This window comes from Podarcis filfolensis (assembly GCF_964270895.1).
Source record: "Podarcis filfolensis genome assembly, chromosome: 8".
In the NCBI taxonomy this organism is placed as follows: domain Eukaryota; kingdom Metazoa; phylum Chordata; class Lepidosauria; order Squamata; family Lacertidae; genus Podarcis; species Podarcis filfolensis.
In genome coordinates, this window is record NC_139611.1 from 61,960,669 (window position 1) to 62,032,384 (window position 71,716).

The 71,716-nt window shown below is 45.7% G+C and overlaps 1 protein-coding gene across 1 annotated transcript; it reads left to right on the plus strand.

Annotated features, from left to right (window-relative positions):
- Positions 1 to 17,093: 17,093 nt before the first annotated feature.
- On the plus strand, positions 17,094 to 51,780 carry MFSD2A (MFSD2 lysolipid transporter A, lysophospholipid). The gene is made up of 14 exons (XM_083626607.1): positions 17,094 to 17,500; positions 22,562 to 22,687; positions 23,488 to 23,612; positions 30,608 to 30,731; positions 32,357 to 32,435; positions 34,009 to 34,184; positions 35,203 to 35,293; positions 37,821 to 37,942; positions 40,671 to 40,754; positions 45,892 to 45,975; positions 47,393 to 47,505; positions 48,098 to 48,241; positions 48,995 to 49,171; positions 50,984 to 51,780. Exons 1-14 carry the CDS (start codon positions 17,411 to 17,413, stop codon positions 51,042 to 51,044), a joined length of 1,596 nt encoding a protein of 531 aa, XP_083482733.1. The 5' UTR covers positions 17,094 to 17,410; the 3' UTR covers positions 51,045 to 51,780.
- The last annotated feature ends 19,936 nt before the right edge of the window (positions 51,781 to 71,716 follow it).

Sequence of the window (71,716 nt, forward strand, 5' to 3'; positions counted from 1 at the left end):
GTAAATATTTAATAAACCATTTCCATTTTTATATAAAAAGTTTGTTATCTTGATTTCTTATTTTTCCGGTAAGTTTCACCATTTCTGCATATTCCGTAAGTTTTTATACCCATTCTTCCTTTGCTGGGACTTCTACTTCTTTCCATTTTGGGGCAAGTAACATTCTTGCTGCAGTAGTAGCATACAGGAATAAGTTTCTGTACAGTTTGGGTAGTTCTGTCCTTATACAGTGGTACCTCGGGTTAAGTACTTAATTCGTTCCAGAGGTCTGTTCTTAACCTGAAACTGTTCTTAACCTGAAGCACCACTTTAGCTAATTGGGCCTCCTGCTGCTGCTGCGCCGCCGGAGCACGATTTCTGCTCTCATCCTAAAGCAAAGTTCTTAACCCGAGGTAATATTTCTGGGTTAGCGAAGTCTGTAACCTGAAGCGTATGTAACCCGAGGTACTACTGTAATTCACAAGAGTGGTTTAACAGTCAATCCTTCTTCCAAGGGAACTGTGGATAACCAGTCTGCCTGCAGCCAGCCCCCACCTGCCTGTCTTCTTACTTGCAACCTGTGTGGTGTAGATGGTTAGTACATTGGACTAGGACAGGGGGCGGCCCATAGGGGTCGTTAAACTGGCCCATGGACCCCCGCCGCCCACTCAGTTGGCTCCTGTGTGCTGCGCTAAACCGGTGCAGAGCAAAGTGGGGACCGCCTTCTGCAATGCTGGCCGGCTTCCCATTGGCTGCAGGAAGCTCCTGCGCACACCTCCGCGCTGGAAGGAGCGCCGAAAATAGCATTTGCACATGTATGCATGCGCACACTCCGGCCCACCCCATCTGTGGGACCGTGAACCAGCTCAAGCCACAAAAACTTTGCCGACCCCTGGACTAGGACCTGGGAGGCCGGTGCTCAAATCTTCATTCAGTCATGAAGCTCACCTTGGGCTTCAGTCACTGCCTGACAGCCTAACCTGCCTCACAGGGTTGTTGTGGGGATTAAATGGGGAGGAGGGAAACCATGTAAGCCACCTCAAGCTCCCTGGAGAAGAGGTGGGATAGAAATGCAATAAATAGAACTAGATAAATAAATAACCATTCTGGGGCACTGGCTATTAATTTCTTCCTCTGTAGTGTCTCAGTATTGCCTCTGTTGAACTCAGAGAAAGATGGGGGCAAAACTGGAAATAGTTGGCTGCTCCTGTCCTTGGCTCTGCCTCCGTCAGCTCTTGGTCGCCCTGCCTTCTCCCTACCAGTCCCAATGGCCATCAGTCACTCAGTGTGCCCTGGAAGTGAATCCATTGGACTGCAGATTTTGAAATGGACCATTGACCCAATCTGGGTCATGATGGATTAGATCAGTTGTGCCTGGTTTGGAATCTGAGTACGGAGAATTCCTCCTCCATCCCTAGCTGCATTGAATAATAACTTCATCTAGAGCCAGTGAATAAATTGGAAATGACTCCAGATAAGAATGCAACAAATCCTCCCTATTCCAGATATTGTTCATTTCACATCTGGTTTTGCCTGGGAGACATGAGGCAACCGCTCACCTTTTCCATGGGTTTTTCAGGCTGCACAACACAGGAATGCTAAGAATATCAAGAATTTCCACCAAGCAAAATCCCAAGAGGCTTCTTGCCTCATCATCAGGAAAATGCTCTGCAACCAACACTTTAAATAGGCCACTGGGAATCCTCCCAGGCCAGCACACTCCACATATCCTGTTGTTTTCCCCACCCCCTGGCCTTCTTTTCACTGTTTCCAAAATCCTTCTGCCTGCCCCCATTCACACACAGTCTTCCCTGAAGGCCTGTGGCTGTAGATCTCCTGCCTGCTTTCACTCACAGTCTCTCACACACAGCTGTCTTTTTTTCTGCTTTCAGGCTAGGCCAGCGCCCTCAGCTTTCATGAGGAGGCCAAGGAAAGACCAAGTTTGCCAGATTGAAACTCCAAAGGCTCAAGAGGTCTCCTTGAGCTGCAAGACAGGAGTTCTATGGAGCTGGAGAGTCAAGGCTGTTGCCCCACACTTCCGGGTTTTGCATGCCCCCTCTCTGTCACCATTGTGGCAGGAGGGATTCAAGTGCATAACAGAAATGTAGTCTATTTATTTATTTAGAAATAAATAAACTGGTTGTCCAGCAGAGTGCTTATGTCAGGGGTAGGGATCCTGCAGGCCAGAAGCCTCATTAGGCCTCTCAGGTCTCATCATTTGGCCAAACCATGCCCACCTGTCAATCACCTGACATCATATATGGCATCAGGTGTGGGCAGGTTAAAGGCAGCTAGGCTTGGCTAAAAGGGCTTCTGAAGTGCTGCCAATCAGCTGATCGGCAGCACTTCAGAAGTACTGCATGCTGGGCTTCTGCAGCACCAACAATCAGCTGATTGTCGGGGTTGTGATGAAGGAGGGACACCCAAAATAAGCCTCTCGCACCCTCTTCATTGCCCAACTGCAGCACAACAGCACTGCAGTGTTGCTAGTGGGTCTTACTCTCCGGTATTTGTTGCCCCCACCCTCACACCCAGAAGCCCAGATGGCAGGGGACCTGGGATGCACTAAATAAATTATTATTCAGGCTTCCATTATGCGTTACACAGAGTGTAAAGGCAGCCCAACCACTTTCTGGGTCTCTCCCAGACTTCAGAAGAGCGTGCTGGTCATTTACAATTCCAATCCTAAATCTCCAGTAGCAGACATTTTAAGCATCTAGGCACACGTGGATTTCGAAAACCCGGAGGCTGGCACAAATTAAGAAACTTTATTGGGAATAAAAAGCAGGAGGAAGGTTGAAACAGAATACAAAATAAACCACCGTATGGTCGCTCTAAAACTGGGCTAATCCTAGCCTACTCTCTAGAGTAGTTGTTCTTTACTGAAAGTTTGATGTTGAGAAAGAACCTGGATCCCTTTTGCAGGAAAGGGAACTTGGATCCCTGGTGGTAGAAAAGGGAGCCCTAGATCCCAGGGGGAAACAGATGCAAGGGCAGCTCAACTTTTAAAAGTTTTTCTCCCCACTCATGGGAGGAGTGACCCTTGGTTCTTCCTGACCAATAAGCAGTCAGAGTTAATTACTCTTAATTACCCTTTTTGCATTGAAAGGGAATTGCAGGAGGTACATGACAAACTGGCTTAGAGGTAAGGCAGATCAGGGCCCTTCTTCACAGGGGTTTCATATACCCTGACATCACTGTGATGTCAGCTGATGGACAGGTGTGCGGTCCTACCCACCACATCAAATTTGGCATACAGGGGTAGGGGGTATAAGGTAGGGCTGGTTCACAAGCACGCATACATCACAAGTTATGTGAGGGTTCCCAGGAGCACACACTTGATTTCACAAACGATGATTACAGCACTCTTGATGATTTGTACCTGAATGAAAAGAAACATGATTGAAATGTATCCCGGCTGCCCTGAAGGTGTTGCAAAATTTCTGCATAAAGTATCTGTCTAGTCTGTGAAGACTGATTCACATTTGCAAATTGCCGCTTGATGCTATAGTCATCAAATAATAATAATTATAATAATTATAATAAGCATGCATGAACAATCCCAACATCTGAAGATAGCTGCCGTTCCCTGAAAATCCAGAACAAACAGATTGAGGAGTTTTCACTATGATTCTGGTCAGCAACTACTCTGGCCACTTTGCTACACTGTGCATAATACAGTGGCACCTCGGGTTACATACGCTTCAGGTTACATACGCTTCAGGTTACAGACTCCGCTAACCCAGAAATATTACCTCGGGTTAATAACTTTGCTTCAGGATGAGAACAGAAATCGTGCTCCAGCGGCGCGGCAGCAGCAGGAGGCCCCATTAGCTAAAGTGATGCTTCAGATTAAGAACGGTTTCAGGTTAAGAACGGACCTCCGGAACGAATTAAGTACTTAACCCGAGGTACCACTGTAATAGCCCTGTAATGATAAACCCAAACTGAAACCACAGTTTCCTCCCAATGCAGTTCACTGGCTAATCCCATTTCCTTCGTCCAGCATTCTGCTTTAAGTCCGGTTTGCTACCTGGTAGGGCCAGGCAGCTTTTCTCACTGGGCAAAAATAGACTCAGAGGCTAAAAGTTGCTGATCTCTATCAGTTGTTTGTTTGTTTGCAGATTTATAGACCATCTCATATCAAAACATTACCAAAGTGGTATACAATAAAATAACGCATTATAAAATTTAAAATACTAAAGGTTACACACACCACAAACTAAAGGCAATAAAACTATTTCTGCAACTATACAGTTGTTATTCCAAAAAATGGATGGGTCACACTTCAAGGAAAACCTTGCCTAACTGTGAAAATGCTAGGCACATATTTAGCATTTATGGAGTTTGTTTTAGGGTTGGAACTTTTTCTTTATTCATGTTTCTCTAACAAAAATGCAACATCAATTCTGGCTGGAATGTGCATTCCATTTATAAAATTTCTCTCCCCTAACTGCTATTCAGATTTCCAACAACTGAAAACCCCACTGCACAAAGACAAGTAACATGCTAGGAAAGTTCAAGCTAGATCTCACCAAGACAAGCAAGTCTTGTATATGCAGGGATCTTTTATCCACGTGGGAGAATTCAGACCTGCTATTTACCCATGTGTAGTTTGGAGTAGTCCTGTCAGAGTGTGTGTGCTTGTGGGGGGCAGGGGCAGGGAGACTACTGATTGTGTAACTTGGACCCTGTGGATGCTATCTTTGAAGGCTTAAGCATAAACTGAAGGTCCCCCATTGTCTTTGTTTTCTTCTGCTGTGCTGTATTTGCAACACTTTGTTGGGCCTTAACATAATGCACTTTGACTCATTAACTGAATTGCAGGAGAGAAAAGCTCTTTCAAACAGGCCTTATCTTGAGTGTCATTAATGCTGCTTAAGAAATATCAGTAAAGTAAAAGCAAACCACAAGAGCTTGATAAGATCCAGAAGTGTGTGTTGTGTGTGTGTAAAATTAGTGAACCTCACCAGTGGAGCATGCAAAGTCATAGAATTGTAGAGTTGGAAGGGACCAATGACAGACAGAATGTTATGTGGTTCATAATGTTCATGTTCAGACATTCAGACATTGGCGTGTGGCACAGGCAGGAAGTATCTGGCACACACAGAGAGACCCTTTCCTCCCACGAATATTTCAGTTAAAGAGAGACGCGTTTTTCTCTCTCCAGCAGGAGGATACTGCACCCTGAGGAACTTGCCAACATTTCAGAAGCATAAACAGGGACATGATTGTAACATCTTAATTTTCACAGCGAGGGTTATTGCGCAAGCTCTCTCCTGCTTTCTCTCCCTCCCTCTCTCCCACACTGACAAATACGCTATTACACATGTAGCTTGTAAGGGTGCTGGGAGTTGTAGCTCTGTGAGGGGTAAACTAGAGTTCCCAGCCTTATTTGGGGGAAGCTGTGCGTTGCAAATGTATGTTGTGCATGCAGCCCTTGACTACTTTGTCTACTGTTATGTAATGTTGCATTGCTTGCTCTGCCTCCCATTGTTTTATATGCCACGAGGGTGCTTGCTCCCACTTTTGGTTAAATACATAACTGTAAAACATGATCGTCCTACAAGCATTAAGGAAAAGTTCAGAAATTTACTTCAGCAGCTGTAGTGTGTGAAATGTGAATGTTTGTGTATCGGACAGCGCATTTTAAGATCATTCACGGGAGATGTTGCAGCTGTTATCTGCTCCTAGACCCTGCGGAAGGGGCAGAACCCTGAAAAACTCTAGGTGTTCTCCCTAAAAATATTTAACAAGGCATCCTCGTCAGGCAAAAACAGACATCGATTTTACCAGCTACTTAGCAGAAATTAGGGTAAATAAGGACAGTTGGCGTATATGGTAGAAAGACACCTCTAGTGTGACAATTTGCTGGAGAGTCGCTGTATTGCTCTGTTGAAGGAAAATCAGGAAAGAGTTTTGTGACATCATAAAGACTGACAAATTCATTATGGCATAGGCTTTCATAGACCGCAGCCCATTAGATGTGTGAAGTGCAATCTTCAAATGAAAAGCATATATACACGTGAAATGCAAAAAAAGTGGAAATTACCTGAAAACACAAAAGTTACATGAAAGTTGTTGTGTTGAGGGAAGTCCCTCAAGAGTGCTGGCCAGAGAGATGGAGGGGCTGTGGGGTGGGGGGTTTCAGTGGGTGGCATCTTGAATAGGGAACAAAAGATATGACAAGGAAGTGAGGAGGGTGAGGAAGACCTGCAGCCTGTTCTGGAGGGGTGCGTAGTGGGGTGGGGCTGTAGCCCTTTCTGGTGCCATTTTACTAACATGTAAAGCACCCACTGAATCACGGCCTTCGCATACCCTCCAACATTCCGCAGGTGAATATGTCCCTATTTTCCTCTGAGGAATGTTGGAGGGTATGTGCTCAAGACCTGAATGTGTGCCTCCTATGCTCACACCATATCTCCCCAATCCCCAGAGAATCATAAGAACTGTAATTCTTTAAATGTGCTGGGAATTGTTGTCAGTGATGGTGGGGATGTGTTTTAAATGTATGGTGTGTACATAGTGTGGCTGTGTTGAAATATGTTTCTGCTTTGCTCTGTTATGAGTGACATCTGCCTTCTTCTATCTTTCCTTAACCATTGTGCAGTAAACCTGTGTCTGGGTTCACACAATAGAATGTTTTCCCACATTAAAAGGAGGGGGGCATCCCTGTACCCAGAAAACTAGCATGTCAGGAGAAAGGCCCTGCTTTCTTGTACTGTACACTAGATTTTCTATGTGCAGGGATTCCCCTCCCCTTCATATGAAGAAGTTTCCTCACGTGTGAGCCTCCAGCTGTGTCTATGATATGACGTAGTAAAGCCCAATCACAAGTTTTCCCACCTCAGTGAGTACTGTGCTGAAGAGTTGAGGCAGTTATTTTTAGGCACACAATGGTGGAGGGTGTGTGAGGTTTCGTGAGTGCTGCTGACAGTAACAAATGGGGCAATTCAAAGCTTTCAAATGGAGCAAGAGGCAGCTGATCTTGTTCCACTGGTTTACATCCAGATTTTGAATGCAGAGCTGTCTTCACTTTGGCCTCCATCATTCCCTGGAGGAGGTTCCTCCGACACCGGGAGAGGAGCGTCGTGCTGTGCTGGGGGCACCAGTGTGGGGGCGCCTACTTTGTGCCACCTCGAAAATCCACACCTGGGTCCACGGCCCTCTGGCACTCCCCATGCTACCCCCTGGAGGAACCCTCAAACAATGGGATAAACACAGCCCTCCAAGCACTTCTGTCTAGCCTTCGAGACTCTCCCAAGGTCCCAAAACTCTCATTCACATTTTCAGATTCTTTTGATCCTCCTCAGTTTGTTTGTTTTTTGCAAACCTGAACCATCACCTGAGGGGGAAAACTTCAGTTGAGACAGGAAATGGTGGGTTGTGATTGCAACACGTTTTGGAGTCCCCAAATGTGCTGTTCACCATGATTTCATCACAAATCTGGTTACTTAAATGTGGATGTTTGATTCATCTATAGGGTGCATTGAGTCATAGTTTCCCCCCTTCAGCTCCGCAGAACTATTACGTCCAAATACTATGCAGTTTCCTCCAAGTTAACACAACTGATTTCCGTTTGATCCGTATGCTGTTAAAATTGCTCCTAATATATTTCCATTCGTTGGATGTATTGGGTAATTCTCCCAGACATAGCTGAGCTAAGCTGTCACCTGGCAGTTACCTTTCTGACATTTACATTGATGCCTAGGTGGCACTGTGGGTTAAACCACAGAGCCTAGGACTTGCCGACACAAGGTGAGCTCCCGTTGCTCAGTCCCTGCTCCTGCCAACCTAGCAGTTTGAAAGCACGTCAAAGTGCAAGATAAATAGGTACCGCTCTGGTGGGAAGGTAAACGGCGTTTCCGTGCACTGCTCTGGTTCACCAGAAGCGGTTTAGTCATGCTGGCCACATGACTCGGAAGCTGTACGCTGGTTCCCTCAGTCAATAAAGCGAGATGAGCGCCGCAACCCCAGAGTCGGTCATGACTGGACCTAATGGTCAGGGGCCCCTTTACCTTTTAAGCTGCAAGGTGTCAAGGGCCAACCAACATGAGCTGGAGTAGACTGACCATAGAGCACACCTCAGTGCCCCCCAAGGAACATGAATTCTCCTAACTGACATCCACGAAAGGCAAAAACAGAGATAGCAATTTGACAAAGAGCAGGAGATAGGGACCATCCCTAATGAATAGGGGATGCAATTGCTCCACTATTGGGAGAGGTCACTGGTACGTTCCTTTTCTTTCTTACTTGGCAGTACATTGGCTGCTTTCACTGGAGCTATGACAGGGCTGTTGGTGGAGAAGGACGCTGTCATCATGATGCAGGGGCCAAGCTGAGCTCGGGCGCTTCTCCCAGGGTCCCCCAAGGTGGCCCTTTTGTCGGCACTTGTGGAGTGGCAGAAAGCATTTGGAGGAGCTCTCAAAGGCACTGGGCAGCACTTTTAAAAAAGAAAACATTACTTGGAGATCACAATTGGGAGTGAGGGGGATGGGGAGAGCAGCAATGCAGACTTTGGCCTCCTACAGCAAAATTTATAGACCCAGCACTGGTGCCATTTGATACCCGAGTCCTACTAATCATATTTACTGTTTTCAAATGCTGCTGCAATCTTTCTCAATGCTTTATGATGGACAGCCACGCTGGGTGTTTGGTTTCCACCTCTGCCCAGAAGCTTCACGTGCCAGAACCTTTGGACCTTCTGCAGGTGGTCTGAGCAGAGCAGAGGTTGCATCGCCGTGGCTATTAACGTTTCCCCTTCCCGCAGAAGGAAAGACACAGCGGTGCTCTCTGATAAAAACACACACAGGTCTTTGATCTCAGGTGCTTCTAGAAAACGAGCCGTAGTCCAGTATTTCCTAAGATAAAAACCGGACCACTCACTTGTACACATCTTCACCTTTATCAAGCATTAGGACAAAGGGCAGACAACTGTTTTGATGACAGAAAAGACAGACAGGATAAGAGACGGGACTGATTGCCCCTTTGACGGGCATCAAACTATACACTACATCACCCTTGGTTCTCCAAACTATGTCCACCTGGGGTTGCAAATACTTATCACAGCAAGCGCATGAGGAAACCCCGACAGTAACTTCTTTCATTTTGTTTTTATCCAACCCTGCTTCCAATATAGTCAGGGCCTCTTGCTTTATCCTCACTATAAGCCTACGTGGTAGATGAGGGAGGGAGGTGTCTGTTTCTGGGTTACCCAGTTAGTATCATTTGAACCTGGGTCTCTGGAGTCAAGATCTGGTAATCTAATCTGAGGGTGGGGAACATTGGGTCTCTGGGCCAAATCCAGCCCCCCAGGGCAGCCTGTCTGGTCCTTGGGGCTGTCCCTAGGCCATATCCTCTCACCTGCCCACAGCCCTCCCAGGCTGAGGACAGTAGTCTAGGCAGTGTGACACGCACAACTCTGCTCCAGCACCTCACTGCCGTTGCCTGACACCACCATCACAAGCAATCTGCCGCCCAAAACACCTGCCTCACCCTGCCTAATGGCAGAACAGGCTCTGTGTGAGCTGAGAAGTCACCAAATTTTGCCTTAGCCTTTAACTTACTAGGTAGCCTCAGACCCAATAAAACAGTTTGCTACTTCTTATAGAGAGAGCTCCCCAATTACAAACAACCCACAGAGTTTATGAACGGAAGCAACCCTAATTCGAGATAATTGCATAGTGAGTTTGGACATCTGATTACTGTGAGTGAGGCTGTTAAGTATATCAGAATCCCACAGAGATTATGAACAGGAGCAAGCCTAACCTGAGAGAATTGCATTGTGTGTTTGGACATCTGATTACTGCAAATGAGATTATTATGTGATTGTGTACACCAGGGGTAGTTTACCTGCTTGGGTCCAAGGGCCACATTCACCGTTGAACCTTCCAGGGGCCACATGCCAGTAGTGGGTGTGGTCGCTATCCTTTCTCTCTCATGCGCACAAATACACAGCTCCCCCCCCTCAAATAATCCATGCAGATGATCGGTCTGATAAGCAGGGAGAGAGGGGGAGAATTGCATCGTCATCAAGAGCTGGGCAATGTAGTCCATTCATCCCAGTGCCATCTCGACTTTTAAGAGAAGGGCACCAAAAATGGAGATTGGATGGAGACAGATCACACCACACACATGGAGTCTGCCATCCCAAATACTGGTTATTTCACATTGCTTCATGCTGGCCCTGAAGTTTGTTGGGTGAGGCAGACCTGAGTGGCTTTGTGCAATCTGCCAGTGATCAGGAGGTGTTGTAGGTGTGTTGCAGAACTGTGTAATGATGTGTGATCACAAGTGATAGTAAAGGTTGTGGAGCAGGTTAAGTTTGTGTTACCTATGTAGTGTGCCGGAGGGCAGGCATGTACATTTTAGGGGAAATGACAGGATGCTGAGAGCCATTAACCCATAACAGTGTTACAGGTCAGGCAAAGTGACAGGACGATTTTTCACCACTGATACCACCTTCATGCCTTTTGATTTCTCAGTAGCTAAAGGATGCATCTTCACTATCAGGGGCTAGAAGATGATGATTTCAGTGAGCACTTCTCCGAATTTAGCAATAGGGTCCTCTGGCCACGTAATGTGTGCAAATTTGTATATATACTGGCATAAAGTATGCATAAAATTACATATCTTAGTGAAACAAAATTGCATTGTTTTAGGGAACATTTGCAAGAGTGTTTATATTAGAAGAAATTTGCACTAAAATGCTGACGAATTTCCATGTGAACTTTTTCTGTTAAAACATTTGCAAACAGTGATCTCTGGGCCGGAAAAGTATTGTTCTGCTGTCAAATGTCTGCATAAACAAGAATGTTTTCAAATTTATCCTGAAAGTTAATAATGATGGAGACAGGTACTAGGGAGGGCATTCCACAACTGGGGAGCTACCACTGAAAAGGCCCTGTCATGGGTCAGCACCAGCCAGAGAGCTGATGGGAGAGGTCTGTGACTTATGGGTGATTAGGGTGCATGCTCTGTCTGCACTGCAAACTAACTGTGGATGCACAACTTCAAAGCCCTTCCTTCTCTCCCTTCTTGGGGTTCTTTATCTCTAAACTGGGCTTAGAGCAGACAGAGGGCTGTCCTCTGCAAAGTAGGACATCTGCCCACCCTGAACACCTCCCAGCAATCTTGGGACATGAAACAAAGTTGCGCAGCCCTTACAGAAACAAAGGCTTACTGTCTGCCAGAGGAATTTCCTCTCTACATTGTTCCTGTCAGCTGATCTTGGGAATCCAGTCATCCTTCCTTAGAAGAGTTATGGATGCTATGATTGGCCTACAAATCCTCAGCTGTTCCTCCTCTCCTTACCACCAGGAGAGAGGATTGCCTAATGCCAGCTTCCTCTAAAATTACTGGCAAGAGTCAACACACTTTGAGGGAGATATATCTTAGGTTAATAAACCCTGTGATTAAAGCGGTGGTTCTGAAATGGAGAAATCGATCACTAGGGAGCTTTGCCTGACTCCAATATACAGTATATTAAAAGTATGCAAATATTAAAAAGATGATTAGCTGTTCCCCCAATTTCCCCCCTCTGTGGGTAGATAAATTGGTTGGGTTGAGGAATTTTTGAGCAGATAGCAGGGAGGGAAAGAGTTAAGCAACTTACCAGTTTTCTGTCTTCTTACTACCCTATATCTGCTCCTGATTTCATTCTTCCCTCCTGTCAGTTGCTTTTAGTTTTAAAGTGTTTAGTTAGAGTGTATCAGATTAGGACTTGAGTTCCAATCCCCACCAGGCCATGAAGCTCACTTGGGTGACCTCGAGTCAGTCACAGACTCAACTGGACCTACCTCAAAGGGTTGTTGTGAGGATAATATGAAGGGGAAAGAACCTAGAGCTTCTTGAAAGCAAGGTGCATTCTGTTTTGCTGCCTGAGGTATAACAGGAAGGTATTGGTCCACACACGCGATCAAAGACTTCCTTGTGTGGGTTGTGTGGTGGCACCCACAAAGCAGCAACGTTGATGGGTTCCAACGAGATCTCACGAAATCTTGTGGAGTATGCAAGATCTCGTGAGATTTCTGCAAGATGTTATGAGATCTCACTGGAAGCCGCTGTCACTGCTGCCCCACTTCTCCACCAGCAGCAGCAGAGGTGATGGGGCAGGCAGGCTGCTTGCAAGCGCTGCCTCTTGCAGTTCTGCTGCCTAAGGCAATTGCCTCAGCCTGCCTCATGCACAGGCCGGCCCTGTATAAATGTAGTAATAAATGCAATGAATAAAAGCTCACAGCAATGTTTTGTTGTTGTTTTAGTGTTTATAATATTAACTTGAAAGATATGGATTTGTGTTTGTTTTTTGTTGTTGCTTTCTTTAGTTTTCGAATGTTGAATTTTGTGTGTTGTGTATTGTTATTTTTTGATATCTTTCGTGTTGTTGTTGTTGTGTGGAAAATATGAATAAAATCTATTTTATTAAAAAAAAGAATAAAAGCTCACAGAAATATGTAAGACTTAAGTATAAAAATGGGGTGGTTATGTTAACTGGACATTAAGTAGCAATCTACACGGAAACCTTTGTGTGTGTCTGCGCACGTGTACGGGTTTTACTTTAAAATAAATATTTGCCACAAATGTACTGTTATTTCCTGCATTGCCAAAACTGACCACAGCTTATGTAATCCTAAAGCATTTTCTTATCAACCCTCACCACGCATGATGTCTGAAGTCATCATCTGGTGACCAGGAAATGACAGGAAGATTCCACATCGCAAAGGAAGAGAATAGTGATTTAAATCTACACACATTCCTTCCCTGTCCTAGCAATGAATCCAGGTTTCTGCACTGAAAGTCTTCTCTCAAAGAGACCGGCCTTTATAACTTCGCTTTGCCGAGACTGTGAGTGACTTTTGTGTGGAGGAACGTTTAGATCAATCTTATGGCAGATGGAATCAATCTGGTCAGCTGATGGAACATCTGCTAAATGAGGAAAAGAGGTTTGGTGCTAGATGACAGCAATGCCCAATGGCAACTCCCCCCTCCCCCCATAAAGGACTTGATATGACCAAATGCTAGAAATAATTTCCCCTCTAAGCCCAGACAGGTGCAAGGAGCAGATAAATGTGATCAACAGGTTCCCAAGGGCTCATGCGCAAAGATAACCCAGAGTCATTTTCTTCCCAAGACGTCCTCTGTCGAATTCCTGCACTCTGATCCAGCTGTCAGAGATATTCGAGAACAAGGAGTTCTGATGCTCAGCTAGCTTTTGTTCAGAGTGTTACATTTTTGTAGATTAAGAAAATGCTTGGATAAGTGCACTGGTCCCAGTACAAGGAAGATGCATATGTCATAGGAGTGGCAGCAGTAAATCAGATGTGCACCTGTAAGTCATCAACATCAGATGGATGCACACTTAGGTAGGTATCTTAATGCACATTCCTATCAGCATTTGGATGGAGATGTGGCTGAATTAATTAATTAGTTAATATTTAAATTTATTAGTCTTTTCTTTACCACTGAAATGCGAAGTATACAATATTTTAAGCAACAAAGAAAGACATATAGTTAGGGAAACCAGCAAAAAACCCCGCAAATCTATATTAAAACATCCCACCCTTTTCTTGAAGAAGGAATGTTTTTGCCAGGTGCCTAAAGATATGTATTGAAGGTACCAGGCGAGCCTCCCTGGGGCGAGCATTCCACAAGCAGGGAGCCACCACTGAAAAGGCTTGTTCTTGTATTGCCATCCACCAGACTTCCCATGGAGGGGGCCTCAGATGACAATCGCTGGTTCATATGGAGAGAGGTGGTTCTTAAGTTATCGGGGTCCTGAGCTTCATAAGTCTTTAAAACAGGAGTTTGAATTGGACCTGGATTTATTTATTCATTTTACATTTCAGTCCCATTGTTCTGCTGTCATGGAATTCAAGGAAGTGGACATGTGGTTCCCAGGAGGTCACCCATCCAGACCAGATTTGGGCCTACTTAAAACTAATGAGATGCTGATAGGTAATGTATGCATTCCATTGCGCCTATGGACGCACTGTACATGTGACCTACACACCCAATGGTGTAGCGTGGGTTGCCAGCACCCGGGGCCATGCAGAGGGGGTAGGTGGGATGGAGGGAAATGGACAGAGTATGCATGCGCATTCAGCTGCCTAATGGCATCCTTGTCACCTAGGAGATCGCAGCCACAGAGATACAAAAAGAAGAGTTGCTCCTTTGTCTGGAGAGGTCACTTCCTGGTTTGCATGGAGAAGCCGTTTTCATCAGAGCCCAGTAATAGACACACACAACTGTATTGAGGCAGCACAGGATGTTGAAATTTTCATGCCTAACGATTTTGCCCCTGGGGCAGCCACCCCTGTGCCACCACCTCCAACTTTACACCACTGTACACACCTGAAGTGCATCTGGAGGGACTTGCCTTGAACAGGGTGTCCACATTTAGTGGGGAAGTTTCATTTAGCAGTCATGACAGGCTGCTGGTATTTTGGACTTGTGTTCTGAGCATGACAGAATCAGCCAATTAAAGAAATGTTTTTAATTCAGTGTAGACATTTTAATTTATTAAATTAATCAAGGGGGCAATGAGGTTAGCAACAGATGGGATGGCTCCACGTAGCCTTGATATCACCACTGCCCTGGCCTGACCCCACTCTGCCCTGGCTGGTGGTGGGGGTTGTGTCAAGAGCATGGCTCTGCAGAAGAGCTGCCACTCCTGTAATTAATCATTTAATGAATCAACCAAACTTGTGATTTCCCAGAGGGAGGGTAGCTCATTGGGGCAGGCCAACCTCAGCCGTGGAGAACTATGAATTTAGTGTTTTCTCCATCAAGGGTGAAATGCACTCTGTGCTTGCTTAGAATCACTTTGCCTTAAGGACTTTTAAAAAGTCTGCCCAGAGCAATGGCACATGCTGTCTAAGATAACCAGTATAAAAAAGCACATAAATGTGGCAACTCTAGGAAGAAACAAGAGAATGAGGCCCACTCAACTCCTTCTCATGGTGCTTCTGTTCAGAGGCACCCACTTTCAGACTAGAAAGGGTATTAGCACTCTGTGGCTAATTGCAGTCTTCTGGCATGTGAACACACAGAGGGGGAAATGGTGCATAAAGTGCAGCCGTTACATGATGAAATCTACCCAGCATTTAATGTTTTCTTCTGGCTCAGTGATGGAGCATAGGCTTGGCATGCAGAAGGTCCTAAACTCAATCCATCTCCAGATGAATTCAAATTCATCTGGAAAGAAGACCGAGAGAGGCTCCCTGTCTGAATCCCTGGAGAGCTGCTGCCAGTCAGTGTACACATTAGTGGGCTAAATGAGCCAACGTTTTGTCTTGGAATTGTTAGGAAATTCATTTAAACAATGCAGATGGATTCCAGAAAGAAATCTTGACAACACTTTAATGAAGAAACTCCACAAAGCAGTGTAATCTGGGAAGAAATTAACAGACAGGTTTTGACTTTCTTAGTTCAGGACTTTTTCAGGGCAGAGGGACAGTTAACCAAACATATTTGGTGGGGAGAGAAACCCTCAAAACTGCATAGCCAATCAGAGCAAATGCCAGTCTGCCTAGGTGCTAAGCAACACCTCCACTCGTCTCCCTCTTGACTTTAATACTATCAGAAGGAACCCCTTCCAACAGAAATTAGTTAGCTCGCTATGTTGCTAGGCTATTGTGTAGTGAATGCATCATGTTTGAAGCAGCCTTGATGCTGTCAACAGTAGGGAAGAAGATGTTTAGCGTAAACACAAACATTGTATACACATAACACAGTAGTAAGATGGTCAGGCCTAACCACCTGTGCCACGCTGACTGGGCGGGTGGGGGAAGGCAAGCAAACTTCTCTCAAGTTTTCAGCAGAACACCTTCCGTTGAAATTCTCCTTTGGAGCTGCTAGATATTTTTGCAGTCCATAAGATCAGGAAGGGAGCAGGCTAAGAATGGCTGCCTTGAAAGCATCTAAAGGCCACATCCCTGACTCCTTCCAACTTTAACCAAATCATGCCCTGCTGCCCTAAGGGAGCCAGCACAAACAGTGGCTCCACACACAAACACACCTCACTTCACTTTATAATCCAGGGGTGCCAACTCGCCCTCAGGATTGTGGATGCCTGCCGCCACAACACGGACGTGTGATGTCACAAGCACACACCTGCACATAGTGATGTCACACGCACTACATACAGAGTGTGCATGTGATGTCATACGTCTGTGTTGCTGCGGCTAGCAGCAGTTCCTCCTCCTCCTCCTCCTCTCCACAGCCAGCAAGGCACCCTTTTCCACGGGCTCGGAGGCAGAGAGACTCTGCCTCCACATCTGAGTCCCTCACCCCCCCCCCAGAAAGGGTGCCTCGCTGGCTGACTGAGGAGGACGGAGCTGAGCTGCCATCTGCCAGCTTTTCTCATTGACTTATGGGTGCCCCGCCCCCAGAATTATATTATTGTGGGTGCCCAAGCACCCACTGCCCCCTGGAGTTGGCTCCTATGTCATAATCAGTGCACTAGAAACAAGGTCTATTTTCAGAGTACCTAAAGAAGATGTGGTTTCGCTCCACCTCTCATCACCCTCCTCAGTTGATGAGTCCAGTTGATGGGGAGCTGTGGTCCAGCAATGTCTGCAGCTCCACAACTGCAGCCCCATTCCTGGCCTAAATAAATGAATATTTGGGGATGGGGAGGATACGAATAAGACGTGCCTCTTTTCTTTATTTCAGGAAGCAGTTTGCACCTCCCAAATTTGGGAAGTGCTGGTGTAAGCGATCTGGCAAAGCCTGACGCTTTTAGCAGCAGGGGATACGGACGGGATTAGATCAGTTTAAGAATAATGTCTCAGGGACTTCGGAAAGCCGTGATCACAATGTAAAAACGGCAGGCAGGTGGAGGGGCTAAAATTAGGAGCCGGGGTTGTCTGCTTCGGCGAGGAGGAGGCAGGCAGAAGGCGATGGGTAAATTGGGGGTGTTTGCGCCGGCGCAGCCGCTGATTGGCTCTCGCGTTATATTGGGTGGCGCCTCCAATTATGGGCACAGGAGCAAAAGAGGATCAGGGCTGGTGAGTGTGCGCTGGGCAGCTGCCAGCCCCCACCCACCAGCCCTGGGGCGAGGGGAGGGGGCGTGTCTCACGAGTAAGAGGGCGGGGCTCCGCCTGCAAGCGTGCGAATGAAATTCAATCCGCCTCGAGCCGTTCATTCATTCACTCAGTTTTGGGCGGCTTCGAGCGGGACCTTCGCCTTGGGAAAAGCGAAAGGAAACGCCACGCCGCTGTGTTCGGGCGAGCGCGCTTATCTGGCCATCAAATACGTGGTGCTGCTTTGTCGACGGGCTACTTTCACCTGCGAAAAGGCAAAGCGAAGAGCAACCAATCGAGCAACAAGGAGAAGAAAAAAGCGAAGGAAGCAAGCAAAGAAGAAGGAAAGACCAGTCAAGGGGATCGGGTCAGGGTTTGGGGTTGGTTTTTTTTCTTTTTCTTTTTGCCAAATGGCCAAAGGAGAAGGAGCGGAGAGCGTTGCAACTGCGGGTCTTTTGCAGCAAAGTATCTTGAAGCAAGAAGAACTGATACGTCCCAAGGTACGTAAGGAAAAATGTGAGGGGGGGTCCCCTTTGAGAGGTCGGGCCGGCCCCCAAGGGATTTGAAGCCGCGATCCTCGCACGCTGGGCTCGGGAGGAGGGGAGTTCCATCGGGCGTTACTCCCGAGGAGGCATGGCTAGGAAGACCGGGGCTGCCACGTGAGTGGATCCGCATGGCTCGATCCGGATGGCCTCTGGGAGTTTCTTCTTCTTCAAAGGGCCGTGCATTGTGTGTGCAAGAGAGAGGCTTTGGAGCAGAAACCGGACTATAGATCCCGCGATTCGCCCCAACGCCGGGATGCGGATCGTGGCGTCAAAGCGATGTGGCAGATCCGAATCCCGTTGGGATTGGGGCGTGGGGGTGGTGACGGGAGGACTCCTTATAAGGTTTATCCGTCCAGATGAGAGGAGGGGAACGGCCCACATCTCGGATGAGGACTGTGGCGGGTTGGAGGCGCTTTGTCCGGGCTGGCTTTTCTCTGGAGGCGCCGGGGCCATTAGTCTGGGCTGAGCTCTCTGCGCGGGACGCTGCGAAGTCTCGCACCGCCTGCTGCGCGAGGGGTGCTGCGCCCCCTGCCTTTCTTCCCCCACAACCTTCGAGTGGTAGTAAATCGGCTCCAAAGGCCTCCGAGCCGTTCAAGTTCATTCATTAGAGACAAGGGCAAACTTTCCTTAAAGGCGCCGCGTTCGCTTTACTCTCGATGGGTGGGGGTCGCTCGCGCTGTTTTAACTTCCTGGCAACTAGAAAAATCAGACTTGTTCCCGCTTTCTCATATGCATTTAAAACATATACATAGCGGGAGGTCCAGGTGGAAGGAAAGAGGATAGGGAGCATAAAGTAATAATTGATTTATAGGGTGTCCGTACTAATGTACAAACTTATTACATTTGTTTTTGTAAGCTAAACTATATGGAAAGGGGGGGTCTATGTCTAGTTTTTAACTCTAAAGTTTAGAGTCTAAACTTTGGAGGAAAAGGCTATGTTCCTTCTCCCCCACTGTCAGAGGCAATAATCCTCTGAACACTGAGAATCACAAGTGGGGAGAGTTTTGCTGCTGGACTCTGGTCTTGGCTTTCCATGGGGGATCTGGTTGGTCCCTGAGAACAGGATTCTGGACTAAATGGGCCACTGACCTGATCCAGAAGGAGGACTCTTCTTGAGTTCTAACCATGACTTCCAAGGTGGGATTTTGACCTGTTGGCTTCCTCATGACTCTTGAAGACTCTGGAGAATCTGGGGCAGAGATGAGAGAAAGCTGGTCAAAAGATAATAGCCCTGGGCACTAAATAAAAACTGCCAGTACTGGTAGTAGATAGTATTGATCTGTATTCCAGGACTCGAAAGGGTATCATTGAACACTTTGCAGTATGTTGAATGGGTGCAAAATGTGTGTGGAAATTTCACCTACCCAAGAAGGTTCTTGTGTGAATGAATGAAGTAAGGAGGAGTGTAATTTAAGGGGTTTGGAACGGCACATGAGCTGCATTACTAGGATTAGAGACAATGGCTTTCAGCGAACCCTGGGTTAAAAGCAGAGAAACACAACACTTCTTGAATGGGACCAGCCTCTTGTATAAAGCAGGGATGCTATTTTGCAGTGTGTGTGTGTTCCCCCCCCATAAGATTTGAAGGTCCACTCATCCAAGCTTGAATTGCAAAAAGTCAATATGCTACAAGAGCATGTGTGGTTGCTTCAGAGTTAGCAATATTATCACTCAACATAGGTCAGAGTTATTAAAAGGGGTGGTGGGATTCTTGCCTTTGGCATGCACGCTTCATACCCATTTTAAAGTGCTCCTGAGGAGCAATTCTATGGAGCTGTCACACGGCGATGGTGGGGGCGAAAGCATCCCCCACCCCATTAAATGCTTTGCAGGCTTCTTCCAGTGTTAGTTGCAACATCCCTACTGAAGACGTTGACTCCTTGCAACAGAAAGGAAAGGCGAGAAGCACAGAGGTGCCTTGCTCAAGGTTGCCTGTTGTTGAATTAGTATCAGGATCGGCTTCTGATAGTGGAATGCCCAGAACTTACTCCTTGCAACGGCTTTGGAGACTCATTGTTACAGCAGCCCCTTGTACTGTGCTGCATGGGGTGAGAGTAGCTCATAACTTCCCGCAGGGCACTATTGATGGAGCCCGCCTCCTGGGGGAAGTGTACACCAGTGCCGTTGAAGTACGTGTCTCTTTCAGGGCCTCTCCCTTTCCAATTGCCAATTCCGGGGCTTGGGGGGTGGGGAGCTGCCCCAGCTGTTCTCCCTGCGATTGCAGCTGTGCCGCTAAACTTGGCAGCTGGATTGCTTTGCAGAATTAGGCTTGTGTTAGTCCACTGGCTCCATTCAAAGCAGTTGGTTTTGCTGCTTTCTAGAGAAGTTTGCTTGTTATCTGTAAACCAATCCCCCTTTGTTAATCTTCTAGATTAAATAGGGTCCAGTGGATCCAGGGAGCTGTACACATTGTCCTTCTTTCCTGCTTCCGAGTTTACTGTATAGATAGATGGAGCAGTTGCATTGCCAGGCAGCCAAGTGGAGCTTCTGCTGAATAATCTTACTGAAAGAGCAAGGCAGGAAACGTGTGTTTGTGTCTTCCCTGCCCACCAATTCAAATCTCATTTCCACCATAGATTCAGTAGGTAGGCTTTTGTGGGTTGCCATCTGTTTCTCAGCTGTGTCTCATCTGAAAAATGGTGATAGTAATACTGGCCTGCTTTACGGGGCTGCTCTGAAGCTTTTCTGAGGGAGCCCATGGCTTTTCAGTGCTCTGAAGCAAGCAGAGGGAACTTGTGTTGTTGGACTCCAGTTCACATCAGCCCCAGCCAGTGATGAGGAATGGTGGGAGTTCAGCAACATCTGGAGGGCCACAGTTTCCCCATCCCAGCTGTACAGTGCAATGTAGTGATTAAAAACAATTGTGGTGCAAACCTATACATATCTTCTCAGAAGTATATGGAGATCAGTGGGGCTTACTTTCATGGAAGGAAGTGCATTTTAGGAGTGCAGCCTTAAAGAGAGCACTACCACCAGGAAATGGGGACTTGGATCGCAGCTGGTACTTATGATGGAAACAAAGTGGTGCTTCTCTCCAGAAAAGGTTCATATGGCTAAATACTATATATTTGTGGTGGGAGTCCTGGTTTAGACAGCCAGCACCTGCAGAGTGTGTGTCATCACATGCTTCATGGAGAAGAGAACCCATTTTATGTGGGTTTTAAAAAATATATTTAAGCACTTCATGTAACTGGTTAGAGTACTATTGCATTATCTGACCACAGACTGAACTGTAGCAGGTACATATCTGATCCCTTCCGTGATATTCAGAAGGTTTAAGGCTCCACACCTATCCCAAACTCCATAGGAGTAAACCCCACTGAACTCAATGCATCCATCTTCTGAGTAGATATTGTGTGTGTGTATGATTAACTGTAAGACCCTGGTTCTTGAGAAAGGGAGGGAGCAAACATGATGGATCTCTCTGGATTGTACCTTTAAAGCTGCGTACACACTCTACAGTCAAAGCTCATTCTTTTTCTCAAGGAATTCTGGATACTGCGTTTCGCAAAGGGTTGCTGGGAATGGTAACACTGTGAGGGGTAAACCATTGTGCCCAGGATTCTTTGAAGGAAAGAATGGGATTTGAATGTGCTTTAAAGGCAATAGTGTGCACAGTGGTACCTCGAGTTACAAACACCTCAGGTTACAAACTCCGCTAACTTGGAAGAGTTACCTCGAGTCAAGAACTTTGCCCCAGCATGAGAACGGAAGTCGTGTGCTGGCGGCGCAGCAGCAGCAGCAAGAGGCCCCATTAGCGAAAGCACGCCTCTAGTTAAGAACAGTGTCAGGTTAAGAATGGACCTCGAAACGAATTAAGTTTGTAACTAGAGGTACCGCTGTACACAGCCTTACTTGGGACTGCTGCTGCTGATTGGGTGTGGGGTAGGGTTATTCGGTCTTCCAAAAGGCTCGGGGTAGCATAACTGGTCTGGTCTGCATAAAAACCCTGTGAGGTAGGCTTAGTCTGAAAGACTGTGACTGGCCAAAATTCACCAGGTAGTCTTCCAAGTCCACTGCTCTACCTTTGGGGAGGGCTGCTGCATAGAGAGAGAGCACCTGCTTTCCGTACAAAGGGTTCCAGGTAATCCCAAGTATTGCCTGGTAGGGCTGGCAAAGACTCCCCTCTGAAACCCTGGAGAGCCACTGGCAGTTGGGAAGGCTAAACTGTGGCTCCCCAGATGTTGCCGGGCTTCAGTCACCCCAACATTAAGAGAACCAGATATAGGCTAGCGGTGGGGAAGCAGTGGTCATAGAATCATAGAACGGGAAGGGACCCTGAAAGCCATCTAGTCCAAGCCCCTGCAATGCAGGAATTTCAACATGCATTCCCCCATCCAATTTGAAATCATACCAGACCCTGCTTAGCTTTGCAAATGTGCTAGCATTTTAATGAATGAATGATGATGCTATTGCTGCACCCTAGGAAATTGGTCGGTTCTGAAATTATTGTTTAAGAAGTAGGCTTGTCATGGCCATAGATTTGTATGCCATGATGAGCTTATTAAAAGTAAATATTCTGCAGCCTGTAAATGATGTATAAAATAAACATTTCACCCCACCCCCTGAATAGACAGGGAACAAAAAGACAGGGAGAGTTTTACGTGGTTAGCAGGAAATGAGTGTTGTGGTGTGGAATGCATTGCCACGCACACACAAGCAACACACCCACTCTGGGCAACTTCTGTTGTCCGTCCTTGATGCAACTCCATTGTCCACTTGAGGCAGAGCTGTTTGCAAACGCTGAGTGAGCAATGTAAATCTTTGCTAGTAAGAGTGGGGAGTAGTAAAGCTGTCTGCTCAAATATGCCTTGAGCTAATACAACCAGATATGACACATTGCTTGGAAGTCATTCAAGGCTCTGGACTGATAAATGCAAGAAAGTGATTAAAAAACCCACACACAACCTCAACTAGTTGCAAAGTTGTTAGGTTGCCATGCTGTTCCCACAAGAAGCTGAATATGCCCAGGAATGATGGTGGCTAATTTAGTCCGTCCTGTCCTCTATTTTCCAGAGAGAAAGCAAAGGAAAGCTATCGATATGCAGCAAAGTGTGTTATGCCATTGGCGGAGCGCCCTACCAGATCACTGGCTGCGCCTTGGGCTTCTTTCTGCAGATTTACTTGTTGGATGTGGCTCAGGTAAGTCTGACCAGCTTGTATGTTTGCTTTTTGAGGGGTGGCCCAAAGGTGATGGAATGCAGCACTCCACTGAGTAACCTGCAAGTTGAAACAGAAAGTTGGCAGGAGAAGGGTTGTCGTTATGCCTGACAGGCCCTTGCATGAAGGCTGCCTTTGGATATACTGTAGCTAACAATATAGCAGAAGAGAGCGGTAGAGTTCTGTTGCTGGAGGAAGGTCCATAGCTTAGTGATGAAGCAGCTGCATTGTATGCAGAAAGTCACAGGTTCAATCCCTAGCAGGTAGGGCTGAGAAAGACTTCCTGTCTAAATACCCTGGGAGCCACTGTCCATCAGAATAGACAACACTGAGCTAGATGGATCTACTGTATGTCCTGACTCGGTATAAGGCAGATTTCTATAGTCCTGTGTAAATTATGCTGTTCGCAGGAGTAGCATTTCATGATACAAGTTCCTCTTCCAAGGAAAATGTGCCCTACTAGCCACCTGGGGCTTGAAAACCCTCCAGTTTTTTGATGCCTGCCTGAGGGGTTTTTCCAAGCACCTGACAGGCTGCACTTTGGAGCTGCTGGTCTTTGTGTTATGGTGTCATCTCTCCCTGCCTGCTGAGCTTCTGTAATGTGTGGCAGGTCACAAGTTGTTCAGGCTTAGTGGGGGCAGACAAAGACCACCTGAGATGACAAAGACAAATGGTGCACTTGGAAAGCATAACTGATGGAACCTCACCTTGTACTCACGTGCTTCCACACCTTCAGTCTTAAGCTGCTCGACCTGAATTGGATCTCTTCCTCTCCCGCATAGCTGGACCCTTTCTATGCATCCATCATCCTTTTTGTGGGCCGCGCATGGGATGCCATTACTGATCCACTGGTGGGTTTCTTCATCAGTAAAACGTCATGGAGTCGCCTTGGACGCCTGATGCCCTGGTAAGCTGGTTTTTGCCAAAATTTGGGATTCGTAGAGCTAGTCAGTGCATAGTGCTTATCACTATGTTGAGAAGCACATGCATTTGTGAATGGAGTGGGGGCCTGTCTCGGGGCAGATCTTTCATAATATGGCTCCCCATGTGAAGCCAAAATTTGGCAATCTTCTCATATATCTTCTCAATTTTGCGCCCCCTTGGCTTAGTCTCCTGTGTAGGGGACACTCCTGAGGCAAGCAAGAGGCAGTCCCCCAGTGCAAGAACACATTGCAGCCAAATGGTGCAATGCAGGGGCAGTGAGGGGTGTGGTGAACATCCTGAGGGCCAGATAGCTAAGTCTGGAGGGCTACATCTGGCTCCCAGGCCAGAGGTTCCCCACCCCTGGTATAGGTGAAAACTGGGGAACAGATCCTTTTAATAATACTGTCATCACTGATAGTCAGAGGCTCCCTGTCAGGCAGGGTTGCAGCTCTTCGTGGAGATAGAACCTTCGAACCACAGCTTTTCCCATCTAGTACTGGAGAGTGTTAATGACTGGAAAGCTTTTGGTGCCTGGGCAAACAGCAGCCTTTTCTCCCTTGAGGACTAGGAGAGTGCTGCCACCTCTTTCCTAACAGGCCTGTTTTCAGTACTTGGAGAAATTAGGGAAGAGAGAGGTTGTCTGGAGGGTGGAAATGTGCTTAAATTAGAACTTGCAGTAGGACCAGAAACCATTGTGGCTATTCAGATTCCTATGGATAAAGTGGAACTTCTTGATAAATCAAAGTTGCAGCAAAATAAATAAAAAAGGGCTAACTAACACCCTGGGATTTATAAGGAAAAGCATCCTAGGAGACAGCTGCTTGTGTCTGAACTCTCCCAATCCTCTTTCGGCTGACAGCCAGCAACAGCTAGTTATGGCTGAGGTATAGTGGCAGCCTCTGAATCTGGGAAGGATTTGCATCTCTTACTAGGACTGCATTGCTCACTGGCTGAAGGGCCTAACGGTGGATAACATATGGAAAAGGGTTGGGCGGGGAGGAGCTGCCCGGGGAGAAATTAGATATGCCTTTCCTTGGTAGGGCATGATTATACTCTCCACCCCACCCTTTGGGGTTCTTAAATTTGCTGGTGCAACTTGGTGCTTTTTGTTTTGCTTCTGTTGGCCTTAAACCCAGGCCCAAAATATCCCTCCCCCACTGCTCTTGCCTTTGCTGAGGTTCCAGGACTGGAATAAAGGGCGGGTGTCTGCCCAGCCAGCATGCAATGATGCTATTTGGGTTCAGTCCAGGAAGGCCAGTCAGAAGCCAGAAAAAACTCCTGTTGGCGTCTCACATAGACTAGAGGGGCCTACAACAAAATGTTGCTGTGTGGAATGTTGCTGTTCAGGGTACCTGTCATTGAACTGGGCCCCCTTTCATGTAATTCCATTTCATTCCCATCTCCTATCCCCTTCCCCGCTTCGCCTCCTCATTTTCTGGGTCAGCTTTCTTCTCTGTGCTTATTGGGTTGTTCTCTGGGTTGTCCTTGTGGTGGTGATTTGGTACTTCTGCAGCCCTTAGGGTCTGCAGCCCTTAGGGTCTATTCCCTTAGTATGTCTATTCCCACCCCCCACTCCCCGAAGTATGCCATCTGTGGGGAGGGTACTTCTGTTTTCGCTGTATAGGGATTGGCTATTGGAGAAGCAGTTAGCCATTGATATACTGTTTCACAGCGTACCTCGGAAGTCAAACAGAATCCGTTCCGGAAGTCCATTCAACTTCCAAATCACGGCTTCTGATTGGCTGCAGGAAGCTCCTGCAACCAATCGGAAGCCCCATTGGATGTTCGGGTTCCGAAAGAACGTTCGAAAACTGGAACACTCCCTTTTGGTTTTTGATCGTTTGGGAGCCAGAACGTTTGACTCCCAAGGCGTTTGGGAGCTGAGGTATGACTGTAATGGGATTTATACCCCAACATACTCTGGAGTGCCCAGGCTCCCCATGTTAGCGGTATATAATATAGATCCTCATTGGCTTTTTATGATATGCTAATAAAATGCTGGCCAGGATGTCAGCAGGAAGTGGGTGGGGGCTAATTAAATTTGTTGGGAGTAGGGGACTAGTTTATTCTTGGGAAGCAAAAAAAATTCTGCAGTTAGGAAAGTGGCTCAGCCAGATACCTTTGTTGGCATTAGTAAATATGACTCACAAAGACAAAAGGGTGTCAGTAGTGTCTGGAATGTGTTAACGAATATGTAGAAACAAATGTGACTTCATCTTCACCTGTACATGATCTCATGGAAATCTTTTGTAAGCGGGCCCATTTCAGAACAGAAAGCAGAACACCCTAGCTGTGACATTGTCTAGGCCATTGTTAAGCTAGAACTGATTCTTTTAAACCTATTTTAGTAATAACTTGCCTGGCAATTTATTGCAGCTGAGATATTTCTGGGCAAGGCTTCCTGCAGTTGAGTTGAAGTTTGTGTGAGTCTGCTTAATAGCTTCCATAGCACCAGTGCTTCTCCCTCACTTTTGCATCTCGGATGGTGAGTTGCAAATACAGTATTGAAAGTCCAGAATAGCATCATGTCAGAGAGCAGTTAAGTTTAGTGATTTCTGATGTGGTAAGTGGGCTGAGCAGATGGCTTATGAGGTCGTGTCCTTATCAACCTGAGTCGGCTTGCTTCTCTCTAAAATTGGCTCCCTCTCCATCGCACGTCTCTCCAGTCAGGCTTGCAGGGAACAGGGCTCGCTCCTGCGATGCAATCCTGTCCACATCTCCTTTGAAGTAAGTCCCACTGTCTTTGATGGGGCTTAGCATGCAAAGGCTTGTAGCCTTATTCTAATATTGCCCACAACATCTTTAGCATGTTCTCTGCAGTGGCTTTTGGGCGTCTTCCCTCTTCAAGAAGTAGCCACAAGGAGAAACACAGGTGTGGGTGGGTGTTTCTGGAACACACGCTCAATTTGCAGACAATGACTGTGAGGACCCTAGAAGGTGCCCCATTAAGATTTGCAGGGGTTCTGTGGTAGGTGATTGAGGACTTCTCTGTACAAGAACAACCAAGAACAAACCTTGGTTACAGCGCATGGTTTGTCTGGACCCAGTTTGGTTCTGGTAGCAGCAGCAGCAGCAGAAGCACTGTGGCTGTGATCTTTGCTTGGGAAACTTGCTCATTTGTGCTAAGCTGTGGTTTAGCACAGCATTTCATGAAAACTGAGCCAGGGTTTTACTACTCAATAATAATATTGGGCGGTATTATTATTGCTTGTTACTATGTTATGTATCTTTGTGTTTTTTACATTGTAAACTGCCCTGTGCTCCTAGGATGAAGGTTGGTATAGAAATTTAATAAATCTTAATAATGATAAATAAAACACTAATAATAATACAGCGAAAATTTTGCTTTAAAAAACTTCAACATGGAAGCAAGGCTTACTTTTGAAAAATCTGCTTTTAATTTTTTTAAAAATTAGTATCTCCTCTCCCCCTCCCGCCCCCGCCCCCGCCTCACACTTTCCATTCTGATTTGAAGCCGAGCTGAAAATCAAACTCTTTCCCTTTCCCCAAGAGCAACGTGTGTGGAAGGAAGCTATTTCACACATGGCAGAGGAAACGGTTAAAGCCGGTGGGCGGGGAAGGAGAAGAGATTGCAGTGGAACACACCATCGGAGCTCAGCCAATGGAGAGCCAGGGTGTGTGCCTGTCTAGCCTGTTTCATATATCTCTGCGGATCAGCGGGTGGGGGTTACTAGAAGTCAAACTGCTGGGAGACTCTGTCACTCTTAGAATGGGTTGGAGAGGAGGAAACGGATGAAGCTGGCCGTCAGGTCTTGAACTCTGTAGCAGTCATTCTTGCTAAAAAGGTGTTTTACAAGGGGATCTCCACAAGGGCATCCCCACTGTAGGGTGTGGACACTCCTCCACTTTCCGCACCACTATCAAGCTATGTAGAGTTTATGGGGATTTTTTTTTTAAGCCCAGGGGCTAGAGGAAGGCTATGCAAATACTATCTAGAAACAGTTCAGAATATCAGGACGCTTGTGATTGTCTTAGTGTCCTACACACGTCACCTTTCCTTTCCGCGTCATGGGAATTGGCGTGCTGTGGGGCAAAATGCCCATGAGTCGCATTAAAATAATTTCTCTCTTCCGTCTGCTTCCCTTGCCAGATGGAGAAAAGTAGTCTTGCACACACCCTGAGGGATGAATTTAATTTTTGGCCACATGGCTACAGCCCTCAAAAGAGAAATGAGATTCCTAAGAATACTACCAGGATCGCCCATGCCTGTTTATTATTATGATTATGCCCACATAATATGCACACAGAAACCTTTTTTAAAAAAGAAAAGAAAAACTAATTCAGACTTGCTCTCCACAACAGCTCTTGTTACCCTTGCACTCACTTAACAGTGGGGCAGTTCCTGCCCCACGTAGTCCTTACAATCCATGTGAAGCAAGACTGGTGGGCACAGCCCCCTAGCTATCGGTCACATGGCATCACAATGACATCAAGTGCAAAGAGCTTTGAAGTGCTAAAGTTGGGACTTCAAAGCCCCTTTCAAGGCACTGCTGAAACTTGTTTTCCCAGGGGTTTCCATTCAAATCCATCCTTGAATCAGGAAGGGGTTTGTATGGAATCTTGCTCATTTCAGCTATACTGCTACATGAGAAACATTCATGCACAGCCAGCACAGGATTTATCCTCCCGCTCCTGCCCATCAGATAACTGAAGTCAGTTGAAGAATGGGTGGGTGTTTTCTGGGGAAAGTTGCCTCTCAGACCAACTCAGACCCCCTGGAGAGCCAAGGTTGGCCTACAAGCTGGACGTTTTGAGAATGCAGAAAGTCCAAATGACAGTGCACACATTTCTAGCGTGTACAGTCCACAGAGAAGTCCTACACAAAGGCTTATTGAACAGAATGAGAACTGCACTGAGAGAACAGTAAATGTGTTCTTGCAAGGCTCCTCTTCGTTTTAATGAGACCTATGCAAGAGCACAGTCCCATTATAGGTTGTGTCTTCTAGATCTCTCTTGGCAACCTTGAGTTTAGTTATCAAAGGGTGTGTACATGTGTGTAACCCGGTGCCACTTTCGATTTTTGCCTCTGTGCATTAGCTAGCAGGTGAAGGCAAGAATGAGCCAGCCAGTCCCCCAACCCAACCCCACCTGGATTGAGCATCTACTCTTCTCATGTTAGCCTCTGCTTTAGGGTTGAAGGGGGAGCTTTGCTTGGTTGGATCCCTACTCTCCATGCTTATTAGATTGGAAGAGCTGGGGAAAAGTTGACGAGTATTAGGCCAACTTCACTTAGGAGGAATATGGTTCTTCCTCCCCTGTCGGAGGCACTGTGCCTCTGAATACCAGTTGCTGAAAACCACGGCAGAGGAGAGGGGTTGTCCTCGGGTCTGGCTGGCTTGCTTGCTTCCTGCAGACAACTGTGAGACTGGGACGCTCGATTACTGGCTTGATCTAGCTGGCTTCTCTTACGTTCACCAGGTCCTTTCCTGTAAAAGGATTTAGCCGTTTCTCTCCTAGGAAATAAATGGATACCTTCCCCTTTGTCTCTTCACCCCAAACCCCGCCCTCCGTCTCTATGTACTCCTCTGTCCTGTTGATAACGTATCCTTGCTACAGAGAATGTGCATACAGCAACGCACTCCGGTTTCCTGGAGGACCAGTGACACAAGAGGCACTGAATGATAAAGAACTAGGTTTCCAGTTAAGAGCGAAAGCTGTAGCCCAGGTTGCCTATGTTGCAGGATACGCCACTGCTTTCCAGCATGCCGCCTGCATTTTTGTCTGGGTTTTTATTTGTTCTGGGGTATATGTAGATCTTTAGCTTGTTTGGGGGAGAAATTCTGAGCACTGCCAGTTTTCCTTCTGTGAAATGCGTATCTTGTGGAAATAAACCCACCTGAGTTGACTAGCTTGCAGAAGTATTTGGCCTTTCAAGCCACACTTATTTATGCTAGTTTTCTGTGGCTTACAATAGGCTGGCGACCTACACCTAATTCTTTGTCACTGGATGGCCAAGTGGCTGTTTAAAAGTCTGTCTTATGATGTGGTCCTGCATGGAAAGTAGATACACAAGGAAAGCCAGTTCACTTCTCTTTTCTGAGTGAGGGAGGAAGTGAATTCCTCTCTTTGGGTGGAGAAGGTGGCACTTTAGTTCCTTGGTTTAGCTTTCCTCGCCTCACACGCACAGCATGTAGACTTCCCCTGCCTCCCTTCCAGTCCTGCAAAATGCTTAGCTCCTCCTGAAGCAGACGGACCTTCTTGCCAAATCTCTGCTTTGTTGCTCACAACAGGTTCTAAAGCTCAGCAGGCCTGCTCCTGCTGCCTCATTGAGGGGGACTGTGTGATCAAAGCCCCACTGCACAAAACCTTACTCAGCTCTTTATGCTCTCTGGAACTTTGCCTCTTCTCTCTCTCTCTCTTGTTTCTCTGTCTCTCTCTTCTCCTACCCACCCAATCCCGCGCAAGCACTGACAAGCCTGGAATTATAAGCTTGTAGGACTGCAAGCTGAATCTGAAGGTCATCTAATCCCTTGGAGCTGAACCAAGGGTTCTGACCATGAGGCGGGCCTCACAGGGATACATACCGCAGCCATACAGTGAAGAGAATGACAATTATACTTGGCTTTGTTTCCAGTTGTCTAAGCGTTTCCCAAAGATCGTGTCAGTATTTGCTTCCTAAAAGTAGGCCAGTATAATTATCCTTTATGATTCAGGTCAGGGACTTGGATCTGGTGGCTTTTCCAAGGCGGCCTAGTAAGTTCATGACTAACATCAGCTTTAACTCCTCCGTGGTAATGAGAACTGCTGTGGCCCCCAGCAGCCATTGAAAGGAACAGGAAGGTGAAAACCCTCTTGGGTCAAGACCAATAGAACTTCTACAGAGACGGACAATGGGCTGCGTCCCTTGCATTTAAAACCAGACTAATTCGTATCAAATTGTACTTTTTCTCTTCCTTTTCCTCTCTCCAAACCCCAAACTATATCAAGTTTTTCTCATCTTGCTTCAATTTTCAACAGGATTATATTCTCCACTCCTTTTGCTGTGATCTCCTACTTCCTGATATGGTTTGTGCCCGACATCTCTCAAGGCCAAGTGATGTGGTATCTCTTCTTCTACTGCATCTTCCAGACCCTCGTGACAGTGAGTCCCTCATCTTCTTGTGCACAGCCTGCATTTTGCTTTTGAGCAAGGGTGGGAAACTTCCAGCCCACAGGCCAGATTTGGCCCACAAGGCCATTTCCCCCAAAACTGCACCTCATTTAGCTCACACCCGACATCATATGTGATGTGGCCAGACCAGCTGCGGAACTGAATTCCCCGTGGGGCAACTTGATCGTATATCACCGATGCCTGCAGAAAGTGGCTTTGCCAGTTCTCTGCTTAGTGTGCTTTGCGGAACGTAGGTCTGGCAGAGCCCTTGCAATGTACTTACCGAGTGCAAGAGTTCCTTCCTTCAGTTGGCACTGCTAGCAGAGGGACTCGGGAGCGGTTTCACCAGTGATATGTCGCTGAGTGAAACCGCCATCCCACTCTGCCATCATACAATGGAGAGGGAGGAACAAGCTGTATTGGTGAGGCGCCAATACAGCTTGTTCCTCCCACTGCATCTTTAAACTGCACAGCTGCCCTTGCCTCAGTTGAGCAGTTAAAGGAGCCCCCAGTCCAGTGCTGGCTCCCGCAAGCCAGTGGTGGCTCTGTGAAACTGCTCAGCTGAGGGGAGCGCGGTTGCTGCTCCCTGCAGCGAGCAGTTAAAGGAGCCCTGATGGTCTGGCCGCTCGTGTGAGCGCCCCAGGACTGTCTCAGCTGGGAGGGGGCGTTCCCTCCCCCCAGCTGAGCAGCTCAAACAAGCTGCATTGTCCCAGCTTGCGAGCCTGGGTGAAACTGCCTTGGCTCTCGAGGTGAGAGCTGGGGCAGTTTCACCTAGTGTCTCTCAGGCAAAGGCCAATGCATCTTTTTTTCAACATCATGGTATATCGCCAAACCACAATGTTCGGCTGGCAATACACTGCGATGTTGAAAAGCTGATATCGCCCAGCCCTAATCGTAAATAATAAAACTGAACAAGTGTGCATTGTATGAAGGTGTGTGTATGTTGGTCTTGTTTGCCTCTAAGCACCAGGCCCTCAGCAGGTCCGTGAGCCATTGGCTGCCTGTCTGCAGCGACTGCACCACAGAGCAGGGGCGGGGGGGGGGAGGATGCTTCAGAGACCGAATATGCTATTGGCCCCTGGCACACTGGGGGGGGGGAGGGGAATGCCAGCCCACCACATCAGATAGTTTGAAAAATGGTGATATAAAACTTTCTATAAATGGGAAAAGTCTAGTCTAGTACCACTGAGAAGGTTTTAAGGCCCTTTCTAGCTAGGCATGTGCTTGCCACATGTTGTTGTGTCTCTTGGTCTGGTTTTCATATTTAAATGCCTGAGGAGGAGGGGTTCCTGCTTGCCATAAGACGGGATCCCAGTAGATCTAGACAATGGAAGTTGGGCAGATTTTTGCAGGTTGAGCGTTCTCTAAAGTTACCCTGTCTTATTTTGAGGGCTTGGCCTGTCCAGTAGGGGGTTTATCCTCTTCAGGTTGGGAAGCTCAGCACGCGTCAGGCCCCAAAGCCTTGCTTAACTCTTCTTCTACATCACCCCATTCCCACCACACCCTCCTAAAATAGCAACCTCTTTGCACTTGCTTCTCCTTTTGTATATTGTAATTGCACGTTGGACAAGGGTATGTGTAGTCTGACTTCCTTATTTGCTTGTTCTCCTCTGCAGTGTTTCCATGTTCCGTACTCGGCCCTCACCATGTTCATTAGCAGGGAGCAGAGTGAGCGAGATTCCGCCACTGCCTACCGTAAGAACCCCCACTTCCTTGAATGTTGAAATGCTTCGGCTCCTTTCATTTGAGAGTCTGTCTACTCATCCCCCCACCCCCCGCCCTCTTGCTCCAGCTAATTGTGTTTTAACTGTGAATTGCTGGGACTTCAGCATGAAATTTGCTCATATGCCCCGCTCAGTTGCATGTGGAGGCTTGAAATTTTGGGTGTGTGCCTCTGGTTGCTATGTCTGGAGGTCTATACGCTTGCTGATGGAGCATCATCGTTGTTACGTGCGGTAAGGTGTGCATTTGAGCAGAAGCAACTTGCTGAAAAGGGGAGAGAATTTTCAGGCTGTTCCTGTCTACTTTGGAGTGTTTACTTAAGACAGGAAGAACACACCTTTGCAAAGCTTGTGCTCAGTGCCTAGTGATCGTGGATGAATTATGCAGGACAGTTTGGAAAACACAGGGCAGGAGCATTCAAAAGATTTATTTTTTTCAATGGAAATTGGACATTAAGATTCCCGGGTTGTGAATAATTAGCTTTTCAGAAATCTCTCCTCTCAGCATATCTGTACAGGTGGTCTATTTGTCCCACACTTCTGCTCTCTCCCAAATTTCAGGAAGTTCAGCACTGTTAAGTTCCTTGGACTGGATGCAAATCAGCCTCTCATTACAAAATATTTGCATTGATCTGGGGCTGTTCTGCACATTAGTCAGAACAGCCCCAGATCAATAGAACTCTGGGGCAATAGAACTCTGGTTGTGCCACTTAGAAAGGTAGGGGGCATGTTATGGGGAGGGAATTCACATACCTCACTTGCAATCTTCCAATATGCAATAAAGTAGGCCACTCAATTTTTCACATGGGGGAGCATTAAAAATTAAATTCTTTGCTCCCACTACAGTGGTAATGTCCAGATTTTACCTCTTAATATGTAGAAGAGTTATTTTCACCAATTTTAATATTTAGACCAGAGACCAAAATGTAACCTCACTCGAGAGGAGCTTTTGAGCAACTGCAAGAAAAGGCTGAGGCTCAGAGGCAGTTCACATTCCTCATGGATCCAATTTTCCTTCTACATTATGAAGGAATTCTATCTTTTGACTAGGAAATGAGGGACTGAATTCTGTTCATGTTTATTTACTATATTTATTTATTGACCATATTTGTTTCCTGCATTTCTTCCAAACTCAAGACAGCATACTTAAATCTTCTCTATTTTATCATCCCAACAACCCTGTGAGGTAGGTTAGGTTAGACTGAGCAATGGTCACTGGCCCAAGGTCATCTGGTTATCTTCGTGTCAAAGTGGGGTTTTGAACCTGAGTCGTCTTGGTCCAAACATCTACACCCCACTGGGTATTTGGGAATATCCATTTTAAGTAGATGCTGACTTGGAAATAGCTTCCCAGGAGACTGTTGGGAGATGACTGAATACCTTTTGCAAAATAGGCTCCGTTGCTAAGTGGGTTAAACCAGAAATGGGCTTGTTTAGCAACTTGTGACAGTTAAACTTGCTGGGCGAGCTAGGTTTTCATACGCCATTTCTGGCTCAACAGTACACTTATTAGCCCTAATCACCGCTTGTGCATCCCTTTCCTGCAGGCATGACAGTGGAAGTGCTTGGGACCGTCCTGGGAACAGCCATCCAAGGGCAAATTGTGGGCAAAGTGGGCACGCCTTGCATTCCAGACCCGCTCTTGTTGAACATTGGCAATACTTCTTCAGTGGCCATGGAAGAGGTCAACATCACCCATGACACTGGCTCACTCACGGACACGGTACAGATCCCTTTTGAGCATTCCCTAATCCCACTTGGTTGGGATAATATAGGAAGGGGTTTAGCGGAAGCCCATGGCTGCAGAGCTGGGCTGGAGAGAGACCTCTTCCTCCTCTTCCTGCTTCTTCGTCAAGAAGACCATCTAGTAGCCAGGCTGAATACACACTGAGGCTCCAGGTTCAGAGGGGGCAGCATGCCTCCAAATGCCAAATGCTAGGCAGCAGCAAAAGGAGAGAGAGCTCTTGGCTACATGTCTTGTTTGTGGGCTTCCCAGAGACATTTATTTGGCCACTGTGTGGAACAGGATGATGGACTACAAAAGGGATGGGAAATTTGCATCTCTCCAGCTTGTTGGACTTCATTTCCCATCAGCCCCACCACACACTTACTCAGTGATGGTGGTTGATGGAAGCTGTAGTCCAGTAACATCTGAAGGGCCACAGGTTCCCCATCCTTGGACCAGATGAACCTTTGGGTTCTTACGTTCTTATGCTATCATCCCAGGTTTCTTTTGCCTTGATTAAATTGAACTTTGCCATAGGACCATTCTTAACTGGAGGTGCAGCAATCAAACCCGATGCTGTTTCTTGATGCTTTAATACCGCCCTCCCTTTGAATTCCAGGTCAGTTTATATGAAAGGAAAGCTACACTTTCATCTCAGCCTGTTCATAATGCTAATTTAATGCTCAACGTGTTTTGGGCAAAGAGCAGAATACAGATGTAATAATAATTAAAAGCTGTTGGGTTTTTATGGAATGGTGACTTTGGTTTTACTCCATTGTCAGGCAAGTATATGATGGCCTGTTTTGCACGTCACACCATGCCAAACCATGGCTTAGCTCAGCACAGCGCAACTGCAGAGCAGCCAGGGAGAAGCAAAGCCGCCACAATCTCCTCTCCTGATGCCCACATGCTCATGCATTTGTGCCAAGCCATTCTGGAAAACATCACCTCTCATCTGGATGTGCTATCTTTCTGTCTCCTCCCCACCCCAACCTTGTTTCCTATCCTTGTACAGAGAAATGCCTACATGATCGCAGCCGGTGTCATCGGTGGGATATATATTCTTTGTGCTATCGTCTTATCCGTGGGTGTTCGAGAAAGACGAGGTGAGCAAGAAGGACAGCTTAAGTGATCTCTGCAAAGTGGGTGGAGGGGATGGGCTCCAAAAGGAAAAGTCCAGGCATAATCTGCCAAGAAATCGACTTGCTTGTGACAAAGATGGATGCAAGTTGAGTAGTGCAGAATTCATACTGGCTCCCAAAGGAGTCCATCGAAACCTGCCTTTTACTTCATCTATCTGAGTATTATTATTGTTAAACTGCTTAACACCATAGTGTCAACTCTGACTGCCAGCAGCACTCCACTGTTTTTGACGGGGTGTTTTTCCCCAGCCCAACCTGGAGATGCTAGGGATTGAACCTGCAACCTGTTTAATGCAAACTGTGTGCTCTGGCACTGGGCTAGGTCCCCCTCCCATTACTTACATAGACCTATTTTAAATATGTAGCAACCAAACCATGGTTTGGCTTTCATAAGCGTATTTCCACTCACATGCATTCCTCTTCTGTTCCACCCACCTCATACTTCCAATTCATAGAGTTTTTTTCTGGTTTGAGAGAACTAGGATTATCCATGAAACATTCGGTGCACTCCAATGTGCTGTATAAGCATCTGATCTCTCCCCCACCACCACCCACTAGAAAAAGGAGACATGCTTTCTGTCTTTTCTTCCCATTGGGCATGTAATCGGGCTGGTTTGATAGTTGCAAAATCTACTCCTTGCCTCTTGGGGATGGATGTCCTTATTGTGCCTCTTTGTACATGGGCCAATCCCTTTTAATACATGGGCTGACTTCAAGGGAGCAAATGACACACAGGGCAAGAATTTCCATTGCAAGAATTTCCCGTTGCATAAACCAAGCGTCACCTATGTAACTCCAGCTCCTTGTGGAAAAGCCCCTGACTTCTGCTGGTTGAAACCAGCCATTGGGGAGGGAAGCTGGCTCTTGCGATCTTTGTTCTGCATTCTCAAAGGCCTCCTTGTCACTCAAGTTCCTCTTGAGGTTTTTAATCCACTCAGCCTCAAGGTGTGCTGGAGGCCACGTTTGCAGGGGGCTTATCAAAAGAATCACCCACAGCTATGAAATATTGTCCCTCTTCTTAGATAACTAAGCCTATCATCACCCAAACACTTCACATTCGTGAAATGATAATTAGCCAGCTTTGAAGGGGAAGTCCTGCCAGTCTTGCAATCCATCTGTCAACAGTCCTAAACTTATGATGGAGAGGAGGTTTTACTGACAAGGAGATTTCCCTGATAGGTTTGTTTGCTTGCTTGCTTGTTTTTTCTTTCCCGTCACCGCCCCAACGTGATGTAATAGAGTCCTGGACAAATTGTAAAATAGATTTGTTAGCCTAAATACAGTTGTAGCTTGGTTTTCGAACAGCTTAGTTTTGGCTCTCGAATGCCGCAAACCCGGAAGTGACTGTTCCAGTTTGCGAATTCTTTTTGGAAGCCGTGCTTTGGTTTCTGAACGTTTTGGAAGTCAAACGGACTTCTGGAACGGATTCTGTTGAACTTCCAAGGTACGACTGTAGTGAGTAGGGCTGAGGGGGAATATATATCCAAAATATGCAAGTAATGGAAGTATCAAAGAGCAAGCGCCTTGGCCATCAGAATATATTGCAAAGGCATGGAAATTCCCTTTGCCGTATTCCACCCGAAAGGTTTCAAGCTCTGGTTTTAAGCTGCTAAACTGGAACTTAATGGAAGGGCCATGAATCAGTTGCCAGGTTCAATCCCTGGCATCTCCATGTAGGGTTGGGAGGGAATCCCGAACCCCAGGAGAGCCCCTGCCAGTCAGTGTGGACAATACTGAGCTAGAAGGACCCCTGGTCTGACTCAGTAGTTTCCTGTGTTCCTAATTCATTTGCAGACTTGAGTTTATGTGAACTGGGAACGATTTGCTCACTGCAGAAAAGAAGTTGTCTTTCTCTTTGCCTTTGCAAATTCATTAGCGTTCTCTGTAGTACTGTGAGATACCTATCACTTCCATTGCTTGATCTTTTGGCCTTACTACATAACTTATTTTCTAATCCACATACATGGCATTCTGAGGGCTGCCCCTTCTTGCTTTCTCTCTCTCGCTAAAATGCAGCAACACGTAAGCTACAATTCCACAGTAGGATGGATATATGGTAGGATCTGATAGTGGGGGGTCAGTGTTTCGCTCTTAGGAGATGACAGCCACTAGCCCTTATACAGCAATGATATTGTGGGAAGCATGTTAGGGAGGTGGCTGAGCAATTTCTTTCTCAGCTTTGCCTTGGACTCCTTGCTCCTCATAGCCAGATCCGAAAACCAGGAGCAAAATGATGAAATGACACAAAACAAGTTAAATAATGAAGGCATTCATTCACAGCATTTTATTTTGCATTCAAATTTATTTATGGTATTTACGTATCACCCAACTAACCGGTGTCCTCTAGACAATTCACTAAATCAAATAGGAATACAAGAATCAAAACAAAATTTGCACCAGCACAAGATTAGCATGAAAGCAGTGTAAGGCCTGTCTGAAGATGGTTTGATGGGAAATAACTTGACCTAGTGCTTCTGTTTTGCTCCCCCAGAGTCTTCCGATCTCCAGCCAGAAGAGCCAGTTTCCTTCTTCCAAAGCTTGAAGCTGGTGATGAACTATGGCCCTTACGTCAAGCTGATCGCTGGCTTACTCTTTACCTCTCTGGCCTTTATGGTAAGGAAACCATCTTTTACACGCACATACCCCTCCCAGTGATAAATGCACCGTTACTACCCAGCTTCAGAGGTGGGGTCCTTTCTCTCCCCCAACTGAGGTGAGGTCTGCCTGTTTGAGGCCTCCCCACCCCACCTTGGTGACCTTCTCTCCCTGAGAAGAACAGAAGTTCCCAGGGGAGCACAGAATTTCCATTTCCCTGAGCGCTTAGAATGTTGTTGTGTTTCCTTGATGGGGAAATCCTAATCCCAAAATCCACCACAACACCTAGCCAGGTGGCACTTGGGATTTGCATTGGTGAGCCCTGTGTGGAATTTGCTTGTTCCTATGTCATGGGCTGCTTTGACCACCTCTATTTAAGATGATGATTTTATATGATATCTCCAGGCAGCCGGCTGGCTGGCTGAATTAATTAATGTTCTGCCGTTCATCCAAAGATCACAGGGTGGTTTATTTCATTGCAGCCTTCAGACTTACTGTTTTTCCTCCCTTGCCATGTGGATTATTTCCAGGTTGGCAAAATAAAATGCAAGTCTTACAGTATTTGTCAACTTTGTTGGGACCCTATGTTGAGATTGGTAGTCAGACATATAGCTGGATTGCCTAGTATAGGTCATAACACGGAGAGTCGTGTGCTGTTTTAGACAGAATAGATTGGTTCAGGAATATTCTTGTTGAAAAGGGAATAAGTTATAATAACCATAATCTGCCAGAAGGGTTTTTACGACAACTGTTGTTGGAACTCTTTCCAGAAATGGAGACAAAACACCCACAAAATCTGAGTTAAGAGTGAAACCTGGTTGATTTAGTTAAATAATACCCTGGTTGCCTTTTGGAAACCTGAGTTGGTAATAGGAATGCCACAAATCGTTAAACTTGATCAGAGACCCACAGAGAAGCGTGTTGTGTGTCCTAGTGTGTCTCCTGTTTCCTTGAAAGCAAGCGTGGTGTTAGAAGCCAGATTGCAAAAGAAGAATAACATTTTAGTTCCCATTGAGTTGATGGCACTTTTCTGACTAGATTTGGGGAAGGACCACTCAGCTCTGTTTCTATCAGTAATACAAGATAGCATCCTAAACTGAGCAAATGACAAGGTAAATTAGTTTGAAACAGGTAACTATATGGCAGAAACCAGGGCAAGATGTCTACTAGCTAGAATGTTAATACATACTAAGGCCTCATATTAAAGACTAAGATTTAACAAAAAGAGTGCTGTGAAATGGGCTGCTCTCAATAGGAGGAGCAGAGGAAAACAGCTGGGCTTAATTAATTAACTGAGACCTAGATCTATTTCTGGATTATAGACACATTTGTATAGAAGCAATCACTGGACAATTCTGAAGAACTTTACCAGAGGGTGTCTATGGGTCCTTAATACCAGATTCTTGCTAAAGAGGCAAACTTCTTAACCTTTTCTGGAATCTGCTCTAGTAGCAACAAACTGCAACAGCAGCAATGCTGAACTTGCTCCTTGGCTGAATACTTCTCATTTAGCTTTTTTTTTTTACTTCCAGCTCAATTGTGAATAGTGACTTTTCTTCTCTGGCCTTGGGGAATCTGCTGAATTCTTCCACTTTTGTTAGCCTTCCTTCCCCTTCACTGTGGCAGTCATCCAGTAGCCTTCTCGTCTTTTTCTCTCCCTCCTCCACACACACACACACACACACACACACACACACACACATCCCACTGCGCCAGGTTCCAATACAGAGGTTTATTTTTATACGCCTCTGTTTCTGGAGTTACTGTATTGGTCTGAATATAGGCTGCACTCCCCTGCTCCCCCCGCCCGCCCCCACCAAAAAATCTGGTTTGTATAAACCTCAGTGTATACACACACTCTTAGAGGAGCTGTGATTTAAGGTATCTTTGGGGCAGTGTTAGAAACTCAGGTATATAATCCTAATTGCCAAATACCAGCTTTTAACCTAGGTTACGGTCACCACAATAGAATGTCTAGTAGACACACACACAAACACACACACGATGAAGGTTGTTCTGGTTCTTTCATTTCTATACAGCTTTATATTTTAAAGTACAAATCTCAACGCGGTTTACAACACATTTAAAAAAATAAAATAAAACAATCCAGGATAAAACTAATTCATACTTCAAGGAAAATATTTCACATCCTTCTCTAAGTGACATTTTGCTTTCCCTAGTTGCTGACCTGGTATCCAGAGATCTGTGTGGCTGCAATTGAGCCCATGCCAGTTACAAAATGCACCAGGCGCCTGGCTAATTTATAACACTGTTTAGGGACAGCCTATAATTGAGGATGACTTATATTCATACCAATATGTTCAGGAGCTCTCTCTCTCCACCTGTCCCATAAGTGCACTTAACATTGCAGCTGAACCTCCACCCCTTATGGGATGTTGGCAAGTCAGTGAAGTATAGTGGTTAGAGGGTTAGACTAAGACTGGGGAGACCCAGGTTCACATCCCTGCTTGGCCTTGAAGCTCACTTTGACAGTCTGTTTGTCTGTCTGTCTGTCTGTCTGTCTCCCTCTCTCTCTCTCAGTCTAGCCTACCTCACTGGGTAGTTGTGAGAATAGATTGTATAAGGGGGAAAGAGCTAGATATGCTGCTGTGAGCTCCATAGAGGAAAGACAGGATAAAGATGTTACTTCAGGCAGAAATCAAGAACCTTCCTCCCTTTCTAATGAGATTTAATGAGAGTTCCTAGGATCTCTTCCCTTAATGTCGGCTGTTCCACTTCTTTTCAGCTGCTGGAAGGCAACTTTGCTTTGTTCTGTACGTACACCTTGGGCTTACGCAATGAGTTCCAGAACATTCTTCTGGCCATCATGGTATGTATATGGCAGTCAGCATGACTACTGGTCACATTTCTCTTGCTCTTTATCTGTTGCAAAAGGGAGCTCTTTTTTGGGGGGGGGAGACCTCTGTCATGAACCTGCTTAAGTGGTTTTGGGAAATCCATTTCATCTTAACCTCTGCCCTCATTTTGTTCAGGTTAATGCGGAATAGTTGCTTTTTACAAACTTTTAATGTTGTTCTCCAGACCTCTGCCCCCTGCCCCCACCTGCAACTTCCTTAGTAGTCATGTAAATGGCTGTACCAGCGTAGTTTCATGGGAGGGGTGAGGCCCAAATTTCCAGCTGGAATCCAAGTGGCAGCAGTTGACCTCCAGGTAATCAGTTTTTCCAGACAATAGGATACAGCAGCACAGAAGTGAAGGTCTGTAGCTGTTGGCCAGTGTGTTGAGGGAGAAGACTCTCATGAATGGAATTTTTCTTTTTATTTCTTTATTTTATCTGACAACGTTTATATACTGCTCGGTTGTAACAAAGCCTCTAAAGTGGTGTAGCGGAAAAAATTAAAATGATCAATAAATAGATGAAAGCAAGTAATTAAAGCATTTAGGAAACAATTAAAATCAGTAGTAAATTAAAAAGAGATTAAAACAGTGGTGTGTCTGGATAGACTTGTGTAAACAAAAAGGTTTTAAGCAGGTGCCAAAAAGAGTACAACAAAGGCAGTGAATTCTACACTAAAAAAAATCTATTTTACACATGTGCAGAATGAACATTGTGTGACATCCTATGTGTGGGTGTCCCAGGTTATTTTGTAAATACTCATGCACACCAATCTGTATTGGGGAAAGCTGTAGCTTTCCAAGCTGACAAGAACTAATGGTAGAAGGAGTCTAAAATCTTATTGAGGGCTGTAGGTTCCCCATTATTCTACTTAGCTAATACTCGCTTTGAATATTGGAAGGTAAAGGATGCTGTCTTTTGAAAAGGCTGCTCTCCTCCTGAGCAGAAATAACTGGACAGTTGTACTCTATGACTATCCAGCTCTGTGTCTGTTTAAGGCATTTTGGGGAAATGTTGAAGAACTTGGATTTGGTTTGCCCAGCAGCAACTGAACACCAAACTACCGCTGAACTGCAAGCCAATAGTAATTGAGGCACATCCGGCAGTAAACCAGTCTTGAGCTGCCAGGGTGCTAAGAGTCCAAGGAGTACGTGGAAGTCAGAGAACTGAGCCATGCACTCCTTGGAGAGCCACCATAGGAGCATTTAAGCTGCCTGACAATTGTGCAGGAGTTGGAGGAAGCTAAAGGATGGGCAACCTTAGGGAAGGGAAGGGCAGTCACTTTACATGGTTCCTGGAACAGTGTGTTCTTTGTTAGGCATTTGAAGGAGGCCATGAAAAGGGACGGAGAATAAAAGCCATGTGAGCCTTTTGTCCCAACCCGGCCATTTTTTCTACCCTTAATCATGAGAAAAAAGGAGCCTTGAGTGTTTATCGGAGAGAGGCACTGAATGAAAGGAATGGAGCCGATTTGTCTGGGAAAGCCTTTCCAGGCTGATGGATGTGAGGAGGAGGGGTGGGGGTGGGGAGCAGGCAGTGGGGGGCATTGTGTTGTGCCAGGCTAGAAAGTAAGTGAAGTGAGGGGAGAGGGAAGAACCCCCTTCCTCTCTACGCCTTTAGGAAACACAGGGACTTGAAAGTAATTCAGGCAGTAATAGCACGGTGGGCAAAGAGGCCCTGTTCTGCTTCTCCAAGCTCACAAAGGAGTCAAACTGTGGCCTGATGCAGACACCGTAGCAGAGTAAAGCCCCACCAATAACTTGCTGTCTTCCTCTTCCTTCTCCTGTGTGTCACATTTACAAAAAGGTTTGATTGCACTGGTTGCAGACAACTCTTTTGCCACATGCTTTCATCTGATGGCGTGGTAAAAAGAATATTCCTTTGCAACCTGGCAGCGTGGTACTGACTACCGTGCAATGGTGTTGCATTTAGCTCGGGGAGGGGGGGGCTCTGTCAGCTTTCTCTGTGAAGCAGCTTCAGGGTAGGCCAAATCCTGAGCGCAGTCTGGCTTTCTGTTTACCTCCTCCCCGCCCCCCCCCCCCCGCCAATGGTCTCTGTTTTCTCATGGCTACAAAAAAAACTCAAAACTTTGGGCAGGTAAAATGCCAACTTTTTTATCTGGTACCAGATCCAGTGATTCACTCTTAAGCCATCCTAGAAATGCAAAACACACAAAAGGAAATGATGTATTTTGAAGGTGCCATTGTTTCCCATAGAAAGTAATTCTGCGCATTAATGGTGTAAGTGTTTGTAGAGGAGGTGCCATGCCTTGGACTATACGACTTCAAACAGGAGGACAGGAGATGATAGATCTAAATAGATAGATGATATAGATATATTCACCACATTGCTAAAAAAAACAAGGAAGTTTCTTTTCTTTTAAAATGACACATTCAGGAACATGCATTACTGAGGCCTCATCCATATTATACATTTAAGACAGTATTGCACCACTTTAAAGAGTCATGGATTTTCCCCAAAGAATCTTATAGGTGCAGAGTTGTTAAGCTCCGGGAGGGAAATGAGTCTCTTATTCCTCCCCCAGAGTTCCCAGAGTGGTTTAACAAGCAATTCCTCTTCCCAGGGAACTTTGGGAATTGCAGCTCTGTGAGGGGAATAAGAGTCTCTTAACAATTCTCAGCACCTATGAGAAACTAGTCCTCAGGATTCTGGGGGGGGGGGTGTAACCATGACTATTTAAAGTGGTGTGATACACACATTATGCAGAACAGTTCCTAAAGGAAATTGCTGGTTTTGAAGTTAAGCAGGGGCAGCATATGTAGCACACCCACCTGGAGCAGAACAGGATGAATTGGATATTTTGGAGAGGTTGGAGATGAATGTTAGAGAAGTGAGTGGGAAAAACCTGATCCATTTGCATTCAAGGAGCCATTACAAACCCTGCATGGAATGCTGAGTGTGTGTCCGGGCCGTTGTGGGGGAATAAAATGAACAGGGCTCTGGACTGTTTGGAGAAGAGCTCCGAATATTTTGGAGTGGAGGGAGGCTGTGGTAAGAAAGGGCCTTGATGTATCTGAATACCAGGTGGTGACTCTCAGTGCGCTCTCTCTCTCTCTCTCTCTGTGTGTGTGTGTGTGTGTGTGTGTGAGAGAGAGAGAGAGAGAGAGAGAGAGAGAGAGACGGACGTGTGGCCTCTGTAAGGCAGTCCTGAAAAGTATGGTGTTTGTTTTTGTGTTTCCAAAAAGCTTCTGCTTAATCGGTGTGTGGTCTCCTGCAGTTTTACTGTGTTAATTTGACTTGGCTAGCATATTCATTCCTATTCTTTCCTCCCCACCCAAACCATGTGGCCTGGGCATTTGCAGCAAATTCATAGTCTGCTTATCTAGTGAGAGTTTAGGCCACCCACCCTTTCCCACCCTTTTTTTAGGACCTCGTGGCCAAGTCGAAATTGAGGAAGAAAGTAAAAATTAGTCTTATTTTAGAGCCGTGCAAGTTCAGGAAATAGTGTGTGTTCCTAAACCTGGGAGGGGGTGTTCATGGGCTCCAGCACAATGCCCTGCAGCACTTCCCCGTGTTCCCCCCCCTATATGCCCCTTGCCCAGCGAGATCACACACAGCTGTCTTACGGAACAGCCTTTGCCAGTGTAGTGACTTCCAGATGTTTTGGAGCACAAATCCCATAGAATGAGAGGAGCTGTAATCCAAAGCATCTGAAGGGCGCCAGGCTGGCAAAGGCTGTTCCGTAATCACTCCACAAAACCCGCCTTTTTCCATTAAGCCTTTGGCTTAAACCCTTTAAACCTTTTGACTGTAACCAAACCCAAGTGCTGTCCTGGGAAAGGGAGGAGGACATGGACCTGTGTCACTTTTTTTGCTTATGGAACTCTGTATAAAGTTCAGCGTCCACAGATGGAGCTGTATTATATAATAATAACTTGCAGCACCATCTCCCTGTGGTGTTTTGGGACAGTGCTGCTGAGATAGGATGGATGAGGGGCTGTGCTTGTCCTCAGTAGGATATTCAAGCTTCCCTTAGTTCTAGTCACATGCTTAGCTTTGCTGGATGCCGCTGCCGGCTGTGACCTCAGCCCCTCATTGCGTGTCCCTAAGAGAGGGGTGTGGAGCATGTTCTGTCATCCTCGTGGCCAGCTCTCTTGGCCAGACTCCATCCAGTTCACGCCCCCTTTGCAGAATCAAAACTTACGCCAATCCCTGTTAAGTAACAGTCGGGAGGACCCTGCCACCCTTCATTTCTCCTCTCCTCTTTCCCCTTTCTGACTGCATAGGAACGTAGGGGCGTGTTCTTGACATGCCACCAACAATTCCTGTCCTGTCCTAAGAAGAGGCAAGGGCAGAGACGCTGCCCTGAGAGGAACTTTCATGAGGAAAAGGAACTTGACACTGGCTGAGTTCTTGTGGGGAAACTCGGTGCTTTATAAGCCTTGCGGAATTCTGGCATTATTGCTATAGAACGCAGAAATAAAGAAAATCACCAAACAATCAAATCTAGCGCACAGGGGGCCACTTTATCTAAATTCTGTAACTCGGTATTTGAACAAATTGTATTATAAATTGGTATTGTTAAAATGAGGCTATTATTGGACTTTAATTGAAAACTAATAAACAGTTATTATAAAAAAGGAAGGGAGTTTCAGGCGTAAGGGGACAGTGAAGGAGACTGGTTATGATTGTTTGAGAACAGGAGACTATGGTGGGACAGCTGAGGTTAGAATTGGCATTTGTGCTGGCTATGAAAGAAGCCAAGGAGCTGGTGCAGCCATTTGTAAATGGGTATCATGTAACCTGAGCATGTTTTTTGCCCTGCCATTATGTGACTGCAGGCATTCCTAAAAAAAATCTCCCATGATAATAACCTGCCCTGGGGTCCTTAGCTATGGTTGCTGTCAGAACATTTCCCCTTCTTTCTGTGCATGCTTATGAACGAACTGTGGATTCCATACGCATGGTTGTGTTTGGAATTGGGGTTTTAAGTCCAGGTTAATCAGTGCCACATCCAAGCGTGTGATCTTGCATACATAGTGCCCGAGGCTCCCGCAGAGCTCCCTTGGAGAGGCTGTTGCAAAGACTGACTCTGGCTGACTTGAGTAACAACTCTTCCTCCCATCCCCTTCTTGTTGCTCTCTTGCAGCTCTCTGCCACTCTTACCATCCCCTTTTGGCAGTGGTTCCTCACTCGCTTTGGGAAGAAAACGGCCGTCTACATTGGAATCTCGGTGAGTGAAAAATCTCCAAGGGGAAGCACAAAGACGACTTGAGGTTTTGTGCCTGTTGCCAAGCCATGCAGGGAAACATAGTGCACAGAGCCGGTCTTTCCACTTGGCGCTGCTAAGCCTACAACAGTGAGGAAACCACACGGCCCAAGTGGTCTGCCAAGCAGCTTCTCAATGAGCTGGTCTAGATCTCGAGAAAACTATTAAGTCCAAGAACTGAACATGCCATGGAATTATGGGTAAACACTATGGGCCTCTTCAAAGGTTTTCTCTAGTGGGATGTTAGTGGTGCAGTGTTAGCTCTGTGTGTTTTCCTCTCTGAGATGGCTGTTCTGCAGCAGATCTAAGGCCTATTGACAGTACAGTGGTACCTCGGGTTAAGTACTTAATTCGTTCCGGAGGTCCGGTCTTAACCTGAAGCACAACGTTAGCTAATGGGGCCTCCTGCTGCCACCGCTCCGCCGGAGCACGATTTCTGTTCTCATCCTGAAGCAAAGTTCTTAACCTGAAGCACTATTTCTGGGTTAGCGGAGTCTGTAACCTGAAGCGTATGTAACCTGAGGTACCACTGTACAGGACTTGGGGCCTCATGTGGCCCCTTTACTTTTTCCCAGAACAAGGCTGTTCCAATGTGGAAAGGCCTTGTCATAGGGGAACAGACCTCATGTGCTTGAGGCCTACTGACGTCAGTGTTGGGCTGTACCTGCTACTTTCTTCCTGTAAGTTACTAAGTCTATTCACTGGGCTGGGCTACATTGCAATTGGCCTACAAATCAAGAAATGCAGTCTTCTCACATCTTTTGTGGTGATTATGTTCTGGGGATGGCGTGGACACCCACAAATGCATATAGACATACCACCTCCTTGGAACCGCAGTCTTACTTTCCTGAACCAGCACACCATGTGAGTCTTAAAAACGAGCAGAGAGCTTTTAAGTGCTCTCCTTTGCTTACCAGATGCTAGGAGGCTTTCTGAGATCTTGCGAGACCCTCCCAGAGCCCGAGAAAGAGCCTCCCAGAGGCTGGTAAGCAAGGCAGAGAGCTTAAAAGCTCTTTCTGCACCAGGAGAACTCTGTGCAGAAAGAACTTTTAAGCTCTCCACTTTCTGCACATTTAATTTGTTCAGTTTTAACCAGTTGGCCATCAACTGTGTAAAGCTGAAATTGCATAAATTAAACACATGTAAGTTGTGCGGTGACTGTGTTAATATTAGCCCACCTTGTCCCTTAAAAATAAATATATATATTGCATGTATTGCAGGTATATAAATGAATATTTGTATACTGTTTTCAAGGTGCAAACTATTAAAGCCTAAACTATCATGCTTTTTTTTTTTAAAAAATCTTTATCCACTATGTCTTGAGCCAGTGAAAACCTTCAAATGATTATCTTTTTGACCATTTCCTCTCTTGATTCCACAGTCTGCAACTCCTTTCCTCCTCTTGATCATAATCATGGAAAGTAACCGTATTATCACCTATATAGTGGCTGTTGCAGTTGGAATCAGTGTCGCCGCTGCTTTTCTTTTACCCTGGTAAGTGTGTGTGTGTGTGTGTGTGTGTGTGTGTGTGTGTGTGTATTTAGTAAACATAGTACTGTGTTTTCAGTGCTGAAAGCAGATTATGCTTCCACACACACCCCTCAATAACTCCTATGTTATGTTGAAACTCCCAACTTTATGTTGAAATGTGGGTGGCAAATAATGGGGCAGCTGCAAAACATGTTTTTCTGGTTATCATTGAGTGAAAAAGTGTGATTTGTAATTTAGGGATGGCATATTTCAGAGAGTGAAAATCCAGTGACAAATGTTGTTGAGCTTTTTGCAAAATCTCAAAAAAAATTAATTTTCTTGACCTATTTTTTAGGAGATTTGCCCCAAACAAGTCCACTTCCAACATGGGTTGCCATACGTCCAGGTTTTCCTGGACATTTTAGCAATTTCCAGAAATTCCCCCCAGGCGCTATTTTCGGCGACCGAATCCTGGATATGTCCAGGAGAACTCGGACGTATGGCAGCCCTATGTAATTGGACATCTTTCTTATTTGTTGCAACCTCCAGTTTGGAAGCTGAAGACAATTGGGGAGAATGAAATGGTACTGACTGGTTTGCTTCTCTCTCCATTTAGGTCCATGTTGCCAGATGTTATTGATGACTTCAACCTGCAGCACCCAGATTCCACTGGCCACGAAGCGATTTTCTTCTCCTTCTACGTCTTCTTCATCAAGTTTGCATCTGGGGTGTCTCTGGGGATCTCCACACTCAGTTTAGAGTAAGTCTTTGCCTGCCTGCCTCTCTTTCTCCCCTCCCCTTTTTTAGATTTGGTGGTATATATAGCAGAACGCCATCATTTGAAGCATTATTATTTTTACCCTGCTCTTCAGCTGAAAAGGCTTCCAGAGTGGCTTTGTTTGAATAAAAGCAGAACCACTCCCTGCCCTTACAATATAAAAAGATATGATGCAAGAGGAAATGGGGAAGAAGACTATCAGATGCCAACACAATTTCTTTAAAATTGCATGGTAGTTTTCACCATGATGGCTGGAATGGGGACATTTTAGGGAGAGGAGAATCCTGATGGATCTACTGGAGAGCTAGTGAGATCCAGTGTCTAGAATGCATCACCTGGGAGCCCTGGAATACCTGGGCTTTGAAGCTCTGTGTCACCATTAATGTCACATACCTGTGTGCTGCATTAGGCAGTTTGTTCTGTCTTAGTTGCAGTTCGCCTTCTCTAAAACAGAGATTTAAGTCACTAGATTGTTCAAAGACATTACGGGGGCTGTAGCAGGAGTGTATGTTGTTAAAAAGAATGTTAAAATTACGTGCCCAGGCAGCCTAAGAAAAGAGTTATGAAACATGTTTTGTGTGTCGGCTTGTTTATTGCAATTTGGGCCAATTTGCATAATTTATTATTTTGTTTAATTTATTCTGGTTTTGTTATCCTGGCAGTGTGGTAAGGAGTGACGCAGGGCTACTGGACACTTTACTCAGCCATCATAACGGTTCTTTTTTTGGTGTGTAGCTTTGCTGGTTACAAGACCAGGGGGTGCTCCCAGCCAGAGGAGGTGAACTTGACCTTGAGGATACTGGTGTCTGCTGCTCCTGTGGCTTTGATCATCCTTGGCCTGCTCCTTTTCAAGCTGTACCCCATAGATGAGGAGAGGCGACGGAAAAACAAGAAAGCCCTGCAGGATTTAAGGTGAGATCCCAGATTGCCACACGGGGCGGGGGGGGGAGAGTGCATCTATAACTTGGCAGAGATGAGCAACTATCAGACTGGGACGTTTCTCATGGGATCACTATCACCCCCTAGCCAGTAGTTGCAGGAGAACATTCACTTGCAGGGATGCTGTTGGCTCAAGAGCGATTGCCACAGATGCTATGCCTTCTTGATCCCTTCTGAACAAAAATGCTCACTGTAGTCTCATGGGTTGAGCAAGGGAGGGGCTCCGGAGAAGGATGGCTTGCAAAGGACCTGGAATCCCGTGTTTGTGTGAAGCTGCAGTGAAGGGGAGAGTGTGATCTCATGCTCCATTCAGAATCAGGAAGAATCCCCCCACCTCCGCGGAAAACACCACGCCTTCAAAATTCCCCGTTTGTGGCCATAGGTTCAAATTCTGCAATGACAGGTGGCTCTTCCTCCAGATGACCCTTTCCGTTTATTGCCAAAACTTAAAATAGAGCAGGCGTTTGATGGCCCTGGGACAAACGGGTGTCTAGTTTCTCTGATGCAGCACTCCATGGCAGGGTGTAGAGAGCTAAATATAAAATGCTGAGTGATCCTGAATGTTGGCCCTTTATGCACAAATCACTGCTTGGCTTCCTGATAGTTCTGTCTTCACTTGCTGGGATTCCTGACTGTTTAGAGTTGCCTCGGGTACCTCTTTTACTCCAAGATTAGTGGTGGCACATAACTGCCTGATAGTTCAGAAGTGGGGGTAGCTCTAGTTCAGGGATAGGCAACTGGTGACCTGTGAGTCGCAGTGGCCCACCAACCAGACTGTTTTCCTCTTTTTCTGAGTCCTTTCCAATACTGCGAACCTCTTTCATTCCCCAGAGGGAGGGACATTTGTCACATAAGCAGCAGGCTGTGCCTTGCATTCCCTGTCGAGCCTGGAAGAGGGCACCAGGGGAGTCATGAGCTGCATCTTAACAAGCAACCTGCCTCTTCATAATGGGACAGATTAAAGGTCACATTTTAGGCAATAGCGGAGGGTCTGCTGAATCAGTAACAGTCCCTGCTGCTTCCCAGGAGGTAAGAGGAGGGACAAGGCAGGAGCAAGGTCAGCATAGTGCAAACACACAGGAGCTCTGGACTGGGTACTGACATCGCCTTGCCTGGTACACAGCAAACCTTTAAAGCACCCTCAAAAAGAATCCTGGGAACTGTGGTTTACTCCTCACAAAAACATAATTTCCAGCAACATTAATGAACTACATTTCCCAGGATTCCTGGGATAGGCTGTGTGCTTTAAATGTATGGTGTGTACACAGCTGAAGGACACTTTTGCCTCTGGCAGCAGCACCTAATCCCTGTTTGGAAATTTAGGAATTCATTGTAGTTCTATGACAATTGTTCCATCAGTTTTTAATATTTAATGCTGTATTGTTTTTAACACTTGATTGGAAGCCGCCCAGAGTGGCTGGGGAAACTCAGCCAGATGGGCGGGGTATAAATAAATAAATAATAATAATAATAATAATAATAATAATAATTTATTTATCTATCTATCTATCTATCTATCTATCTATCTATCTATCTATCAGCGGAAGCATGTTGGCTTACCAGAGGGAACAATCTCCCCTCTCCTCCCCTCATTCACTGTTCTGGGTTTCCCCCACACACAACTCAAGCTGGGGTCTGCACAAGCAGAAGTCCTCGCGTGAGCTTCCACTAGCAGGACTCATTAGTTGAATGCAGCCCTTACAGCTGCAGTCTGTGTGCCTACTGCAAACCTGTGTATGTGTGTGTGTGTGATTAACATATATTTTCCTTCTTTTACTTCCCCAGAGATGAAGAAAACAACAGTAGCACCGAGTCGGACTCCACAGAGCTGGCCAGCATTGTTTGACCTCGGCTTGCCTTGGTTTGCTGTTTACACACTGGGATCCTTTGAAGGTGGGGAGGGGCTGCAACAGGGCCACCCGCTGTGCAGGAGGGATGCTGACTTACTTCCTTGAGGGAGTGCTCTATGACGTCCTTCCAGACTTCTCTGGAGAGCAAACACTGGTACATGCTACGTGGAATTGAAGGAGCACCAACTGCATCTGCATGCAGGGCAATGTGCAGTACTGCAGGAACATATCTCTTGACGGAATAAGTGCGCCACAATTGTTATTTATTTTTACATTTATTTTTGAAAAACACCTTTTGAGTACTCACTTTCTTTGGGTGTGCTTCGTGCTGCCTCTGATCTGCCTGATACCAATGGCATCAAGTGTGGTAAAGAAAACTGCAGTGCTGTTAAGGGTCTCTCCCCCCCCCCTTTTTCTTTTTTAAAATTTTATCTTGCCACGGACCCAGATGGTGCTTGTTGGTGTACATTACACCATTGGCATGACCTTGCCAAACACAACCTCGTACTGTTCTCAACTGTAAATAAGACACAACTAATGTTGAAGCATCCTGTGCTGGTGCAATTTATGTACATGCGTATTTATATATACAGAGAGCCTAATTAATAAAAATAACTTAATTATTTTGTAAATATAAAACTGCTATGTTTACCTATTTGTATATATCTGTACAGAAAGAAGACAATGGACCTATTAATATTAATTTACATTAAAATGCAAATGTGTCACCTGTACTTGTTATGTCTTTCCCTAAAGAACAACTGAAACTGGACAAATTGTTATTTAACTAGTATAGCTTTGGGTACTTTGATTGAATTGCATCTTTTGTTCTGGTTGCCCCAAGTGCCGGTGTTGCAGAAAACAGGACATCATTGACCAAGGGGTGCCTTTAGGCAAATCCAAGATTATAGGGGAGGGAAATATAGTTGTTTGCCAGATGTCAACATCTGCTCTGAAGCTTCAGGTTCAAACTTTCCCTCAACACGCCCAGAGTTTCTCAAGAGAAGAACTAAAATATTGCAGCAAGTAGCTGGGTCAAGGGGCCATGGAGCGGTTTTTGTATTTTCTCTCCCCCCACTGCAGTCAGACTCCATCCCTGAGGGACCAATCACTAGCGACTCCCCACCCCCCAAGTGTCACTAGGCTTTCTGGTTTAAAGATGAACCAGAAGAAAAAGCAGGGGCTTTGGAGTTGTGCATCAGCAGCAGTTGGTACCTGGACAGAAGATTGAGCTGGCAAATGGGATGACCTGTTTGCCACTTTATTCCTATTTAAAAGACAGTAAATATTTATACAGGAATGCTGGTGGTGCTGTGGTCTAAACCACTGAGCCTCTTGGGCTTGCCGATCATAAGGTTGGTGGTTCGAATCCCCGTGACAGTGTGAGCTCCCATTGCTCAGTCCCTGCTCCTGCCAACCTAGCAGTTCAAAAGCATGTCAAAGTGCAAGTAGATAAATAGGTATTGCTCCGGCGGGAAGGTAAACGGCGTTTCCGTGTGCTGCTCTGATTCGCCAGAAGCGGCTTGGTCATGCTGGCCACATGACCCGGAAGCTGTATGCTGGCTCCCTCATTCAATAAAGCGAGATGAGCAGCACAACCCCAGAGTCGTCTGCGACTGGACTTAACAGTCAGGGGTCCTTTACCTTTTTAAATATGCACTGGCATTTACACATATAAAGTTTGCACGTGCAAATTTGTGTCCTATTTGGGGGGACAGGGTATAAGTCACTCTTCCAGCAAAGCTACCTTTTCTATTGAACCATGCCTGGCATTGGGCTATCAAGTCCAGTTCTGGTATAGGGACTGGCTGAATCTCTAAGTAGGACAGGGAATGTCTCCTGTCTGAAAGCTGCTTCCTTATGAACTGTGCAATTTGCACATGAGCCTACAATTCTTGCACGTGACCCTGACATCCATTTTAGGGTCTTTTGACACTGAAAGCTGGGTGTGTCCTAAAACTGGCACATTAAAGATTTATGGAGTAAAAATAATACATAAAAAATTACCAATTAATCAAACAAGTAAAAGGGAATGGGTATCTTTATTTAAAATATGTGAAACAGAAGTGAAGTGGCATGGGCTTTCATAGTTTTAAAGGAATAAACATTCAATATACCAACATAGAAACACGTAAACTTAGTAAGGGACTGAGAAGGGCAGAGCAAGAAAGAAACTAGGAATTGGGGCCGGGGGAATTGGCTGGAGGTAGTATCGAAAGGAACGTAGATGCTGACTTGGGCCACTTTAGATAAAGAAGAGGAGGTTTTTAGAGGAAGCAGGGAGTTTTGGTTGTGATTTTAAAGGGTGTTGAGGAAGTTTTTAAAGCAAGAATCAAACAAAAGCAATCAGAAGACTCTGCTAAAGGAGGTCCTTTAAGTGGAAGTACCTGAGATTGCATTTGGGACCGTCTGTATGCAGAGCAAGTCCTCTGCCAATGAACAATGGTCCCTTATCCAGTGTAGAAGTAAACTGACTATAAGACTGAGCAGGCCACCTCCTTCTGCCGGCCTCCAGTCTCTTACTTTGGAGAACTGGAATGTCTTAATCCAACCCCCCATTAATGTGCTGGTGTGTTCACTTAACCCTTTGACACTCTCTCAGCGCAGGCCTTCAGGTTTCCAACAAAGCTCCTATTCTTCGAGATGCTCGTAAAATACACACACACACACCCCCAATGCCATTAAAGCTCCGGTTGCTGAGATTCCAGGCTGTGCCCTAGCTAGAAATGGGAGAGAGGCTGGGAAGAAATCCCATGAACCTGACCTTGTGCTGACACAAGACACTTCTACAACCCTTATCCAAACGAAACGAACGACTGATTGGATCCTGTGGAACAGCCTCTGGAGGCAGATTAGATTTATCGCCCCTGTTTTTATGGTTACTGAAGGGGTGAAGGTCAGGTCCTCTTCTTTTGATTGCAAAGCAGGAAGTTTGGGCTGTGGTTTTGAAATGGAGGCAAGTCATTTATTATGCGCCTGTTAAGAACTGGGAGCGGGGGGGGGGTGTCGTTGAGAAGGATGAGATGGGACAGTTGACATCATTAAGAAACACAGCGAGAGAGAGTCTTGCTCTTTCTCACAGCCTGAATGAGAGCTAGCCTGTGCATATTCTAATCTTTTTATTTTCTAAAAAAATCCTAATGAGTCAACACCTTGCACCAACTCATTCAGCTGGCATCTCTGGGCAGTTGCCAAGGCTCCAGTGCCCATTGTGCGGGTTCATGGCCAGTCCCTGACCCACAAAGATGGAGAAGGAGGAACAGCAGCTGCTGCAGGCTCATCTCTGGGGTCATGGTGAGGACCGGATCTCCTCCAGTGGGTTCTTGGCACCACACCCCCTTCTCCCCATCCATCACATAAGACTTTACACACCGTGCATTTAAAGCACACACGCAAAAATCCTGGGAACTGTAGTTTGTTAAGGGTGTTGGGAATTGCAACTATGTGCAGAGTAAACTATAGTTTCCAGGATTTGGGGGGATTGGGAAAATGTGTTTAAATGCATGCACCTGTAGAGCAGGAATGAAGAAGCTGTAGCCTTCCATTTGTTGTTGTTGTTGTTTAGTCGTGTCCGACTCTTCGTGACCCCATGGACCAGAGCACGCCAGGCACTCCAGTTTTCCACTGCCTCCCGCAGTTTGGTCAGACTCATGTTTGTAGCTTCAAGAACACTGTCCAACCATCTCGTCCTCTGTCATCCCCTTCTCCTTGTGCCCTCCATCTTTCCCAACATCAGGGTCTTTTCCAGGGAGTCTTCTCTTCTCATGAGGTGGCCAAAGTATTGGAGCCTCAGCTTCACGATCTGTCCTTCCAGTGAGCACTCAGGGCTGATTTCCTTCAGAATGGATAGGTTTGATCTTCTTGCCTTCCATGGGACTCTCAAAAGTCTCCTCCAGCACCATAATTCAAAAGCATCAATTCTTCGGCGATCAGCCTTCTTTATGGTCCAGCTCTCACTTCCATACATCACTACTGGGAAAACCATAGCTTTAACTGTACAGTGGTACCTTGGGTTACAGACGCTTCAGGTTACATACGCTTCAGGTTACAGACTCTGCTAACCCAGAAATAGTACCTCAGGTTAAGAACTTTGCTTCAGGATGAGAACAGAAATCGTGTGGCAGCAGCGGGAGGCTCCATTAGCTAAAGTGGTACCTAAGAACAGTTTCAGGTTAAGAACGGACCTCCAGAAAAAATTAAGTTCTTAACCTGAGGTACCACTGTACGGACCTTTGTTGGCAAGGTGATGTCTCTGCTTTTTAAGATGCTGTCCAGGTTTGTCATCACTTTTTTCCCAAGAAGCAGGCGTCTTTTAATTTTGTGACTGCTGTCACCATCTGCAGTGTGCTAACTGTTCATGGAAACTTCCAAGGGCTATCCCTACTCTCCCTTTCTTAGGGTCTTTCTTTTTAAACCTAGCAGCCCTTCAAACAGAGGAATCCTTCAAATATAGGCCTAATTTATTTTTCCACTAGTGATGGAGATGGGCAAAACCCCTAAGCAAGACATAGACAGTGCAATATTTCACATGTCTGCCCAGAAGACCCAGTTCAACAGGACTTACTCCCAGGTAAGTGTGTATGGGATTGTGGCCTGAAGCACTGCCTGCTTTCTGCTGAAGTCCTACTTAGCCAGCCTCTGAAGGTTCACCTGGCATCACCCATATCCTTTCAAATAGCCAATAGCGGCTAGAAAAAGAGAGAGATGATCAGGGTGCTAAATTCCATTCACTGTACTTAAATGTGACATATGTTTTCAGGGCAATAGTGGAATACATCAGAATCTCTTGACACTGAACCCAGGCAGATTAATTAATGATTGGTTAACTGGTCCTGTGCTTAGGCACTCATGCTGCACTTGGGTGAGTTGGTTCATCTGGTCCAGGGTTGCTAGTGCTGGCTGCCTGGAGTCATGAAGGAACAGTCGTTCCCAGCCCTGTGTTTTGGGTGAGCATCAGAGTGGATGGTGTCCCCCCCAACGAGAGGCTGCTGAGGAGGCAGCAGAACCAGCCTCCAAGGAATGTGCCACAGCTGTTGCTGACACTGTGGTGGCGGCGACAGCAGCAGCGTGTGGGTAGGTCTTATAGGTCAGATCTGCTGCCCCTGTGGATCATGCCGCCTAAGGTGGTCACCTGACCTTGTCTCTGTTACGACAATGCTGCTGAGTGCTCCAGATGGCTGGAAAGCCAAACAGGATGTTGATGTTATGGGACTGTACCGTGGGAACAAGGGACAGTCTATTCTGTGCACTGAGCACCGGATGTTAGCTCAGAGTGTCACATGACCCTGTACCAGAAGTACATGGGTGGAGTTTTTCACTCTCTGCTATTGCTGTAAAGAGGGTGCAGACATGTTTCCTCTGCACTGCTGGAAAGACAGAAATAAAGGCATGTAAAGACATTTCTGTCTGTCTCTTTCCCCTCCCTGGGGATGGCAGGGAAGAGGGGAGGAGTGGTTGTGTTCTCCTCACGTTCGTGAGGAGGATCGGCCGATAGAGACCTCGCCTTGTCTTGCTGGGAGTCGCTGACGGGGGAGGTCAACAAGGAATCAAAGCCGGGCACCTGGAGAGTGCCAAATTCCTCTGATATGGCGCAGCGGAAGAGATTCCGACAGTCTCATGGGTGGGCTGGCCCTGCCTATGCCATACAGTTGTACCTCAGCTCCCAAATGTCTTGGGAGTCAAATGTTCCAGCTCCCAAACGAATGAAAACCAGAAGTGAGTATTCCGGTTTTTGAATGTTTTTTTGGAAGCCGAATGTCCAGTGCAGCTTCCGACATGTCTGCACAATCAGGAACCAATTGGAAGCTGCACCTTGGTTTCCAAACTTTTTGGAAGTCGAACGGACTTCCAGAATGGATTCCATTCAACTTCCGAAGTTATTCTTTAAAAGTTATCCAGCTGAACTTAATTTCTAGATATTTGGATAAGTTCTCCAATTGAACTTGGATTCTATATTTTTTTCCCCCAGTTGAACTTGAATCCTGGTCCTCTGTCCTCGCAAGACAGTGGGGAAAACTCTAAAGGCTGCATCCTTAGCCCCATTTTCTGGCAACCCTTGAGGCAACATTTCCCATGGCCCAAAAGTTCAGAAGGGTAACATGAGCCTCAGCAGAGCACAATTCTTGGAGGTGGATGGGAAGGGTGCACAGATGATGACTCATGCGCTGTTTGAATGTTGAACAAAGCGAAGGGGCTGGAATGAGGAGTGGGTTAAAAGCGACAAAAGGGATTATCCCTCAGATGGAAATGCTGGACTGGCCTCCAGATAAAGTGTGAAAAGTAGCCCCGGCTGGGCCAAAAGGAACAGGGCAAAGCCATTGGCCTATGCTAATCAAGGAGCTGAGGCAAATCCTTCAAGACTGGGGTACATCGAGCAAGACGAGTTGACAGGCCAGGGGGCCATTGTGTGGAGTTGTGGGTGGCTCCTTTGCAACTGAAAGTGGCCTTGTTTTGCAGCCAAGGATGATAAGCGTCTCAGGACTTTTCTCTCTCTCTCTCTCTCTCTCTCTCTTTTTAGGTAGGAAAACTGGGGGTCTCTTCATCCATTAGGAGTGAGCTGATTGATGGCAGCAGATGCCGATGCGCTGGCAAGCCAGAGAAGGGCTAATTTCTCAAAACAAAGGCAAGTGGAAGTCAGGGAGCTGCTTTGAGAAGGGCTCCTGGCATGGGAAAAGAATCAAAAGGGAACTCCCTCCACACCAGTTGAGCGGCTGGGCGGAACGAGGGGACAAAGGCAGCGATGGAAATGCCTTGTTGAATAGGCCAAGGCAAGCCAGGGGTCTCAGAAAATAAATGCAAAGGCCTAAAATGAGCCACGACCTCTTCCCCCCCTCCCCAAGGAAGGAAGGGAAGCAGCAAATGGCCCCAGTCAAGCAGAGCTGAACAGGTTGAGGGAAGCAGGCTAGGAAGCAAATGCATGAAAACATACGATAATTGGAGGCATGCATGAAAGTGATTGCTCAGGCACACCAATCATCTTGTTTCGCCAATTATTTACAAGTTGGGAGTGGATCATGCTCTCTCACACACTTTGGATATTTTACCAATTTCACTCAAGCGCTCTGTATATTTTGGCGGGAGGGGATTTCTATGAAAGCTTATGCTACCATCAATTAATTTCTTAGGCTTCAAGGCGTTGCAAGACTTTTGCTACCAGAAACTAACATGGCTATATAAAGTGGGCTCAATTTTTTAAAAACCAAAACAGAAAGGAGGTGCTGAGACTATCTGCATATTTGGCAAACTTAGGGATGCCATGTATCCAGAATTTCCCGGACATAGCCGGTATTCAGCCCTCATAAACAGCATCTGGGTGGAAATCGCGGAAATGTCCAACAGCCCATGTCGATTTTGACGAATTTCACTAAAAATAGCTCAAAAATTCTTTTCTTTTTTTGAGATTTCTCTAAAAAATAGAGATCACAGTTTTTACAATTTTCTGGATTTTCACTTTTAGAAATATTACAACTCTAGACAAACTGAGATCTGAATGTACAGTGTTAATTCTGTCTTGCAACAGCATGCTATCACTCTGCTTTGAAACTCATTTTTAAAAGAAAAGCGTGGCTAGCTTATCAGAAACCTTTTAACTGAATAAAAGAAATGCCTGAAGTAACTGATATTATCGTTTGAAGTTTTGTTTCTTCTGTTATATTTTATTCCAAGGCCCATTTATCCTAAATAGAACCCAATAAGGAAGACATGTATGGTAAAAAAATTAAAAAAATTAATGTGATCCCATTAAGATCCTGAGGTGAATATTTGCAGGTAGCTCTTAGAAATATGAACTAATCTATACATTTTGGGGGGATTTTTTTTAATTTTTAAATATTTTTTTAAAAAATTAACTTTTGTAACTTAACTTTCAAATTTAAAATAAGTCCATCATGTACTATATCATATTAAAGCCCATGAGGTTCTGAAGAGATTTGTATTTTTAGTTTTCAAATATCTCAATTCTGGGCTGAACTTTTAAGGTTTTTATATTTGGCAAGGCCAAAACTGTCATTTTTTTGAAATTTCAAACCCTTATAACTCAAAAGCGGGATGAGATAAAAAAATTAAATTTTTAGATTTAAACTTAGTTTTTATCATTCAGTAAGTGTACAATTTTTTTAGAAAATTGGATGACATGAAGTAAAACATTAATTAAAGATTGGATCACTTGGTATGAGATAACCCTTGAATTTTGCCCAGAAATACAACAATGATCAGTGATGTTTTGACACAGGTGAAATAGGTTAAAACTCATATGTCCAAGTTAGTATTCTGACTGCTGTGTTCTAAACAAATTGAAGTTTCCAAATGGTTTTTAAGGGGAGCTCCACGTTGCTATAGTCTAACCTAGACATTATGAGAACATGAATGAACTTTGTATAATATGAATACAGAATATATTGACAGCCGAAATACACCACATTTACTCATTAGTCCCACTGATTTCTGCATAGATCACAAGGGAGTATAGATAGGATTGCTGTTATAGTTTGTCATTAGAGCGATACTATATATTATGACTCAAGGGCAACCTATAAGGGAGAATCAGAGATGGGATGGGGGTTTTATAAGGAAGCTCTTAGGTGCCAAAGGCTCTTATCATAACTCTGGGCTCTGGCCTTTCTTCAGTCATATTACCCACACCCAGCATGAGTAGGAAGATGAGATGGGCATCAAAGTGAAGAATTGGAATGGAGACAAGATTAAGCTGTCCAACCAAGAAAAACTCATAATTTTTAAAATTCTGAACTGAGCCAGCTGCAAGTTTTGAACAGCAATACAAGGGTAAATGTCTTTTCAGCTTCTGCTGCAAAGCATTTTCTTTCTGCAAAATCCCAATTTGAAATTAAGACAGCAATTACACTCAAAGTGTTTTATTTAAATATGACATTCACAATGCACGAGAAGTGCAAAGTTCAGAAGCTACAGGCAGCTTTAATTCATACAAGCTTTTGTACAGTTCCAGAAGAGATCCAGAAGAGATCCTTTGTGTGTGTGTTTTAAAAAACAGCTAGCAATTAAGCTAATATAAGTAGAAGATTAACTTAAATCAAATAAATTACTTATTTATACAGTGCATAACTAAAATATTGAATGAAGAACTAACACAAATTATAAAGGATAATGGATGAAAACTATGATTCTTAGTACAGAATTCTGTTTAGAATTATGAAAACCTAATTTTCTCTTAATTAAAGCTATGATGTTCTGCAATAACTGAGGACTGTAGGTAGGGTAATTGCTGCTTAAATTGCTCTTAAATTTTAGCTCAATGTTTTATTTCCCTTATAAGGGGAATTCAAATTAGAATAGGTGTAGATATTGACAGACATGTACTATCATTATTATTAAATTTGCTTAACTATGGAATTCCTCACTTCCCAAAGTGAAGTGCAGGCAGCTTTGCAGTTGACAGGGAACTTGCACATCATAAGCCCCACCAAAATGAATGAGCTGTTCTCTTAATTCTTGATGCAGTAGAGCTAGCACAACGGAAATTTCCAATAGATTGGGCTCCTTGTAAGTAGACAGGCAACCAGGTTTCAGGTGGCAGTGCTTATTTCCCAGGAACTCAAACCAAAACCATTTCATAAATATATATTCATCCAGTATAGTCGTACCTTGGAAGCCGAACGGAAGCCGTTCCAGAAGTCCGTTCGACTTCCAAAATGTTTGTAAAACCAAGGCACAATGGACGTTCAAGTTCCAAAGAACATTTGCAAACTGAAACACTCACCTCTGGGCTTGCGGCATTTGGGAGCCAAACGTCTGAGTGCCAAGGTGTTTGGCTTCCAAGGTATGACTGTATCTCTAACGTAAATAGCATATGACTGCTTATATTGCACAAAACCTCCCCCCTCCCCGCTCCCAAATTGCAAAAGGACACTTTTTGGTTATAATGACCACCGTTCCTCTCTCACTTTCGTATTGCCAACTGCAAATATTTGGGATTTTAACCATCCACCCTTAAAAAGTTTATATCTGACTCTTTTTTTCTCTTTTTTGCTGTATTTTCTGTAGAGAAATTATGTCAGCTGGGTTTTTTTAATGAACTAGTTCCATTCTGGCTCTTTTAGCTGGATTTCCCAATCCTATATTTAAAGCCAGTTAAAGGTTAAAAAAGAAAAGAAAAGGTAAAGGACCCCTGGATGGTTACATCCCACCAAAGGCGCTCATCTTGCTTCAGGCCAAGGGAACTGGCGTTTGTCCACAGACAGCTTTCTGGGTCATGTGGCCAGCAGGACTAAACTGCTTCGGGTGCAATGGAAACACCGTTTCCCACCCGTCACAGGGATTCAAACCGCCAACCTTCTGATCAGCAAGCCCCAGAGGCTCAGTGGTTTAGACCAGAGTGCCACCCGCATCCCACTTTAAGCCAGCCACTAGATGGAGCACTAGCTTGTGAAATGCTCATAGCATCAGTTGCTATGATGCTTTACTTTTAAATTTTGTGGAAAGATGGGATTTCTGGTTGATGTGACTTGGGGTGCTAATCCCTATGAAACTGAACAACAATAACCGCAACGGCAGGTTGAACACAACAGTAAACAGTTCCCTTTGAATAGGAATCTCTCCCACCATCAGGGGAGTTTGGAGCACTTCCCAAAGTTGCAGAGGAGAACTTAGGGGCCAGCGGAGATCCTGTTGTATTTACAAGATCTTCTACCTCCCCAGGGTTTACAATGAACATGAGAATAAGTCTGGTTGCAGAAGCGTCTGATAGGAAAATTCTGTTGAAATATTAGGTTAGACAGCCTTAAGGATCACTCACTTTTTCACTTTCATTCTGTTTCACTTGGTTTGCAGGCTGGGTGGTATTTTACTTTTTCTTCTTGCAGTTCACTACATTCCAAGGATTATCCACTGCTGCTGGATGGGTCTGATTCTGCTGATTTCAGTGGAGGAGGTACTCCTAGGTTTTGGGAGCATTTGTTCTGATTGAGTTACATTTGATGTGGACAGTGATTTTCCATTATGCTGAACAATTAGTGCAATTGTTGCCGACTCTTCTCCTTTACCCCTCTGCTTCTCCTTCCTCTGAGTTACCTCTGTACTATATGTAAGCCTATAAGTATAATAATAATAATAATAATAATAATAATAATAATAATAATAGGTGTTGTTGTTGTTGTTGTTGTTGTTGTTGTTGTTGTTGTTAATAATAATAATAATACCCCACCCATCTGGCTGGGTTTCCCATCAGGTCAGGGATCTGTCTTTTGTACTCATAGAACTGTAGAGTTGGAAGAGACCATGAGAGTCATCTAGTTCATTTTGTCCCGAATGTGGCTCAAACCCACAACCCTGAGAGTAAGAGTCTCATGCTCTACCAACTATCATGGGCATACTCTGCAATGCAGTGGTGGGAAGCCTCAGGCCCAGGAGCTAAATGCTTCTCTGTCCCTCTGGACTCTTCCCAGGCTGCCTGAGATGCAGCAGCAAATGATGTGTCCCAACCCCAAAGTGTTGGAAAGGACCTCAATTTAGTCCAACCCCACTATTGATGCAGGAAATCCACTGCTGCAGCATCCCTGCTAGGTGGCCTTCCAGCCTCTGCTTAAAAACCTCTAAGGAAGGTAGGAGAGTCCACGACCTTCCAAGGCAGCCTGCTCCACTCTCAAACAGGTCATGCCACCAGGAAGTCATTCTTCCTAACGCTTAGTCAAAATCCCCTTGATTGTAATCAGAACCCATTGCTTCCTGGTCCTCCTGCCCTCTGGAGCAACAGAAAATAATTCCACTTCATCATCTACATGTGACAGCCTTTCAGATAGTTGAAGATGGCTATCATATTGCCTCTTAATCATCTCCCCACCTAAACATACTGAACTCCTTTAACTTACAAAATGCCCTGCTTTTGCAAGTGAATGCAATACTAATTTGTTTTCATGGTTTGGTATTTAACGAAACTTAACATGATGTCAAACCTAGATGGAATTTGGAGAAATTATATACATGTGGGAAGGGAGTTTCACATGGTGGAAAGGAATTAACACATTATGGGATTAAAGTGGAGCAAACCCATGAGGAACTTGAAAAGTTAGGAAAAGGAGGTTAGAAAGTCAGTATTGGGATTTGTGGGCTGATGTTACAAGGCTTGATCAACAGGAGAGGCGAATGATAATGGGTGCCTCCAGACTGCCACTATTTTGCAGAAATGTTGGTTTGCGCGATGAAGGTAGATTAAAGTACTCTGTCACCCTAGCGCAACAAATCCATTTTTTAAAAAATCAGCATGCCTTTTTGCAACTAGGAGAGTGACAGGGATATGCATTGAAAAATGTGTGATGAACAATTAATGGAAAGATGTGTAAACATTCCACAAGCAAATCAGGATGAATATGCATTTGTTATTTTATTCATTTATTAAACTTGTATCTTGCCCTTCATCTCAAAGGAGCCTGTTGCCCTATAGCTAGCCTTCAAAACTGATGTGCAACTAAATCAGCATATAATGTTATAAGTTCTAGGGGTCAGAGTCTGTGGGTGCAAGTCACCCATAAATACTGGAATTAGTATAAATTAGGTTTGATTAAACTGTGCCAAACACAGAACCCCCCCTGGATTTAGTTATGTTAACAAGCCAAGCCACCAGCAGAGCTAGATGGATGTGGGTCCCCCACATTTGGCCAATTCCTGTGGTATTACTGCTCATATATTGAATGTTAACAATGCATTCCACAGAAGAGGAGCTCTCTGTTCTAGCACAGCAATCCAAGCACCAGACGTTCAGTTCTCTGCTCATAGCTGTTATTACAGATCAGGTTCTGCTTTCAATCCATGTACCACTTCGGTTCTTTCTCAATGCAGCAGTAAATTGCAGCCTGTCAGGCAGAAATCCAGAGCTGCAAACTGGAAAGTTCACTTCAAATGCTGGTGCTACTGGAAGGAAAAATTTTTTTTTGTTTTGACTATGGCAGACCAACACGGCTACCTATCTGTAACTTCAAATGCTGGGTGAAGGGTGCCCTCTCCTGGAGCGCAGAAGAGATACATCTCTGTATACTTAGGCACACAGCCAATTAAAAGGTACTTTAAGATTTGCCTTTGCACTGTAATTTCTGTATATATTTGCATGTTACCAAAACTTTAATATAGATGCAAAAAATAAAAGAGACCACCCATTTTCATCTTCATTTTCAAGGCCATCTTTAATACCTTCTCTCTCTCTCTCTCTTTCATAAAGGTAAAGGGACCCCTGACCATAATGTCCAGTTGTGGCCGACTCTGGGGTTGCGGCGCTCATCTCGCTTTATTGGCCGAAGGAGCCTGCGTACAGCTTCCGAGTCATGTGGCCAGCATGACTAAGCCGCTTCTGGCGAACCAGCGCAGCGCACGGAAACGCCGTTTACCTTCCCGCCAGGGCGGTACCTATTTATCTACTTGCACTTCATGCGTTTGAACTGCTATGTTGGCAGGAGCAGGGACCGAGCAACGGGAGCTCACCCCGTTGCGGGGATTCAAACCACCGACCTTCTGATCAGCAAGCCCTAGGCTCTGTGGTTTAACCCACAACGCCACCCGCATCCCTCTCTCTTTCATAGTACAGTATAACCAAAAATAGCCTCCAAAACAAAGCAGGTGTAGCCTGACCTCGCAGAACCACTGATTAAAACTGACAAACAGGCAGGAATGATGGTGATGCCAGGTTTTGTGTTAGGCAGAGGGGTGCTTGGAAAAGACACTTAGAATGGACCCACTGCTTTGGTGAGTCTGCCATTGTTGCCAGCTGCTCCTGCTCCTCTGCCCTCCTAGCTGCTGCCACCTGCTTGCTTGCCAGACAGATCCAATGAGCAAGCAGGGGGTGGTGACCACACCTCTTCCTTCTCACCACTGTTGTTGTTTGCCTGTTGGAAAAGGAGGCGGGTGCAGAAGCAGGTTGCAATGGGGAAAAGAAGAAGTAGCAGTTCCAGGGCGCTCCTGCCAGGGGCCTTCCTGCTGGGTCCCTGTGGGCCCGTGGCAAGTACTCAGCCATGTTGACTGCTAATGCTGGCCCTGGTTCTCAGATACACATAAGCCATAGAGTCTGCACCTCCCAGTTGCCAGATAAAACAGGAAAGCAAGAGCGAGCCAGCCCTCACCGATGGAGAAAGAGGCTCTGACAGTCACTCTTCCTCCTTCTCACCACTTCTGCAGTTTGCTTACTCCCTCCCTCTTGGCCAGAGCAAGAGGCAGGTGAACAAGCAGGTTAGGAACCTAGAAAGCTGTCTTTTACTGAGTCAGGCCCACTGGTCTATCCAGCTCAGCGTTGTCTACACTGACTGGCAGTGGCTCTCCAGGGTTTCAGACAGGGAGGAGATGTTGGGGATGAACAAGGGATATTCTGCATGCATGGGTGTAGCCAGAATTTATGTTGGGGAGGGAGGCTTCATGTTAGGGGGGCAGAATCTCAGTTAGTTAAGTATGTTTATTGATTTACCGGTACTTGATTTAGAGGGACAGTTGCCCCTCTGCCGCCCCTCATGGCTACGTCCATGTCTGCATGCAAGACACAGATGCTACCCCTGAGCCCCATTACGAAGAGGAAAAGCAGGGCCAGGGAGTTGGGGTCCTGGGCAAGCATCTGGCCAGGCCAGCCCTTGATGCAAGCCCTGAAAGTGAGCATAGAATCATAGAATTGTAGAGTTGGAAGGGACCCTGAGGGTCATCCAGTCCAACCCCCTGCAATGCAGGGATCATACATGACAGATGGCCAGCCACCCTCTGCTTAAAAACCTCCAGGGAAGGAGAGTCCCCAACCTCTCGAGGGAGTCCGTTCCACTGCCAAACAGCTCTTCCTGCCAGAAAGTTCTTCCTGATGTTTAGTCAGACTCTCTTTTCTTTTAACTTGAAGCCATTGGTTCAAGTCCTACCCACCGGAGCAGGAGTAAAGAAACTTGCTCCATCTCCATGTGACAACCCTTGAGATATTTAAAGATGACTTTCGTATCTTCTTTCTTTCCTAGGCTACACATACACAGCTCTTCAGTGCCGTAGCATGGGTTGCCAGCACCCGGGGCCGCACAGAGAGGGGTGGAAGGGAGGAAAATGGACGGAGTACACATGCACATTCAATGGTTTATGATGCCTGCATCAGCCAAACTGGAGCTGCAGAGATAAGAAAAGAAGAGTTGATCGTGGTCTGGAGAGGTCACTTTCTGGTTCGCATGGAGAAGCTGTTTTCAATGGAGCCCATCAACAGAAGTGCACAGCTGCATTGAGGCAGCACCAGGTGTTGAAATTTTGAACCCCAAACAATTTTGCACCTAGGGCAACTGCCCCGTGCCTCCTCCCACACTATGCCACTGCAGCTCCTTCAACCATTCCTCATAAGGCTTGTTTTCCAGATCCTTTATCATCTTGTTTGCCCTCCTCTGCCCACATTCCAACTTGTCAATATCCTTTCTAAATTGTGGGGCCCAGAACTGGACACAGTGCTCCAGTTCAGTGGTGGAGCATCTACTTTGCATGCAAAACGTCTGGGATTCAACCCCCGATATCTCCAGGTGGGGCTCTGCAAACTGGTGTGATAACAATTACTGTTCTTATCAGCCCTCTGAAGTCAGGTTGCTCAGCTGCTGTTGCAAAGCAGACTGACAGGCACAGCTTTATTTTCCGCTGCTAGGATTTCCAAGCAATGAGCAACTGATAACTCCAGGGCAGATCATCCCAAAAGGAAATACCAGGATGTGGAACAACAAACGTCCAAAGAACAATCATGACTACAAGTGAGACTCCATGTGAGGCGAACTGATAAAGGTTACGAGTGTTTAGCTTCCAAAAGAGACTCTGAAAAGCAGATCTGATAGAAAGCAAATGTGTACAGTAGTCAGTGACAGAGAAAGCTTCTATATACTGCATTGCACAGAATCGGAGGGTGCCAGATGAAATTTAAAAGCAATCACTTGAAAGCAAAACAGTAAAATGAAACAGAAGGCCCCTTTCAATCAAGATTTGGAGCAATAAAATAAAACAGAAAGCCCTTTTCAATTTGGTGAAATCTCACTTGTTGCAAGGTACTGATTGATGACAACAGCCTAGGAACTGACAAATAAGGCATGGATGATTCAAGGCTTGGTCCTAGGTTTCTTGGCTTAATGTTTATGCTTTAAACTGGAGCGGGGAACCGTTATCAAGCCAAGGGCCGCATGGTAGGCTACATTCCAGCCACACGAAAGTCAGGGGTTTACATATATCCCCATCTCTTCATTTTCCAACCAGGCAAGCCAGAGGCATTTTCACAAGTTCAGCCAGGCAAAAGCACTTGAGGAAAGCACGGAGCAGGGCTTTCTGGGGCGTGTTATTGGGAGAAGGTTTACTCTGGGAAGAGTCTCAAGGGCCAAACAGAGAGTCGGAGGGCAGTACTTAGTCCCCGAGCCTGACATTCCCACCCCCGCCTTAAGTAAGCTCAGAGAGCAAGGAACGGGGGAACACCTCTGCCTGACACTCAGGAGAACTGCATCCAGTCCGGCTGCATCTCTGCATGTGCAATCGCAAAGTGAGACTACAGAGTCCCATTCAATGTGAAACATAGGGTGGATGGGTGGTACAATCCAATACTGCTTTTAAGAGGCAGTGTAGTATTGTGGGCAAATTTGGACTCTAGAGACCTGGGTTCAAATCCTTGCCCAGTGGCTCTGGACCAGTCACTGCTATTTAACCGTCAGTGTCTGCCCAGCGCATGGGAAAGCTATAGATTAGTTTGCGCCAGGAGTGGGGATCGTCATACTCAGGGGCTGAATGTGGCCTTCCAGCCCTCTGTATCTGGCCCTCAAGGAAGTCCCCAGGCCTGACCTCTCACTGTCCCTGCTCTCAGCCCTCCTGGAATGCTGTGACTTGTCTTTGAACTGGAATAATCTCTTGTGCTTGCCTGGATGGAGAGTTATGTGCATCAAAACCTCTGACCTTTGTGTGCCTGTAATGTAGCCAAGAGTACAAAGATGAAAGTCGCTTCTGCTGCCCCACTTTTGCCCTTGGCCACACCCACTGCCAGATATGCAGATATCCCACCTCTGTTTTACATGGACCATTGTGGTGACTTTGGGTATTGGTAATGGTAACCATCTAAATTAGTTACCTCTGCAACAGACAGAAAGCTGCGATTGAACATGTGGCTCTAACCTTTAGTGCTAGCCTGGACTTTGACGATAATAGTGTCTAATCTCTCTCTGTTTTCTGCCCAGTTTCTTCCAGTTTGTTTGTGGTTCCTGGGAGGTGCTGCAATAGCATGTGCACCTGCTCTTCTAAGCTTTTCTCCTCTTTGGAACTGTGTCCTTCTACACACTTGCATGAGAGCAGATCAGCTTTGGAAATGTCTTTCCCAGACTTGTGTTAAGTTGTGGGTGAACATATCAGACGACACAGCGATTCTTCAAACAGCTCTTGTTTATTCAGAGGCCAGAACAGAACTGAGCTGAAGGGCTCAGTCAGCCTGCTTATATAGAGCTCCAGTACACATAATTGTAACAACTTTCTAAAACTATCCAATCCCTGAACGTCACTTTCGATCCTTCATTTGCATAACTATCTACAGTATCCCCCTGCTGGCCCAGGGTGAGAACTTCAGTACATAACACCTTGTATGTTGCTTTTAAATTGTACTGTTGTGCTTTTAGGATCATCTGCTGAAGTCTTGGTGGAGTATTTTTCCAGGGTGTTGTGATAGGATTCTACAGTTACAAAGCACCTATAAATGTACAGATCCCACTTCTGACACCATGTGCTGTCTTCAGCTATTTAGGTAAAAATTCACTACCAGCTAAGCTAATGGCTAACAAACTTTAACTCTGTTGAGGCCAGGGGGTTGCATAGAGTAATAACAGATTCCTCCAGCCAGACCATGATCCACACTTACCTTTTGCCCTGTACTTTCTAGGCATAGGTCTGCACTTTTAAGTGCCCTGTCCAAGCATTCCCCTCCCTGCTTTCCTCAGGAAAACCCTCTCTTTAATGCTGAATTGGAACAGACAGTAATTCAGGTTTTCAATGGGTTGCCATTTGCTCCGATTCAGCAGTAAAGAGTGGGTTTCCATGGGGCATATGCCAGGGCAAAAATAAAAGGCAGAAGCAGCGTATGATGTTTGATGTCTGTTTCAACCAAAGGCTGTGGCTATGGGAGAAACAAGACCATCTGGGAGTGCTAATGCTGCAAAGCCCTCCACTGTAGACTCAGGTTGTATATATGTGTGAATAAACTATAGATAATAAAGACACTACAGTCTCTGGTGCACCTCATTTACAAAAGGAAACATAAACCCTGTATAAGTGCCTGGAACCCCTGGAATTTGCACTAGGAGATTGGGGTGGCATGCAACAATATGTTTCCTTTCCCCCTGGAATAATCCTCATAATACAACTGTAAAGGCAACAGGAAAACCGAGCCATCTAAAGCTAGCTCAGAACAACAGCACAGTAATTAAAATTAGTACGCTCTGGAAACCTGGAAAGCTTGGCAAAAACCTGCTTGTCACTTAAAGCCAGGTCCAATATACCTCTCTAGGGAAGGATTTCTACAATGTTGGATTCACCACAGAAATCACTTTGTTAGATGAAGATCAGGTGTTGTTGTGATCTGGTGAACCTGAATCTCCATCTGATCTTTATCTAGGGGTCAGCTCCTACTTTGGAACTTGGGTGGCTTCTGGTCCCCTTGAAAGTCCAATGATTTCTAAACCATCAATTCATACACAACCTATTTGAAAAGCAAGACACTAGATGTCAGCAGTTCCATATCCTTGGCATGTATGCACACACACACACACACACACACACACACACACACCCAGGAATCCACTGTGTCCTGTTCCCTCCAAGCAACAAATCCCTTCCCCCCATTTCTGAATGCAAAGAATCCGAGAAATAAAGCAGCCGTCTCTACAAAGCAATGTAAGAGCTGCAGGCCAGCATTACGCCTGTTTGTTTCCAGTTTCCACATGCCTGGTGTGTGACTGTCGATGTTACCATCTATGGTAAAAAAAAAAAGACGAGGGCAGGAAACGGTGGTGAAAACAGCCAACCTCACTGCGGTGTCCCCTCCTTCCCTTCTCAACATGTCCCAGAGCATCATGGCTTTTATGGGCAAGGCTCCCTTGCAAACAAACAGGCTTATTTTTATTTCATTTGTAAGCTGTTCTTGCCTCCTGAGGCTGGTAGTTTAGGACTGAAAGGAATAGCTGGGAATGCAGCCAATGTTCAGAATGAGGAAGGAATGCAGATGTCACGAATGGAATAAAATGCTCTAAATCGGGGTTTTCAGAACTTGTTTGGGAAACATGGTACAGGCGCCTTTCTTCTGCCTGATAATCCATCTTCTTCTTCTGGAATCCATCACTCCGTCCTTTAGTGGACTCTGTAAGAATCTGAATCCAGATCTACTCAAAGCCTCTGGGTCAAATCCACTACCTGCACACTTTCCCCTTCTCTCTAGAATGCTAATATAGGGTGAGGAAGGAAACAAAAGTTGTGAGATGAAGGTGAGTGGTGGGAGCTTCAGAGCTGACAAAAGGAAACACACCTTCACACAACACACAGTTAGATACTGATATTTACTACGACAAGATGTGGAGATGACCACAACAGCTTTGAAAAGTGATTAGACAAATTCACAGAGGGGGAAAATCATCAATGGCTATTAGTCACGATGGCTCCATGATCTGAGCCAGCATATCTCTGAATTCCAGTTGCTGCGGAATAGCAGTGGGAGAAAGCATTTGCCCTCATGTCCTACTTTTGAGTTTTCTAGAGGAATCCACTTGACCACTGTGGTAGCGGGATGCTCAAGAAGATAGGGCTTTGGTTTGATCCAAGCTGCTATGTCTTTGTGAGTGTCTCCTCCAGGAACAGAACTTGCTGCAATGACTTCATGGGGTGAGAGTTGTAGCACAGGTGGTCCATGTTCACTTTGATGAGGAAAGCAGCCCTTCAAAGAATATTTTTGCTGACCACGAATTTATGGGATTGGTGGTGTCTATGTTTGTGTAGCCCCACCCACTTACTTTCAGACATGGAGGTGGTGGCACAACAAGGGCTAGCAGTGATTCTCTCTGTCCTGTTCCTGACCACCCACCTCCCACCATGAGACTTCTAGTGTCCCGTCAGGGTTACACTAAGCAATCAATAGCTAGAGCCCATCCCTGAAGCATTCAGCTTTATGGATGGCATAGGCTAAGTGGGGTTGAAAGAAGAAAGGGAGGCATTTCCCAGAACAGAAGTACAGTGGTACCTCGGGTTAAGTACTTAATTCGTTCCGGAGGTCCGTTCTTAACCTGAAACTGTTCTTAACCTGAAGCACCACTTTAGCTAATGGGGCCTCCTGCTGCCACCACGCCGCTGGAGCATGATTTCTGTTCTTATTCTGAAGCAAAGTTCTTAACCTGAAGCACTATTTCTGGGTTAGTGGAGTCTGTAACCTGAAGCGTATGTAACCTGAAGCATATGTAACCCGAGGTACCACTGTAAACCTCAATCTGCTACCAGATTCTACAGTCTTACACAGATCTGATGTCAATGGGACCTGAGTGATTCTACTGAATAAACCTGTTTAGAGGATCAGGTTCTAAACCGATAAAGTGTGTTTTATATTGCTTATCCTCACGATAATCCTGAGAGGATTTTTTTAAAAAAATAATGATAAAATAGATTCTGAAAGAGGATGTCTTACCAGAGTTCCCCAAGGAATTAAGTATTTTTGCTT

Excerpts from the sequence above, each read along its gene's own strand:
- MFSD2A (XM_083626607.1), top strand. The coding sequence starts at position 17,411 with ATGGCCAAAGGAGAAGGAGCGGAGAGCGTTGCAACTGCGGGTCTTTTG. Across the intron at positions 17,501-22,561 it reads AAGAACTGATACGTCCCAAG|AGAGAAAGCAAAGGAAAGCT; the intron begins GTACGTAAGGAA and ends TCTATTTTCCAG. Across the intron at positions 35,294-37,820 it reads GGGTGTTCGAGAAAGACGAG|AGTCTTCCGATCTCCAGCCA; the intron begins GTGAGCAAGAAG and ends TTGCTCCCCCAG.